Here is a 72,089-nt window from a genome sequence, read left to right as displayed (position 1 = left end):
ACTTGGCCACCTTTAGTCCAATAACAAAAATTAAAGTGTTAGTCAACTAGACACGTGGCAAGGTCACATCAAGGGGAATAAATCAGAAAGGTGGTCAGTTATGGTGAACAGATGTGGGTGATGATTATGAGGAGGGTGGAATTTTAACTAGTAGTGGGACCAACGATCCAAAAGGGGAAATAAGTACTCAGCTAGCGAGCACATCAATCAACGAAATCAATCATAAATAGAAATATTCCCTGACATTCATGCAAAGTATTGTTCATTTTGAGAGTTTGAGAGCTGATATAACCTCAAGGAGCCATCAAAAGGAAAAGTGAATCTCGACCTACCTATAGAGAAACTACAAGAAACAATGAGCACCTACATGAAATACAGGAAAACTACAGGGAACAAGGAGGATTATCAAAAATGTTGTAAGTGGGTGCCTAGGGCCAGCAATTCAAGAATTATCATCACCAAAGCATTGCAGAGAAAGGTAGGTGCCATATCCTCTATGCTTTCATTTGTAAAGAAGGAAAGGAAAGACATTATCATTTCTTTTAAGTATTTACAGTGTGTGTTGGCCCTCAATTTTGGTCATCTTTGCTTATCCTAAATCCATTTATTTACAACCATATTCCATCCTATTTCACCTATATATGCCTCATTTTAGTCCTATTTTTCATATTCAAGTAACTAAATTAAGTTTTTCAATTTTTGGAATTTAAAAAAAATATGGGTTTTAAAAGTAAATTTGGACTGCATTAAAAGTTCTCGTAATAGCTTCATTAAAGTCATATGTGCAGGACACCTAGGCGAGATCTGAGCGCATATTTGGAAAGCTTGGGAACCACGAATGAAGAAACACCTATTGGTTCATTTAAACTGAGCAAAAACAAGCCCGGTCAACGTTGGTCAAACTTGACCTGTCATTTAGGAATTCCTAGTAAAAATGAGCAAATTTATTATTTTGTGGGATTTTTCCTGATTTTGTAAACTAGAATTGATGAGTTCGACCTGTATGGATGGATTAGGATTGATAAGGCTATTAGAGTCATTATAGTAAAAAAAAATTATGATTTTCTTATTTAAACAAAGTTTATGGACCATTCAGAGTGTGTAATTTTGTATTAAGATTATTGGAGACTTTTGAGATAATTTGAAGAATCATTTCTATTGTTCTATTTTTTGTTCATAATGTGGTTGTTTTATTAAGTTAAAGGAGCTGAATATTTCTTCAGGTGTACAAGGCAAGGTTGGAGGGCCCCCATACCAAGCTAAGTACACTTTGGTTAAATTTTGTATAAATTGGCATAGTTTTGATTCAGTCTTTCTTGTTTCAGTTTTATGATTCAGTTACTTAGATGTGTTATGATTTCTGTATGATTTTTGGATGATTTTGGTTTAAAATCTAATTTGTGTACAAAACGAAAACCAAGGATTTAAGTTAAATTCTCTTTCTATCAAATTATGAATCACAACTAAAAATCATCATTTTGCATTTCTTGAATTGTTTCTTGAATTCTAGTTTATGATTTGATGCAATGGTAATGTTGTTGGAGTAGAATTGTGAGGAAGGACAACTAGGACCTCCTAAGTTAGGAGCCTCTTCTCTTGCTTTCTACACATCACAAATTGTTTCTCTTTTGTTTCTCTTATTGAGGACAGTACTGTGGGGAAGGACAACCAGGACCTCCTAAGTTAGGAGCCTCTTCCTTTGCTTACTGCATCTTGAATCAGAGACTTTTTAGTTTCTTTAAACTTATAACTTATTTGTAATATGAATTTCCCTTAACCTTTGAGCCTTGCCTTCCGAAATTTACTTTACCTAAAATCCATATACTTTGGACGTGCTTACAAGTCTACAAACCCGGATTGACAAGTAAAACACATGCGTTAGTTTACTTAGTAAATTGACCTGACAGTATGCATAGAGATAAATAGAATTATCTGGAAGATTGTGTAGAGTAAACTCTGACTCACCTAGAGAAGCTCTTAAGCTATAGCCACCCAAACCTCATACACACAAATTGACAGAGAGAAGAGGTGACAGGGGGTTTCAACAAAACGGAGCCCACCAGAACAACCAGAATACACCAACATCCTCCTGTGGTAGAAATCTTTACAAGGCATCAATGGTTGGGATTCTTCGAGCTACTTAGGGGATATGATGATGATATAGCTAGGGAATTTGCAATGTCACTCATACCTCTAGCTAGAGCCAGTGCCACTGCTGTAGTGAGGGGGTTTCAATAAAAATTACCCCTAAGAGCATTAGCAAGATCACTACACTTCCTCTAGGGTTGCAATGGAGAAAAGAGGACAAAACTAGCAGCACTCTTGCCAAGAAGAGCTTTTTCTTGGAAGGAGAAGAACCAATTGAAGACAAAAATGGGATTAGAAGGGAAAGCATTCCATATCCTTGGAATGAAGTAAGTTATCACATCATCAAGTATATTTCTTGTGAGGGTAGACTCAGTATAGTCTACGAGTACCAATTTAGACTCCTCCATGAGCTGAGATTTGGAGAAGAGTTACCTCCTCATAGAAGACTTAGTGTGCCTTACTTTTTGTTACAATCAATGATAGACATGAGCATCAAAGTACAAGAAGGAAAGCATCAATAGTTGGCACATCATGGATTGATCAAACTCATACTAGAAGATGCCCTAAACAACTTGAGAATCCCTATTATGTGGTCAACATTTGTAGACATGAATGAAGAAGATGAAATTCAAGCCATTGAGTATGACACAGACCCTACTTCTAGTGATAAAGAAGAGGTAGAAGAGCCTGAAGACGAGGAACTATGCCTTTCCAAAACTATAGGCAGTTCAATGACCCCTGTGACCAAAGCACCCTGGAGGACAGAGCTAAGATATATGAATTCTACCTACATAACTTGGCCCTAACAGATTTGAATGTGTGGGACCCTAATCCAAAGCTAGGGGACTTACAACTGATGGCCTTGGCATCATGGATGAATCATGAGAAGGTCAGGGCTACACAAGTAAAAAGGATATTGGCAAGAGAAGAAATGTAACCTCTTTTCATCAGAACAGAATAGGCCAACTCCATGGTTGTCATTAGCAGTCACAACCTCATTACCAATGATCCCCAACTTGCACCAAGATACCTAGCTACACAAGAGCAAGCAGTCACTCATTTTGAGGACAGAGATTGATAGGGGATGAAAGCTAGCAAGCCTGCTAAAGGAGATGGAACACCTTGCCCTGCAGCCTAAAGATTGGGGAGAAAAGAAGAAGAAGAAACAAATCAGTGGGAGGAGATAGAGAAGCATGCAGGATTTTATCCACAAGTGGAGGAGACTACAGTAGAAGCATGGGATGTCAGGGAGGCCACCAAAGCAATGAAAGACATGGACATAGATTGAGTTGCTCAGAGGGTGAGCAACACTTTTATTAGGGGGGTGATGATGAGGCTCATCAATGTGTAAATTATATAGACCTTAATACAACCCTCCAGCTTACTAAAATCAACTTTTCTCATAATTCTTTACATGTTTTGTTATATTTTGCTTAATGAGAAGGGTAAAGATGAGATGTCATGTCTTGTGATCTAATGTGCATTGATTGCAAGTTTTGGAGAAAAATTTGGCTAATTAAAGTGCAGGAACTCGAAGGAGACAGGCAAGAGGGATTTTAGGAGATGGGATCTCCCTCCTTAACTTCTCACTCACTCAAAGATTCCTCCATCAAATATCATCAGCTCAAAGTTGCAAGCAGTCAAGCCATTAAGATCATTGGCAACCAAGCCAGTGATAGTTGAAGGCCAGTTGATCTCGAGATTGGGATCCAAGCTTCCCTAAATTTAAGGAAGTTGTTGGTAACTTCAGTCGTATAAATAAGAAGGCCTAGAGCCTCATTAGGATTCGACTTTTGTTTATTGTAGCCAAGAGGCATTTTCGAGTTGAGACATTGTGATTGATCACTCTTGTGTCTTTTTTTATATTTTAATGAAAATGAGAAGAATTCCCTTGATCCAACGCTGAGTTGACTCAGAGCGATGAAGATCTTGGGTTAGGGCCCAACCCTAGCAGCAAAGGTTCCTCTTTTTGTATATGTATTCTTAGATTACATTCATAATTAGTTGTTGAACTGATTTTGGTGCTGTCAATTTGCAAGTATTTGTATGATTAATTAGTTTGCTTCCATTTGTGGATAGTTAGAACAGTGGTATCATATTAACTGAAGATATTTTAGAAAATATGGTGATAGTGGTTTTCACCTCATCTCTCTCATTTGGGATCATGACCTGAGGGACACTTTCACACAGCCCAAAAATAGATTTCTTACTTTGTTGCATAATCTAGGGTTTCTTGATGAGTAGATCATTGTCTCTAATTTTCTTAGGATGAGTTACAATTTTCATTTTTGATCTCTTAATTTTTGCATTGGTTTCAAAGCACTTCCATTCATAGACGTAGCCATTAGATGGAAATAACTCTGTTTTCTTCCATTTAATAAATTTTTCCCGTGTATAGATGAATTTGTGCATAGATGAAGACAAGAATGTGTGTTGTTGCAGGAGCTTCTACATTGTAGGGAGACCTCATATCATTTGCCTCATCCAAGCCTTATCCACCCATGTTGCCAAAATCCACTAAAATCTCAATCTGAATTCTTGTTTTATAAGAAAAAATTGCCATTTCCATTGAGAAAATCCAACCATCTTGAAGCAATTGATTGAGCTCTGGATAGTGTTCACCCCCTTCATGCCTTATTCTCCCATTTTATACCTTTCCCACGCTTCATTCCACCTTCTAAACCACTTCCTAATATTTTGGCCTATTTCCTGTAGTAAAACAAGGGATCCTGTAGGAGAACTAGGACATCTTGTAGTTTTCCTGTAGGAAATCCTGTAGCAGCCTGTTTTGAGCCCGAATTTAGAAAAATCATCACTGAAGTTGGGATTAGGCCTCTACTTGACCTCCATACCCTTAAGACCATTCTAACCCTCTTCCTCCATACCTGTCTCCCCTGCCAAAGAACAAGTGAAGATTAGCATTTTCATTCATAAAATGAAAAGATAAAGAAAACGAGTTCTTTTTATTTCTTAATTAGCACATGCATGCAACAGTTATAGTACTCCCTAGATCAGATTCCATGCTCAGTTAGATTAAATCATCACACGTCATAAATAGGGTTAAGTTAGGTTTCTTTTGCAAGCAAAATGTGTCAATAAGTAGATAGAGGATCTCATGTCACTTTACAAGCATCTTCCAATTCAGTCTTTCATTCCTTAAAATAGGCAGCATTCCTTTTCTTTCATTTAGGATAATTTTCCCTTGTCCAGTTGGTAGTCAGACTTCTTCTATTCAATAGAAGAATGGTTTGAGAAACCCTAGTGGTCTATCGCCCCAGTTGAACAGTGACAAGAGTATACCATTACATCTATTTGTGTATACACTGTCACCTCCAAGTTTGTATGAACCTCAGGTTAATGAAGTAAAGTTGGTAGCCCCAGGAATTACAACATTCTTGCTGCAATATTGGTGCCCATCAGCTTATAAATTAAACCACTTTATATTCTTTGGCCAATCTAAAACCCTTACCCCCTTCTCCCTTCCATTATGCCCAAATCATCCATTAAAACCTCAAAATATAGATAACTTTAATCATGAATATGGATACAAGTTAAGCCATTCTTGGAAGCATCCCATTAAAATGCTTAAGCTTTAACCACAAACCCTCCCCCATCCCCTCCTAAGAAATTATTTCATGTCATTTTAAAAAATACCAAAGAAATTGAACTCCTCTGTTATGTACCTTGTGCCTGCAAGGATTGCCATTGTTATGGGAAATTTATGTTATTGTAACTTTATTCTTACATTTAACCTCCCCTTACATTTTTTAGAAGATATATAAAAACTCAAATTTTGATTGTATTTCATTGTCCATATATTTGGTTTGATTATTTCCTTCCACATTCCCCCCACTCCTCTCAATGTTCCTTTGCACCTCTCGGTGTAATGGCTAGTACTATATATTAATAAAATTACATCATAAGTTATATTCTTAGTTATAAATACATAATAAAAAAGTGCCCAAAATTATATGTGTTTTTGCTTTCATGCACCTACAAAAAAGGAAAATTATAATCCATATTCATTAGAAGAACATTTTGAGGCTCTAAATTTAACTCTGGTCATGGAAGAGGAAAAGAATTAGTACAAGAGGAAGTGAATTGAGTGCCTTGCTAATCTGAATCTTGAAATATTATATTTGGTTTCTAAGGGCATTGATTTCATCCTCCATACCTTATATTTGTTACCTCTAGCTAATTAGAATATACAAAGTTGAAGTCCATTGTGATGCCATTTGAGATTGTTGAAGCAGGAGGTAAGTCATATTATTTGGCAAGTCTAAAATTTCTTTTGAGTGCCTCCATTGATTTCCTTTTTTCTTGTAGTGGGGTTGATCTTACATGACAACTAATATTGCAACGTCTTTGTCTTTCCACTAATAGGGGTGAAAACACTACAACTACAATGAAGAGGAAAAAAGGGGTCGACAAATTAATGACAACTAGTAGGGATAGTGCCTCAAATCCAACCCAAGAATTGATGAATAATAGCTAGATGATAATAAGACCAAGGTAGGGGTCAGAATATAGGAGGACATCTACACACACATGAGTGAACAAAACTCATTCTCCCCTTTATCTAATAAACTTGTGAACTAAGTCATATTTGCATAAGGAGAAACTAATATCATTGGTGTGGCCAATTTGGTGCACAATTTAAAGAACTCCATAGTTGGGAGGGGATTATGTAGACTATATCAGACCTAACGTGAGGAGTTGGGGAGGAATTCGAGGAGATAGTTCCGAGCCTAGATCAAATTATTACCACTTATGCCAACTATCCACAAGAACTTAAGCACCGCCAAGTGCCATGATGGGACCAACATTATGTGTAGATTGTTTAAGGAATTGGGGAATGGTATCACCTTTCACTTATTTTGAGAGTGTATTTCTCATTTTCAATTGCTTTGTTTGTTAATTCATCTACCCTTTTGTTGTTTTTCCTCTGAACTTGGACAACATGGAATTCCTTAATAAAAACAAATGCTAAATGTATATTCTTGAAGATGGTATTAAGTCTAAATTCAAAGGGGGGAGCTTTGCAATGGAAATGTCTTATTACTATGTCCAGTACTCCCATAATAATGATTTTCCTAATGTTTAAGGCATAAGCCTCTACTTATTCTCCAAGGCACAACAACACCCCATGCCCCACCCAACATACCACCCCTAGGTTGCACTTGGAGGATCCATCAAAACATAAAATATGCCTTTGTTGGGATCTTTTCGAATTAACAAACTCTTTGGGAGGTATCCTAAAATGCCATATTTTGAAAGAAGAGGAAGGATAGGGACTGATAATTGTCAATTGAACTTGAATAACCAAATTTATTCTTGACTATCAAGAATTTGGGGGTGAAAGACCTTCATATTATTATTATTGAGATATTTAGCTAATAAAGAGTGATTATGTCTACTATATTTCTGAGTTAGGATTTGATCTCTTGGAAGATAGCTCTATTCCAAGTTAACCAAATTTTCTAGCTTATATATTTGGGAATGGCTTACCAGAGTCTTTTGAAGAAAGATTTTCTTGAAAAGGTTCTTACATAAGAAATGGGCTAGGCCTCAAAGAATTCTAGGATATTTCTTGGCCAATGGAGTCTTGAGATAAATAATTTTAAGGCATCTACCAAAACTTTCTTTATGAGGCTACAAGATAAAAATAAGTGGGATATGGATTCATTATTTTCAAGGAAGAGAACACATATTAAAGGACCTTGGATTCCTCTTTTTGGGAAGTTTTTGGTATTAAGGAGTCCTTGTGGGAAATGGTCTATCAAAAGATATTGATTTTAGGAATCCCGTCAATATTCCAAATTTGTTTCCTTTACTGACTTGGAATCCTAATTCTCCCCATCCTCTTGAGTATTCATCATCTTTGTGACTTGGAGCACACACAACTAATTTAAAAGTCATAAGGGCAGGTTTGGGGAGGGGCATCCCAATATTCCAAATAGTCCAATTTCTAGTAGAAGCCCAAGTTGACATCTTGAATAGATATTCGCCCCCATTATTTATCATTAGTCTCTTAGGGGTAGAAGGGTCAGCTTGTGCTTCAAGGGATGGTGACCAATAACACTATCTTCCCAAATGTTAATTCATTGTCCATTACTGAGAATCCATGAAATCTTAGAACTGATTAGAGGCTAAGTTGTAGTTAAGAGTTTCCATATTTGAGATCCCCCTTCAAGTGAGGGGATACATTCCAAACAATTCCTTCTTTCTCCTGCAAATAATTCTTTGTGTATGGCCTACTTCCACCAATCATATTGCTCAGTGATTAGATGCTAGAGAATTTTGGCACCCAAGGTAATGCACATCATGGATGGGTCTCTAATTCCCAAGCCTCCTTGACTTCTTGGGGTGTGCACCACTCCCAAATTAACCAAGTGAAATATTTGTGTGTTGGATTTTCCTCCTTGCATTCTTGACAATGAGTGTCTAGAGGGATAAAAAAATGAAAAATGGGAAGAGCTACAAGAATTAATTTCAATAAAACTAACCGTCTTGGTGGATTTAAGCATTATGCCCCCCATGAAGTGATTTCGTTTTTGAGTTTTGAGAGGAGGGGTGCAGGAAAAGCTTAAGACATATCAGAATGCTTGAATAGGAAAGCAGAGGACTTTGAAAAGAGCAATTAAGAGTGGCTACTAACGTTCCAAGTATAAAGGCGACACTTCTCCATGTTAACTTGTCTACATGAGGCATTTAGAAAACTTTGGAGGACTATTTTGAACCTTCAAGTTGTGATAATCATACCTCCACCCAACATCAAAGTGTAATCAACAAATTGTGCCTAGCTTATGTTATTTACTTCATGGAAAAATATAATCCCCAATAGTTGCCCAATTAGCCTTTCATGTTCCAACTTATGACTCAATTATTCTACTGTTATAATGTACACTAGGATGGATAGAGGGCATCCTAGGTGAAGGTTGCTTAAAGCTTTAAATATACTTGCAAATATACCATTTATTGGGGGGACATCCATGGACTCCCAATACATGCAAAATTCAAATTGATTATTCCTTCCATTAAACCCAATTTTCTGAGGACATCCAAAAGGAATTTCTGACTTACTCGATCAAAGGCATTGGCTATGTCCAATTTAATTATCATGTCGTTTTCTCCCCTGTTTACGCTAGAATGGATAACTTCTTGACCAAAAATTATGTTGTCCATGTTGTATCTTTTCCATATAAAGCCTCCTTGATTTTTAGAAATAATATTGGAGATAAGTGGTTTTAGATGGTTGGAAATTCCTTTTGAGATTATTTTACAAGAAACATTGCATAATGAAATACAACATAATCTAGAAAATGAACATGGATTTATGTCTTTTGGAACTAAATCCATATAAGTTGAGTTAATGCCTCCTCCCATTTAAGTTATTTGGTGGACAAAGTTTATCATTTGGAGTAGGTTGGATTTGATGATGTTCCAACATTTTCTATAAAATTGAGTTGAGAACCCATCTAATCCCAAGGCCTTGTCTAGTTCAAAAGATGAAATTGTATCCCAATTTTTTTCCTATGTTACTAGAAATGTTAACTTTATATTGTTCTCTAGGGAGACTGTTTGCCGAATAAATTCTAGCATGATTTCAATGTCTTCAAAATGAGAATGGTTTGTCTTTGAGTACAGTAGGCCAAAGTGTTTGGGGGTTGTCTCTTTGAATTAGGTGAAAGAGTTTATGAGTTCCCCATTGACATTGATTAATCAGACATTGTCATGCTATATATGAATTTTGGCTTACCTATGAAAATTCTTGGTGTTTCATTCTCTATCTTTTAGCCATAGACTTATTGATTTGAGCTTCCGATGTTCTTCTTTTATCTAAGAGTATTTTATAGTTTGATGAACTCTAATTTTTTCCCAATCTAACAATTCTCGATTTATTGTTTCGTTGTCTAATTATTTTTTAATTTCTTCAAGATGGGATTTTAGGGAAAGTTTGTTTTTGTCCCATGCTCCAAATGAAAATTTTCCCATTCCTTGAGTGTTATTTTGGTAAATTTGAATTTCTAATCCAAAATGAAAATTGGAGATCCTTCTATTTGGTGCCTCCATGTATCTCTAATAGTCTTGAAGAAACTCTCATCTTAATTCCATTATGGTGTGGATATAAAGGGAAGGGGCCTATAATCCTCTTAAAGGTGAAGAAGAAGAGCAACTGGCTTATGATCATAACCTCTCCAAGACAAAATGTGTGAAGATAAAGTGAACCTTTGTTCTAAAAAAAAACCATGCACCAAAAAGTGGTATAAGAACCTGCTATATATCCTAGCCTCTATGATTGTCCAAGAAAAATTTCTTTTGACACTTTTAACATATATAAGATATATAGGTAGACAAAATATTCCATTTTTTATATGAAGGCGCCTTTGACTATGGATCCCCCTTTTTTCTCCTAGGAATGGAGGGTGGTGTTGAAATCACTTGTAAAAACATTGCTTTGATCGAAATTTGACTTCTTTAGAAAACATAGAGAGTTCCAATATTACAATTTTTCTTGATAAGCTACGAGCATGTAAATGTTAACTATGTTAGAAATTTCACCTAAAGGAATGCAAAGTAGCTTGATGTCTAGCCAATGCATTGAAATTTTGTCCTAAATTAGCTTAAAGGACATTCAAGCCCAACGAGTATATATGCCCCAAGGATCCTCTAGGACTAACTGCTTTGCATTAGCCTCCTTTCCACAATGAGTTACTTCTTTGGAGAATTTCACATTCCCCTAGTTTAGTCTCTTGGAGAGAGATGATTTGGGATTTTTCTTACTTTGTTAGGACTGTTGCTAGCTTAGTTTCACTTCTTAAGCCCCTACAATTCCAAGAGACCACTATAATTACTTATTATTTTAGGGTTTACCCCCCGAGGAGGAATAGAGCCACTTTGGTTCCCACTGGACCTCGTTCCTCTATTCCACATTCTTTCAATAGCGCATTGGGTTCCAAATTATTTGTCTCTATCTACCTATTCCTCTCTTTTTACATGATTGTGCTTGCACCAAATTTTTTTCCCTACTTTGCTAGTTGCAATACCTTTCTCCAATTCACCATTAGACCTTTCCTTTTTAGAGATCGATCTAAAGAAGGGATTTCTTGAGGGATTTTGAACATTAATAAGGGAGAGATATACTTCTTCTTCTACTTTCAAATCCTCCTTGTTCTGATTTTGGGTTGAAACATATTCTAGTGGCGACACTTTCATTAATTTTCCTCTTGTTTGCCTTTGTTCTTTTGAGGTATAGTATTTTGGATGAGAAAGTTTCATTGGGTGGTTTGATCACTCTATAAAGTAACTAAACCACAATCATTAATTATCAACCAGGGTAAGTATTTTTATTTCAAAGGTGTCTGCACTATCTATGTCGATACATGTAACAACCAGGTAAAACAGAAAAGATGTTGTTGAACACGCTTGCAGAAATTAAAGCACTCTTGCAAGAATGGAAATACAAACTTGCAGGAATTAAAAGGCACACTGCAGAAATAAACAAACTCGGAAGGGAAACAATCCATACTTCATAAAAACTTCAGAATAAAGATAGGTGTGCCATACACTTGTTGTGGCCACAACCACCACCCTATTAAAACCTCCTCTGGTGGAAAATTTGAATGGGTCCCCTAGAAGTTTGATCTTTCATTTCTTCGAATGATAACTCTCCAAATGATCTATTTTTATCCCAGGGATTTTAACTTTTTGCCGAGTCAAATCTTTAACTCTTAATGGTTAAGACCCCCTTAAATAAATCTCTGCGGCATGGTTCATTTATAACCCAGTCTAGCCCTTCATTCATGTCTTTCATCGAGACTTTTTCAATCCTCATAAACCTTCATGGTGCTCTATGCCTACACATATAACCAACCCCCACTCTTTACTATGGTCATATGTGGACTCAACCCACAAAACCTTCTATCGCGCCTTTATTTCTATTATAACACTTTTGTAATAGAAACACTTTTCAAGCATATTTAACTCACCTTTTTCGCACTTTTTCGGTCTTTATACATTTCTCGATGCCTGCCTTTATCGCTACCACAATCTCTCAATTTTCGTGGTTACACTGCGCCTTCCTCTTTTGCATCAGATAAATGAGGAACTCCCGGACTCCAAATGCAATTAACCACATCCATATCCTTTCGGCTCCATCGTTACATCGCTTATCACAATCGCTTGTCTGCTCCTCCATCGCAAATCGCAATCGGCGGAACCCAAGGCCTATACATAAGGCGTTCCGCGACATGGCATACCCACCGATATTATTAAGCGCAGCACATATGATTTTGGGTCTGCTCCCCAATCACAAATCGCAATCAGCGATGCAATATGGCGGACCCGCTGAGATTATTAAGCGCAGCACATATGTTTTCAGGTCCGGCCAATTGCAAATCGCAATCAGCGGGACCAGGCGTGATGTTGCATGTGATTGTCCACTGTGATGTGCGATTGCGACTTGATCGCATCGCAACTTTGCTTGAACCAGGGGTGGATTATTTCACTCTTGTTCCTTTTGATTTTATAAAAGTTTTATTAAGGGCAAGATTTGTGTTTTTAAGCATTTCTATCATATTTTCATAAGCATAGTTGATGTTGATTATTTTTGTAGGCGAGGACCAAAATAAGGCAAGCGAGGTCGAAGAGCGGAAGCGTAAGCATCAAGAATGGCTCCGGGTAAAAGATGCATAAGCGGATCCGAAGAATATATATATGCAAGTGTACTCTATTTAAGATCTGGCCTTAGGCATTCACGGTCGGGTTTCCATGCGTTACCTGTGTATTTCGAAAATGATGTTGTCTCGGGTTTCATCATGAGGATATGACATGCAGTCATTCCCCTTTCCATCGGCATCCATTCAATCCCACCAGGAAATAGAATGCTCCAGCAAGTGTGACCTCGATGTGTCAGCAGTTTCACCGACCTTTCTACGTCTATATATTTTGATTTGTATATTGAAAAGGGAAGGAAGGTGAAAAGTCGGGGGGAAGACGGAGGGTCAGTGTTTTTCTGCATAAATGTTACCTCCAGAGATGGGAGGAGGACTTTTTTTTGGGCGAAAGAGGGGTCAATTTTATTATGCTAATAAAGAAGACTGTTTCGGTCAAGAAGAAGACTTTTTTTAAGATTCATTTTCCTTTTTTTCTTTCATGTTTGGAATCAGGGTGTTGTGACTGGCATGAGGATATATATGTTTTGTTTTTGTGCATAGTGATAACGGACAGCTTATGACTATTCTTGGTTATTTGAATATAATTCGTTGTCATGGTTAACTCATGAGCAGTCTCCGATTCGAAGCTATATTAAACATCAATTGCAAGTTTTATTTGTAGAAACATGGATGTGTATTCTTGTATGAATAATTAGATTGCAATAAGATTAAATATAACCTTGTTCATCAGTGAACTCAGTAAGTGATTCATTTGGACTTGGAATCTATATATGATGTTTAATATCGTTTGATTATGCTCCTGCAGGATAGGTTAGAATAGTTAAGATTAACACAAGTAGGTAGAATTAGTATAGGTAGAGCTTAGTGCATATAGGTTAGCTATTTATTTTGTTGATTTAATTGAATTCTTCCTCCAAGAAGCAATCTTTCAACACCTATAACAGTTTACGGGATCCTTTAAAACTTGTTGGAACTAGCCACTTCAAACGAAAGCAGATCTAATTGGGTCTACGATCAGGTTGGTTCCCTTTGTTGGCACAATGAACATTCGGCGTGACAACAAATTGGCGCTAGAAGAAGGGCCTGAACCGCCGTCCACAGCTTTTCATGATCTCATCTATAAATGTCACGCATGGATTCGAAAAGATTAATGTATGGATCGTAAAGGTCGAAAAGGTCATTTCGCCCACTTGGAAGAGCCTCATTTTGAAGAAGCAGAGATCCCTCTAAGTCCCGTGTTTGGGCCACCCAAAGAAGAGAGACTGTGGGATTATCTTGTCACTCAGGAACCACTAGTGAGAGTACTTACTCGGGCTTACGCTCGTTCCCTCTCTTAGCTCCCCATCTTTCACTCTTTACCTCTGACAACTAAAAGAAAGCCAAGGGTCTTTCCCATAAGCGAAGAGACATATGTAGCCCCTTCTCTTGAAGATATTGTGCTAGAGTCTTTGCAAAGTATCGACACTCCTTGGGAGGAAATTCCTGAGGATCCCCCCGCTAAAGGTAATCCCTGGCCTGAATTGGAAAATCCTAACAAAGAAAGCCTCAAAGAAACCTTCAACCAGAACCTCCCTATCCATAATATGGATAGCGTTCCCCTTCCAAGTGGGAATCTACCTCCACCGCCCCCTCCACGTGGGAATCAACCCCCACCTCCTCCGGGAGCACTCCCTCCCTGGCTTGCATAGGATTTCGTAGTGGTACCTGGGCAGCAGCATGCCTTACCCAAGAACGCAGAAAGAGTATTGCCTAAATTCGACCCTAAGCGGGGAGACACTACTGATAACCATATTCACTCTTTATTCCTAGCCATGCGCATGTTGGGGGTAGTCGATGAAGATGTAGTATGTTGCTTATTCCCTTTTACTCTGATTGGTGCAGCCTCCACATGGTACTTTAGCTTGAGAATAGGATCGATCACCTCATGGGGTGCCTTTCAGTAGGCCTTCTTAGACAAGTTTAGCGATGATAAGACGCCTGCGGCCTTAGTTTTAGAACTATCTCATTTAAAAATGGAAGCCAAAGAAAAGTTCAAGGATTTTAACATCTGGTTCAACACTTTATTCAACAGAATCCCTGCTAACGCTAAACCTACTTATGAGGTTCTCATGGAATTCTACATCACTACTCTCCCTGTCCCTACTGCAATGTGGATCAAGAGGAGTAACGCACAAACCTTACAAGGTGCTATCGATGAAGAAGTGAAAATTGAGAATGAAATGATCAGTCTCACAACATGTCATCATACAACCGAAGAAAAGAAAGTCTTTTGGTCATCCAAGAAGAATAATGGGAGTGATAATAAAGTGGCTGAGATCAAAGAAAAGGATACCACAAATGTGAAAGGTTTGCATCGGATCATTAAGAAATTTATGAACACAGTCATCGATATGAAAAGGAATTCTGGGGAGAGTAAAAATGGGAATGGAGGAGATTATAACAACAGAAAATCCTTCAAACCTTTCTATCGTAAGAAGATAGAAGGTGGTCATGGCCAACTTGCGCTGCCTGCTCCACCCAATGAAGGGATTTTCAAAATTGAAGAGCTGACTCTTATCAGATCGCTCCTTACCAAAGAAGAACCTATAGTGGAGCTGGAGCCGGAACAAGAAAATGAGGAAGAATACCAAGTAGAAGAGCCCTCGGACGAGGAATCTCAAATCAATGTACTATGGAATTTCTATACAAATGAGAACGATGACGACGAAGGAGATAGTATGGCAGAAATCCACACTAATGAAATCCATACACAAAGTAAAGGGCCACTTGCGGGTGTGATGAAGCCTGTAGACCAGACAAAGAAAGATGTTCACCCTTTGAAGGCATCCGCTCCTAAAGTTCCTGTTGAGAAGGGTAGACCTAGTGGTGATTCCAAGAGTACTCCAGTTGTGAATTATCCACAGAAAGATAATACATCTCCAAATGCAATGAAGGCGACTCAAAATGGTAAAATCCCACCTAAGAATGGAAAAACATGTATGTTTTCTCTACCCTACCCTGTTTATAACATTGATTACAACATTGTGGATGATCTTAAGAAATCTCGAGCTAATATCACATACTTCAATTTGTTAAGGCTAACGCAGCAAAGAGATTTGCTTTTGAAAGCTATGGATGAACGGAATTGCAAATCTCCCACCAATCCAAGTAGCCAAATCAAGAATTCGGCAGCCAGACCTGTTAGTACCCCCAGTACAGCCCAAACTCCATCGGCCTTGGAAGCCACTCTATCAAAAATGAATTGAACCCCCAAGATGTCAGTGCAGCCATGATAGGAAGGAAATCAAAATCCATGACTCCACCCTTCCTTATCACATTTGAAGTCTTCAACCTGAACATATACAATTGCTTGGTAGATTTTGGTGCCTCGTCCACTGTCATGTCTTACGTTGTTGCTAAAAGACTTCATGCAATACCCGAGAAAATTGGAACTCGAATTATGCAACTGGACAGAACGAATGTAAAAGTAATTGGAGAATTGAAAGATGTGTTGATTCGGATGGCTGCTAAACCACAGTACACACAAGTCATTGACATAGTGGTAGTCAACATACCCGAGGCATATGGAATGCTGCTTAGTAGGGATTGGTCAGCAAAACTGAATGGATATTTCTCAACTGATTGGTCCCATCTCATGTTGCCTCAGAAGGGAAAAGGTGATATGCTGAGAGTTGATCGAGAAAGATACATGAAGTATGTAGTGACAGAACTAAACAACCCCAATGAACCTGTAATGTTTACCAACTCTATCCTTGGGAATTATAGTTTCAATGTTTGTGCCACGGAAACCTGTTTTGGAGAATTCCGTGCAGAGACAATTGAAGAAACTGCAATAAACATACAGTTGGAAGCTCTCCCCCATAATCCAACTAATGAGCCACCCTGTAATATAGTAGATGATAGAACTAATTTCGTAGGAAGCAGGTCATTTGATGTAACATTAGATTCTATATTTTGGACACTCTACTTTGATGGCTCTAACTGCCTTGAAGGTGCAAGTGTTGGGAGAATTCTCATTGACCCGCAAGGGAACCAACATCTGATGGCCAGCCAGTTGGAGTTCGCGTGCACCAACAACACGACAAAATATGAAGGCTTGCTGCAGGGCCTGAAAAAAGCCATTGATATGAAGGTAAAAAATCTTAAAGTTTTTTGTGACTCAGATAATTGTGGACCGGGTAAGGAAAAGGATACATTGAAATTTGCCACACTTGGTAAGATACCAACATGAGGTATGGAGCTTAATTGACAATTTTGATTCTTTCAATATCACATACATACCTCGAGGGCAAAACCAAGATGTCGATCTGATGGCTGGTATGGCTGCGAAACTTTTGCCTGATCTTAGATTAAACAAGAATAAATATTATGTTGAATTGATTTTTAGACCATCCATGCCTGATAACATCTCGAATTGGCAGGTGTTCAAAGGTGATGAGCAAATCCTTGAGTTCCTGCATTGCGAAAAAACATTCAAAAATGCAGTCATTGATGAAAAAGAGCATGACAAACTTATGAATGGGAGTGAAGATGAGGAAAATGATCAGCCCAATATAATCCCCAAGTCAATTGTCAAGATGGAGCACTTTTATGACCTGCATGATAAATTTAAGAAGCCGACTAACTGCAAAATGCATAGCTCATCCATGAAGTATGAGTCGGTCAACCTTGGAACCGAAGAAGACCCAAAAAATGTTAATTTGGGCTTGGGATGCTCTCCACAAGAAAAGGTTGCATTTGTTAAGCTGTTTAAAGAGTACAAGGACATCTTTGCATGGACATATGGCGACTTAAAAACCTTCAATACCGGCATTATGCAGCATGTAATTCCTTTGGAAAAGGATGTCAAGCCCTACCAACAAAAGCTTCGCAAGATGCATCCAAGCCTAGAACCGTTGGTGAAGAAAGAATTAAACAAAATGTTGGACGCCAAAATCATTTTTCCTGTCAGGCACACCCGTTGGGTAGCCAATATCGTGCCAGTAAGAAATAAAAATGGAGACATCAGGTTATGTATCGATTTCAGAAACCTGAACAAAGAATCGCAGAAAGATAACTATCCTGTCCCTTCTATGGAACACATTCTTCAATGTGTTTCTGGGTCTGAAATGTTGTCCCTATTGGATGGGTTTTCAAGATATAATCAAGTGTTGGTGGCAAATGGAGATCAACTTAACACAAACTTCAACACTAAATGGGGAACTTACGCATATCGCAAAATGTCGTTTGGACTTATTAATGCGGGCGCCACATTTCAGAGAGCTATGGACATGGTTTGCCAAGGATTGATTAACAAATTAGTAGTGGTTTACATGGATGACATTACTGTGTATACATATCAAAAAAGGGATCATATTTATCACCTGAAACAAATTTTCGAAAGATGTTGAAGGTACAGAATATCGTTGAATCCCAAGAAGATCATTTTCGCAGTTACAGAAGGGAAACTACTGGGTCATATCCTCTCTAATGAAGGGGTTATTATTGATCCTGAAAGAATAGAGACCATCATGAGAATACAACCCCCTGCAAGTAAAAGGACAATGCAATCTTTTTTTAGGAAAATTAATTTCGTTAGGAAATTTGTTTCAGGTTTCGCAGAAATAGTGTGTCTCATTCATCTAATGATGAAGAAAGATGTTGTGTATAGGTGGAGCAATGAATCTAAGAGAACACTTCAGCGAATTAAGGAGGCCATCGCAAAAGCTCATGCGTTGGTTAGCCCCAATTTTGACAAGGAATTCCTCCTGTACACTTTTGCTTCAGATGTTTCATATGACGCAATCCTCACCCAAAAAAATGACAACAGCGATGAAGTCCCTATTTCTTATATGAGCTCTAATCTTCAGGGAGCAGAACTAAACTACCCAGACGTGGAGAAACAAGGTTTTGCAGTTTTTAAAGTTGTGAAACATTTCCTCCCTTATTTATTAAAGGCGAGGACTAAAGTAATCATCCCCCACCCTGTTGTAAGATCCCTCTTTGTGCAGAGGGAGATGGGGGAATGGAGAGGGAATTGGATAACCGCTCTTCAAGAATACGACCTCGAGATTAAGCCAGAAAAGATAGTTTGAGGGCAGGGATTGTGTAAGCTCACGGCAAAAGCCTTGGTGGATAAAGAAGGGGCGTCGGAAGAACTAGAAGCGCAGAGCACACAGGACGCGCAAGTAGAATTCAGGGAGGAGCCCAGATGGACTAACGAAATGTTGATGTGTGAGCGCGAAACGTTGGAAGTCCCTTTGGTCCCTAAGTCATGGTATTACGACATACGCTTTTATCTAACATGGGGATCATGTCCTGAGCACATGGATGCATCACGAAGGATAGCGCTCAGATTAAAATATAATCAGTATCATTTGGCCAATGACATATTATACAGAAAAAATTATGATGGAGTTTATGCATCAAACTATTACCCCCAGGGAAATGGAGTTGCAGAGTCCTCAAATAAAAACCTCATCCGCATAATCCGTAAATCTATCGCTGACAACCAGAGTGATCTGTAAATGAGATCTTAGACTAATATTAAGGTATTATAGACTCATGTACTGGATTTGCCTATATTACTTAGTGCAACGGATCGAAAAGATTGTGAATAATAAAGACAATGAAGCAGTTATAAAAACATAACAGATACGCACATAACACAACAAATAATCAAGGATTTCACCCAAAACTCTTGGGATACGTCTCCTAGTCTAGCTTTTAGTGGTGACCTCTCTATTATGTCTTCAAGAGCAGAGTTTTTTTTACAAGTGTGAGCTCAAATTGAGTCTCAATACAACATGAAAAAATAAAAGGGGTTTTGCTTGAATCCCTCAAGTCTTACTGAGTACACAGACTCTCCCTCTCGCTCTCTATCTCTGTCTTCTCTCTGTCTCGGTACTGCCTGCCTCTGTCTCTGTCATTCTGTGGCTTTTAAACCAATTGGCGATGTTTGTTCGTTTCCTCTTCTGGGCTCTCTGGCTCTCGGCCTCTGTTCACTCAAATCCCCTTTGAGTGTTAAGCAATCATTACTAAACGTCTTCAGGGATGGTGGCCACCTGTTCTGGAACGGAAGGGACCATCGGAGCCTTTGAAATCCCCAAAATAGTCGTTCTCTATTTACATAGAGAATACACAGAAAACCTGTAAAAATTCGCCCAAATGCCTTTTATCGAATCTGAAATATTATCAATTCCGCCCTATAATCCTTTCAGATCCGTCTTCGGGCACTATCGCAAGTGATCATTGATCCAACAGTTATTATTGATTTTGAGTGGCTTACGCGCAACAAGTTTACCTGCCCAAAAAGGCAGTTTTCTCTCTTCGACGCCGAGCCATGTGGCGGCCGGTGTATGGGCTCGGGTGGAGCCCGTCCAATACCCCTTACTACCTAAGGCCAACCCGAAATCCCACTCATTACGGAACTCAAAATATCTATCACTGCATGTATAAACCCTTTCAGGTCCGTTTTATCGCTCCATTCGCATTTCTTTTATTTTTCGTTTATTTAACAAAACTGCGATTTTACATAGAAAAACTCTTTTTTACAGAACTCAAAATATATCAATTATCATCTATAACCCTGTCGAGTCCGGCTTATCACAAGTCACATATGTATCGGCCCCGTTCCATTGTATCACTCCGATGCGATATTGCAATGCGATATATCACAATCGCATATCGCATAGTCCCCGGGCCTTTGGTAAGCGCTCCTTTGTACTTTCCTGATGCGATATTGCGAGTTAACCTGGGCCGTCAATCTGAGCACTTGATCAACTGTCTTCGTTGACTCACGCTAATCACTATCGCAACTATCATATGGTAGCCTCCGATGGACTCTGCCTGCCACCGCCAATTGCGATATGTCGATCAGATCTGGATCGTTGATTGGCCAGATCCGACGGTTCCTGTGCATCATTCTTTTGACCTCCGATAGGCTCTGTTTTCTCTTTTTCTTTATGTTTTTCTCTCCTAATAGTGTTTTCCGCCATTTTTAAGGGTTCATCCTTTGCGATAGTTTTTTATTTTTGAAGAATTTGAGGGTTTTTTTGGATCCATTTTGGATCACAGTGGAACTGGCACAACGCCCTAACAAACACCCTTTGGGCTGATAGGGTTACCCCAAAAATAGCATTAGGAAACTCCCCATACTCCCTCGTCTATGGACAGGAAGCCATCTTGCCTCCCAATGTTACCCTTCCCTCGCCACAGCGCTCCCAAGCCTCAAGAGAGACCCCTTAAGCCTTACTTCAAAAAAGGATCAACCAACTAGTGAGGTTGGAGGAATTGAGAGATAATGCCAAAAACAACTTTAGGAATCACCAAATGATCGTGAAGAGATGGTTTGATCACCATCTAGCAGGAGATAAAGATTACCAAGTTAGAGAGCTTGTCCTAAAATGGGACAAGTTGAGTGAGCCAAAAGGTAAGCACACGAAATTCCAACACTTATGGCTGGGCTCATTCCAAGTTGAGGAAAAAATTGGTCAGGGAACCTACAGATTGAAAACTTTACAGGGAGAAACCGAAAAATTACATGTTAATGGCCAACATCTTAAGAGGTACTTCCAGTAGTCAGCACATGGTGGTTACCTCCTAAGTAGGTTAGGATTCATTTTATTTTTTGTCGTTAGATTAGTTATATTTTCATCCTGTCTGTTCTTGTTTTACACAAAGTTTATCTTCCTATTGTTTTGAGTTTCAGTCCTTTTCAGTCAATTGATTTTGGTCTTTCATGTCTCATTTTCACCTTTTATAACCCTCTTCTGATTGCCCTCATTCACTACCTTTAGCTTTTTGCTTCCCTCATTAACCTACTGATGAGTCTACAGATCCTAAATTCATTATTACCTTGCAAATCAAGCAAGCCTTCGATGAGCCTACAAGAACTTGCAAAATCAGTGGTGAAATTCGAGTCAAAGCCACTCAGTGGCACATGTTGGGAACTAGGAAGGCTCTGTTGATAACCTAGGTACCCGAAGCATGTAGGGAAATCTTTATAAAATGAAAAATGTGTAACTACGGATTGGATTGGATTGGCATGGCGAAACGCTGCATTTTCAAAATCCCACCTAGACCTAGCCTATACTTGCCTGTGAGGTTTGTAGTTATTCTCCATTGGTTCCATCCATCACACTAAAATTTCCAATATCTGTCATCTACAAGCCAACCTCCTTTCATGGGCTAAGCTCACTATCATTTATCCTGTGGCAAATCCAATTGTGCTCTAGTCCTTGTTCCTAAAACTGGAAGGACTTATTTAAAATAAAATGAAATGTCAAGTCCTTGTGCCAATATGGAAGGACAGGTTGTTTGGGAAGATGGTTGGAGTAGGGACTATTGTTGGGCTCAGAGTATTCGTTGACACAGCAGGTCCAACCTTGCTTAAGCGGTTTAAAAATATGGCATGATCCATGACTGCACCCCATTCGATCATACGAAAGTATAGCACTAAAATTTCTTACATAAAGTGCAGATAAGCATATCTACATATATTCATCAAGCTTGATGCATGATAAAGAGCTGAGGTACACACCTAAACAGGTATTTACAAACAATTGATGGCCCCTAAAGGAGTTTGAAATTAGAAAATAGGTAAAGGAGGGTCAATAAATCCCATAATATGACCATTGGAGAATGCCTGTCAAAACCCTATCAATAAGTAGAAGCTATTTGTCTTTATCCCGCCCAAGGCAATTAATGCTGAAGTGGAACCCATGCCTATCCATCTATACAGTTTACATTTCAAGTTTATCTTAACACCCTGATGTTCTACGGATCAAAGTTTATTTGGTAATAGAGATAACTGGTTTGCCCAGCGGTTCGCCATTTGTTGTGGCCACAACCATCACCCTATTAAAACCTGGTTTGGTGGCAAATTTGAATGGGTCCCCTAGAAGTTTAATCTTTCATTTCTCTGCATGATAACTCTCTGAATGATCTGTTTTTATCCCAGGGATTTTAACTTTCCGCCGAGTCCAATCTTCAACTCTTAATGGTTAAGAACCCCCCTGAATAAATCTCTGCGACATGATTCATTTATAACCCAATCTAGCCCTTCACTCATGTCTTTCATCGGGACTTTTTCAATTCTCATAAACCTTCATGGCGCTCTATGCCTACACATATAACCAACCCCCACTCTTTACTGTGGTCGTATGTGGACTCAACCCACAAAAGCTTCTATCGCGCCTTTATTTCTATTATAACACTTTTGTAATAGAAACACTTTGCAAGCATATTTAACTCACCTTTTCTGCGCTTTTTCGGTCTTTATACATTTCTCAATGCCTACCTTTATCGTTATCGCAATCTCTCAATTTCAGTGGTAACACTGTGCCTTCCTCTTTTGCATCTGATAAACGAGGAACTCCTAGACTCCAAATGCAATTAACCATGTCCATATCCTTTCGAGTCTACCGTTACATCGCTTATCGCAATCCCTTGTCCACTCCTCCATTGCAAATCACAATCGACGGAACCCAAGGCCCATACATAAGGCGTTCCGCAATATGGTGGACCCACCGGGATTATTAAGCGCAACACATATGATTTCGGGTTCACTCCCTAATCGCAAATCACAATCGGAAAAACCCAACGTCTATACATAAAGCGCGATGCGATATGGTGGACCTGTCGGGATTATTAAGTGCAGCACATATGTTTTCAAGTCCGGCCAATCGCAAATCGCAATCGGCGGGACCAGGGGTGATGTTGCATGTGACTGTCCGCTGCGATGTGCGATTGCGACTTGATTGCATCGCAACCCTGGTTGAACCAGGGGTCGATTCTTTCACACTTGTTCCTTTTGATTTGATAAAAGTTTTATTGAGGGCAAGATTTGTGTTTTTAAGCATTTCTATCATATTTTCATAAGCACAGCTGATGTTGATTATTTCTGTAGGCGAGGATCAAGAGAAGGCAAGCGAGGTCGAAGAGCGGAAGCGTAAGCATCAAGAATGGCTCCGGGTAAAAGATGCATAAGTGGATCCGAAGAATATATATATGCAAGTGTACTCTATTTAAGATTTGGCCTTAGGCATTCATGGTTGGGTTTCCATGCGTTACCTGTGTATTCTGAAAATGATGTTGTCCCAGGTTTCATCATGAGGAGATGACATGCAGTCATTCCCCTTTCCATTAGCGTCCATTCAATCCCCCCAGGAAATAGAACACTCCAGCAAGTGTGACCTTGACGTGTCAGCGGTTTCACCGACCGTTCTACGTCTGTATATTTTGATTTGTATATTGAAAAGGGAAGGAAGGTGGAAAGTCAGGGGGAAGACGGAGGGTCAGTCTTTTTCTGCATAAATGTTACCTCCAGAGATGGGAGGAGGACTTTTTTTTTGGGCGGAAGAGGGATCAATTTTATTATGCTAATAAAGAAGACTGTTTCGGTCAAGAAGAAGACTTTTTTTATATTCATTTTCCTTTTTTTATTTCATGTTTGGAATCAGGGTGTTGTGACTGGCATGAGGATATATATGTTTTGTTTTTGTGCACAGTGATAACAGACAGCTTATGACTAGTCTTGGTTATTTGAATATAATTCGTTATCATGGTTAACTCATGAGTGGTCTTCGATTCGAAGCTATATTAAACATCAGTTGCAAGTTTTATTTGTAGAAATAGGAATTTGTATTCTTGTATGAATAATTAGATTGCAATTAAGCTTAAATGCAGCCTTGTTCATCGGTGAACTTAGTAAGTGATTCATTTGGACTTGGAATCTATATGTGATGTTTAATCTCTTTTGATTGTGCTCCTGCAGGATAGGTTAGAATAGTTAATATTAACACAAGTAGGTAGAATTAGTATAGGTAGAGCTTAGTGCATATAGGTTAGTTGTTTCTTTTGTTGATTCAATTGAAGTCTTCCTCCAAGAAGCAATCTTTCAACACCTATAACAGTTTACAGGATCCTTTAAAACCCGTTGGAACTAGCCACTCCAAACAAAAGTGGATCTAAATGGGGTTTGCGATGAGGTTGGTTCCCTTTGTTGGCACAACGAACATTCGGCGTGACAACAACACTATCAGCTAAAGATATAGCAACAGTTGAATAACATGGAATTGATTAACATGTATAACAACACTACATAAATCTGAGAGTAGAAGTGTATTTATCCCACAATGAAATGTGTACAACAATAATAAGAAATCCACACTAACACGTGATAAAACAAATATCCTATTAACATTGTGATCCTTGCTAAAGAGGAGGGCCCTTCCTCCCTAGCAGGGTGCAGGAGTAAAACGTAAACTAGTTAAGGATTCAACACAGAAATTACAGTAACATCATGAGATATATGCTCGTATTAAAAATAGTTGAAAAGTACAAGATCAAAATGTCGGTATTATCTCTTTGTTCCATTATCCTTCACATGAGACTAAGCTCTTTTATAAAGTCTTTACAAAGCCCCAAAATTAGGAAAACGAATCAGTCATGAGAATCTGTGATTCTCATGCTGATTAAGCTAACATAAATAATAAAAAGATATAAATTGTTACAAACTACCTTTTAATAAATATTTGTTGTGGCTACACCACTCTTGTTTAGACACAATTGTAACGCTCGTATCTTCTTAACTGTCCGCATGGAATTACTTTATGCGTCCCTTGATAGCTTATCTTTGAAAATGGAGGCTACAGTCTTGACTAATTATGATCCAAGTGGACCATGGTGGCCACCCACCTATTCTACTTGGACCCCCATCATTGTTTCTTTATGTTTTACAGTTTCCTTTATTGTAGCATAGTTCACTATTTTTGGCAGTTTTCGGGTCCTGAACTTTCGAAGTCCTCAGATAGATATTTCTAACGAGATATCGTGTGCATCAAATGGAGATTGTATGCTAAAGTTACAACCCCGGGAAGTTGATGTACCAATTTACCCCAACGGGGCCCATAGTTTGGTGCTTCATCTCCTAGGGATAGGTTTTTGGATGTTTGGGGTTTTCCATTATTTCTCAATAATAAATAGGCCTTCAAGCCTCATTGTAACATAGTTCAGAGGCATGTAGCTACCACATATCTTCTCAGAGATAAGCTACTATCACCCAAGCTAGTTTATTTCCATTAAGTTTGTAAGCATATTTCAGTTCTTTAATATTAATGAAATGAAGGTTTATTTATCTTACATCTCTATGTTTATGATTATCTCTGTAATATGTTGTGTTCCTACTTAAATTCGAATTAGTGGTCTCAAAGCGGTTTGCTCTTTCTCGATCCTTCTTTGCACGTCCCCAGTGAGGTCAGGTTATAAAGAGTTAAGGCTTGATATGGTTCAACCCTTGCAAGATCAACCTTGCAAACCCAGACATCCGCCCATGGGGGAAGAAAAGAATGATGAGGGAGTAGGAGATCCTATCAAAATATTGCTCGAGGAGGCCCCCAAGAAACAAAGGAATGCGATGATGGATAACTTTGCCGAAGTCCTTCAATGGTTTCCCACCAGCAGTGCATCCACATCTAGCAGCCACTCCTTTTAAGGTACAAGTAAACTTTGACATCCCCATATTTGAGGGCCAAATAGATCAAGAAGTCGTAGATCAATGGTTAAATATGCTAGAAGGATATTTTTCTATTCATGATTTTTCCAGCTGGGAAAAGATTACTTTTTCTCTTCTCAAAGCCACCCTCCACGTCAAGGACTAGTGGGAAACCTACTGTGAGTAGAAGGATGAAAGTACATCGTCATTATTTTCAGACACACCCACTTGGAATTCATTATGGGATGCCATCAAGGAGAAGTACTACCCTATCGGGAGCTATGAGGATAAATATATAAAGTGGACCACACTGCAGTAGGGAAGGGACCAAGACATGTCGAAGTTTACTAATGTTTTTCATACCCTTTGCACGAAGTTGGGTATCAAGGATTCTAATAAACATTTGGTACTCAAGCACCACTGTTTCCTACACAAGTACATCTAGGATGAGATGGAGTTCCTGGACATCTCCTCGCTCGGCATGACGTACTGATATGCTGTCAAGATTGAGCAGAAGCTTAAACAGAAAACATGAGACTTTGGATTTGCGAATCCAAAGCAAGGGAAAGGTGCCCCCAAAACACAAAACAAAGGAAAAAGGCAAGGTGGGGTGGCCAAGGACAATCCGCGAAAGCTGCAAGCAAAAAAAACATTGTGAAGTCGAAGAAGGACATGGGAAAGTGGTGTGAGTTCCATAAGATATCCACTCTCAACACAAGTGAGAGTCGGGCCAAGTAAGCACTGGTGGCTGAGCTGAAGGCTTCTGAATCAGATGCATGTTCCAACTCTGAGTCAGAACCCGACAAGGTGAATTACCAAGGGAAGCAGAATATCGATGCAGAGCCCAATGCCACCATTTCCACCACGAAGATCCAGAAGGAGGAGCCTGAAGATCCAGATGAGGAGGCGCACCTCTTCCATTTCCATATGTGGGTAAAGGGTTCCCCGCTATAGTTCATTGTCGACAGTGGGAGCCAAAAGAACCTCATTTCAGCCGAGGTCATGAAGCGGCTGGGCTTACCGAACATAGCACACCCACAACTGTACACCATCGGGTGGCTTCACCAAGGACAAGATCTTTGCATCAGCTAGTAGTGCCACCTTCCATTTAGGATCAAGCCCTTCACGGATGAGGTATTATGTGACGTTTCTCCTCTTGATGTTTTTGATGTATTATTAGGCCAACCATACTTGTGGAAGAGACATGTTGTGTATGATTCAAGGCCTCACACTATTATTGTTAACTTGGGAAATAAGTTGTATAGGATACCGGAGGTAGCACCGCCTACTGTCATCTCTTTGGTTACTACAAAACAATGCAGTAACATCATTTCACAAACAAAGAAATTTGTTTTCCTAATGATATGCCCTCAAGGAAAGAAGAAGATGGTGGCAACAACCTCCAGACAAGGCCCCTCCGCACGACAATAACAGATGGACAAGGTCGTGCAGGCATACGAGAACATCTTCACCTCCCTTGCAGGGGTGCCTTTGCACTGTCAAGTCAATCACTCCATCGATCTAACCCCAGGTGTGTTGTTGCCCAATGGACCAATCTATTAGCGCTCTATTCTGGAGAATGAAGAAATCAAGAGGCAGATTTAGGAGTTGTTGTAGGAAGGTCACATCCATCTGATTTCATCGCCCTGTGGGAGCCCGATCGTGTTTGTACAGAAGAAGGATGGGACCTGGAGGCTTTGTATTGACTATCAGGTGCTAAACAAGATCACTATCTGGAATAGGTACCTGATCCCACGGATTGATGACCTTCTAGACCCACTCAAGCGGGGGAATATTTCAGCAAGATAGACCCTAAGTACTGATATCACCAGGTACTGATCAAACCCTCTGATGTGTGGAAGACTACCTTAAAAACCAAGGAGGGCCTTTTCGAATGGCTGGTTATGCCTTTTGGGTTAACGAATGCTCCTGAAACCTTCATGACGCCAATGGATGACATCTTGCAGCCATTCACCAAATCATTTGTAGTGGTATACTTGGATGACATCCTGATATTGAGCCAAAGTTAGGAAAGGCCCCTTCACCGCATCCAACAGGTTCTCCAAACACTGCGGCAACCCAAGTTGTGTGCCAGTTTGGAGACATGCACTTTTGGGATGACCCAAGTTCAGTATCTGGGATACATTATTGATGAATGGGGGGTGCATGTGGATCCAACCAAGATCCAAATCATTCTGGATTGGCTAGCCCCAAACACTTTGACAGAGCTCCACAGCATTCTGGGTCTTGCCAATTTCTACCATACGTTCGTGTTTGAGTTCTCTCATATCACTTGGCCCTTGAGTCAAGTCACCAAGGGAGGGGTGAAAGCAAAATTATTTTGTTGTGAATCTCAACAAAAGGCATTCACAGAGTTGAAACATTGCCTATGCTTTGCACCTGTGCTCAAATTACCATACTTGCAACAACCATTTGAGATTGAGACAAATGCCTCTGACTATGCTATTGGGGCAGTACTTACTCAAAAGGGGCATCCAGTGGCATATCACAGTGAGACACTTTTAGACACAGTCCAAAAGTATCCCACTTATGACAAGAGATGTTTTCCATTGTTCAGGCTTCCCGACAATGGAAGTATTACATTTTGGGGAAGGAAACAGTCATCCACATAGACCACTGACCCCTGCAGTTCATACAGATGCAAGGGAAGTTGCAGAATGATCACCATCACAAGTGGTCCACATACATGCAACATTTCCATTTGAATATCAAGTACAAGAAGGACAACACCAATAATGTTGCAGACTACCTCGGTCAACTACCGATCATAGATTTAACCACCGTGCTCAACTCTTATGGGCACGAGACTTCTGATTGGCCACTTCTCTACAAAAGCGACCCAAAATTCAGCCACATAACAGATGCTCTTGGAGGGTTAGAAAGTTCCATATTTTCAGCTCTATGATGCACTATTATGCCACCTGGGACACCTTTGTGTCCCTTCAAGCGAGCGTGCCAAGATCATTTAGGAAGTGCACTACAGTTGGGTCGTTGGGTATTTCAGGGCTAGAAAATAGTGGCAGTACTGCAGAAGTATTTCTATTGGTCGAATCTTCAATAGGATGTCGGGAAGTACATTAGATCCTGCACTGCCTGCGCCATTGCCAAACCGACCATCAAGAAGCAAGGCCTCTATACTCTATTTCCTACCCCTAGTCAACCTTGGGAATCCATCTCCATGGATTATATGTTAGACCTTCCTTCTACTAAGCATGACAAAGACTGTGTTTTTTTTGTCATCGAAAGATTCTCCAATATAGCCATTATAGCAGCCTACAAGAAGAATATCACAGCAGGTGCCACTGACAAACTCTTTTTTGAACGACTGTGGGTATAATTTGGGATCCCACAGTCTATCATCTCAAATCGCGAGAGCAAGTTCCTCAGTACATTTTGGTCCAGTCTTTAGTCGATGTTGGACACCAATTTCACTAAGTCCACAGCTTTCCATCCCCAAACTGATTTCCAGACAGAGGTCGTCAATAGGATGATCGTACACATTCTATGCATGTAAAACTCAAAGCATCCACTTACATGGGATGAGAGCCTCCCCTATGTCAACACATCTATAACCGGGCTCTCCACAGCTCAACTGGCTACAACCCTTTTTAGGTGGGCTTGGGATTCTAGTCACTATGTCCCATTGATGTGGCCATACCATGTCCAGTCTGAAGCCGACAAGGAAAACAACTTCATTGAGTACATTCGTCACATCCACAAATAGTTCTATGACATATTAGACAGAGCCAATGCTAAGTACAAGCAACAACATGATCAACATCGAGTGCCACATAAGTTCCAGGTGGGCGACAAAGTTTTTTACATTTGCAGAAGGAGCGCCTCGCTGGGACCCACCACAAGCTTCACCCGCTCTGATATGGGCCATACACCATCACCAAGGTAGTAGGGGACAATGTCTTCGAGCTTAGTATTCCACCATTCCTTGGTCTGCACCCAATGTTTAATGTGGACCGCCATCGGCCCTACTTTCCACCATTGTTGGACACATTCGACATTGCAGAACAACTCACACAAACAGAGTTAAACCTAGACTGCATGGAACAAGCCACAACTAATAGGATCATGGACACACAGGTCAGGAACACCCAACAGCAAAGGACCCAACTATATCGAGTTGTCAAAGCAAGCCAACTCCTTCACCAAGGCAAGTGGCTCGCCAGGGACCAAGTTCAGTGGAAGTTTCCTCATCTCATGGAGGAACTCAACGCAATGGGGACTGTTGCTTCCTAAGGAGGGAGGAATGATCCAGGTAGATCATGGTGTCCACCCGCCTATTCAACTTGGACCCCACCATTGTTTCTTTCAGTTTTTCAGTTTCCTTAATTGTAGCACAATTTACTATTTTTGGCAGCTTTTCAGGTCCTGAACTTCCGTAGCCATTTTGAGGCCCTAAACGACGTTTTTTTGGAAAATCACCTGCTAAGTTTAATAAAATTTCTAATTTTTACATGCTATCAACAATTGTAGTCTTCGAATAGATATTTCTAATGAGAAATCGTGTGCATCAAATGAAGATCATATGCTGAAGTTATGACTTCGGGAAGTTGATATACCAATTTACCTCAACGGGGCCCATAGTTTGGTGTTTCATCTCCTAGGGTTAGGTTTTTGGATGTTTTGGGTTTCCCATTGTTTCTCAATAATAAATAGGCATTCAAGCCTCCTTGTACCATAGTTCATAGGCATGTAGCTACCACATCTCTTCTCAGATATAACTTACCATAGCCTGAGCTAGTTTATTTCCATTATGTTTATAAGCATATTTCAATTCTTTGATATTAATGAAATGAAGATTTATTTATGCTACATCTTTGTGTTTATGGTTATATCTATAATTTTTTTTGTTCCTATTTAAATTTGGATCAATGCTATCAGAGCGGTCTGCTCTTTCTTTATCCTTCTTTGCATGTCCCCAACGAGGTCCCAGTATAAGGAGTTAAGGCTCCATCTGGTTCAACCCTTGCAAGATCAGCCTCGCAAACCCCAACGACCGCCTATGGGGGAAGAAAAGAAAGACGAGGGAGTAGGAGATTCTATCAAAATATTGCTTGAGGAGGCCCTTGAGAAACAAAACAACGCAATGATGGATAACTTTTCCTAAATCCTTCAATGATTGCCCACCGGCAGCGCATCCACATCTAACAACCACTCTGGAGGTGCCACTCCTTTTAAGGTACAAGTAAACTTTGACATCCCAATATTTGAGGGCCAAATAGATGCATATAATGTATATAAATGGTTAAATCTGCTAGAAGGATATTTTTATGTTCATGATTTTTCCAGCTGGGAAAAGATTACGTTTACTCTTCTCAAAGCCACCCCCCACGTCAAGGACTGGTGGGAAACCTATTGTGAGCAGAAGGATGAAAGAACCCCCTCACTTTTTTCATCCACACCCACTTGTAATTCATTCTGGTACGCCATCAAGGAGCAGTACTACCCTATCAGGAGTTATGATGATAAATACATAAAGTGGACCACGCTATGATAGGGAAGGGACCAAGACGTGTCGGAGTTTACCAATGGTTTTCATACCCTTCACATGAAGTTGGGTATCAACGATTCTGAGAAATATTTGATACTCAAGTACCGTGGCTACCTACAAAAGTACATCCAGGATGAGATGGAGTTCCTAGACATCTCCTCACTCGGCACAGTGTGCCAATACGCTGTGAAGATCGATTAGAAGCTTAAACAGAAAAAACGAGACTTTGGATCTACGAATCCAAAGCTAGGGAAAGGTGCCCCCAAAATGCACAACAAAGGACAAAGGAAAGGCGGGGTGGCCAAGGAAAACCCGCCAAAGCCACAAGCAAAGAACAACACCACGAAGCTGAAGAAGGACATGGGAAAGTGGTGTGAGTTACATAAGAGCTCCACTCACAACACAAGTGAGTGTCGGGCCAAGCAGTCACTGGTGGCCGAGAAGAAGGCTTATGAATCATATGCATGTTTAGACTCTGAATCAAAACTCGACAAGGGGAATGAAAAAGGGAAGCAAATTATCGATGCAGAGCCCAATGCCATAGTTTCCACCATGAAGATCCAGAAGGAGGAGCCTGAATATCCAGAGGAGGAGGAGTGCCTCTTCCACTCCCAGATGTGGGTAAAGGGTTCTCCACTATAGTTCATTGTCGACAGCGGGATCCAAAAGACTTCATTTCAATAGAGTTTGTGAAGCAGCTCAGCTTACCAACCACAACATACCCACAACTGTACACTATTGGGTGGCTTCACCAAGGATGGGATCTTCGTGTCAGCCAGCAATGTCGCCTTCCATACAGCATCAAGCCCTTCACAGATGAGGTATTATGTGACGTTGCTCCTCTTCATGTTTGTAATGTATTATTAGGCCAACCATACTTGTGGAAGCGACATTTTTTGTATGAGTCAAGGCCTCGTGATGTTATTGTTACCTTGGGAAATAAGTTGTATAAGATATCGGAGGTAGCACCGCCTACCGCCATCTCTTTGGTTACTACAAAACAATGCAGTGAGCTCATTTCCAAAAGCGGAAAATTTGTTTTCCTGATGATATGCCCTCAATGAAAGAAGAAAACAATGGCCATGACCTCTAAACATGGCCCCTCCGCGTGACAACAACAGATGGACAAGGTCGTGGAGGAGTGCGAGGACATTTTCACCTCCCCCGCAAGGGTGCCTTTGCACTGTCAGGTCAAGCACTCCATCAATATCACCCCAGGTGCATCATTTCTTAATGGAAAAATATATCAATGCTCTATTCTGGAGAACGACGAAATCAAGAGGTCGATTCAGGAGCTACTGCAAAAGAGTCACATCCGGCCGAGTTCATCGCCCTATGGGAGCCTGATCGTGTTGGTACAGAAGAAGGATGGGACCTAGAGACTCTATATTGACTATCAGGCGTTGAACAAGATCACTGTCCAGAATAGGTACTGGATCCCACGGAATTGATGACCTTCTGGACCAACTCAAGGGAGCCAAATATTTCAGCAAGATCAACTTGAATTTTGGATATCACAAGGTACCAAACGAATCCTCCGATGTGTGGAAGACTACCTTCAAAGCCAAGGAAGACCTTTTCTAATGGATGGTTATGCTTTTCGAGTTGACGAATGCTCCTACAACCTTCATGAGGCTGATGGATGACATCTTGCGGCCATTCACCAACTAATTTGTAGTGGTATACTTGGATAACATCCTAATCTTCAGCGAGAGTTGGGAAAAGCACCTCCACCACATCCAACAGGTTCTCCAAACATTGCGGCAACACAAGTTGTGTGCCAATTTGGAGAAATGCACTTTTGGCATGACCCAGGTTCAGTGTCTGGGATACATTATTGATGAACGGGGGGTGCATGTGGATCCAGCCAAGATCCAAGTCATTTGGGATTAGCAAGCCCCAACCACTCTGACGGAGCTCCATAACTTTTTGGGTCTTGCCAATTTCTACCATAGGTTCATGTTGGAGTTCTCTCATATCACTTGACCCTTGAGTCAAGTCACCAAGGGAGGAGCAAAAGAAAAATTATTTTGGTTTGAATCTCAAAAGAAGGTGTTCGCAGAGTTGAAAGATCGCCTCTACTCTACACCAGTGCTCACATTACCATACTTGCAACAACCATTTGAGATTGAGATAGATGCCTCTGACTATGCTATTGGGAAAGTCCTTACTCAACAGGGGCATCTAGTGGCATATCAAAGTGAGACACTTTCAGACATAGTCCAGAAGTATCCCACTTATGACAAAGAGATGTATTCCATTATGCAGGTTTACTGACAATGGAAGCATTACATTTTGGGGAAGGAAACGGTCATGCACATAGACCACAGACCCCTGCAGTTCATATAGATGCAAGGGAAGTTGCAGATTGATAGCCATCAAAAGTGGTCCACATACCTGCAACAGTTCCATTTAAATATCAAGTACAAGAAGTGCAGCACCAATAATGTTGCAGACTTCCTTAGCTGACCACCGATCATGGCGTTAACCACCATGCTCAACTCTTGTGGGCACGAGACTTCTGATTGGCTGCTTCTCTACAAAATTGACCCATAATTTGGCAACAAATACCAGACGCTCTTGGAGGGTCAAAAAGTCCCAGATTTTAAACTCTAGGATATGTTCTTATGCCACCTGGGAGTCCTTTGTGTCCCTTCAAGCGAGCGTGCCAAGATGATTTGGGAAGCGCACTACAGTCGGCTCGCTGGGGGGTCGATAAAACAATGGTAGTACCGCAGAAGTATTTCTATTTGTTGAATCTTCGATAGGATGTTGAGAAGTACATCAGATTCTTCATTGCCTGCATCATTTCCAAACTAATCATCAAGAAGCAAGGCCTCTATACTATGTTGCCTACCCCTAGTTGACCTTGGGAATACATCTCCATGGATTACACGTTGAGCCTTCCTTCTACTAAGCATCGCAACGACTGTGTTTTTGTGGTCGTCAACAGATTCTCGAAGATGGTCATTATGGCAGCCTGCAAGAAGAATATCACAGCACAAGCCATTATTAAACTCTTCTTTGAACGAGTGTGGGTACACTTTGGGATCCCACAATCTATCATCTCAGATCAAGATAGTAGGTTCCTCATTACATTGTGGTCTAGTCTTTGGTCGATGGTGGACACCAAGCTCACCAAGTCCACAACTTTCCATCCCCAAATTGATGGCCAAACAGAGGTCGTCAACAGGATCATCGTATACATTTTTTGCATGTACAACTCAAAGAATCCACACACATCGGATGAGAGCCTCCCCTATGTCTAATACATCTACAACTGGGTTCTCCACAGCTCGACTGGCCACATCCCTTTTCAAGTGGGCTCGGGATTCCAACCACTATGTCCCATTGATGTGGCCATACCATTTGCAGTGACTCAAGTAGATTCGGCTCATGTCCAGTCCAAAGCTGACAAGGCAAATAACTTCATTGAGCACATTTAGTACATCCACCAACATGTCCATGACATATTAGATAGAGCCAATGCTAAGTACAAGCAGTGACATGATCAGTATCAGGTGCCATACAAGTTCTAGCTGGGCGACACAGTTTTTCTACATTTGCAAAAGGAGCACCTCACTGGGCCCCATCGCAAGTTTCCTTGGTCTACACCCAGTATTCCACCATTCCTTGGTCTACACCCAGTATTCCACCATTCCTTGGTCTACACCTAGTGTTCAATGTGGACCACCTTCGACCCTACTTTCCACCATTGTTGGACACATCCAACATTACGGAACAACTCACACAAACAGAGTTAAACCCAGACTACATGGAACAAGCCAAAAAATTGATCAGATCATGGACACACAGATCAAGAACACTCGAGAGTAAAGGATCTAACTATATCGATTTGTCAAAGCAAGCCAACTCCTTCACCAGGGCAAGTGGCTTGCTAGGGAGCAACTTCAATAGAAGTTTCCACATCTCATGGAGGAACTCAATGCAATGGGGACCATTGCTTCCTAAGGGGGGGATGATCCAGGTGGATCATGCTGGCAACCCACCTATTCCACTTGGACCCCCACCACTGTTTCTTTCAGGTTTTCAGTTTCCTCAATTGTAGCACAATTTACTATTTTTTGGCAGTTTTTTGGGTCCTAAACTTATGGATCCATTTTGAGGCCCTAAATTATGTTTTTTTGGAAAATCACATGCGAACAAATATGAAATTTCTACTTGATATGAAATTTTAGTAGTTGCAATCCTCGGATATATCTTTCTAGTGAGGCATCGTGTGCATCAAACGAAGTTCATATGCCAAAGTTACGACCCCAGGAAGTTGATGTACCAATTTACCCAAACGGGGCCCATATTTTGGTGTTTCATCTCTTAGGATTAGGTTTTTGGATGTTTGGGGTTTTCCATTATTTCTCAAAAATAAATTGGCCTTCAAGCCTCATTATAACATAGTTCAAAGGCATGTAGCCACCACATCTCTTCTCAAAGGTAAGCTACCATTTCCCGAGCTATTTTATTCCCATTCTGTTTGTAAGCATATTTCAGTTATTTGATATTAATGAAATGAATTTGTATTTCTGCTGCATCTCTATATTTATGGTTATATGTGTAATTTGTTGCGTCGCTATTTAAATTTCGATCAGTGGTATCAAAGCGGTCTGCTCTTTCTCGATCCTTCTTTGCATGTCCCCAACGAGGTCGGGGTATAAGGAGTTAGTGCTCGATCTGGTTAAACCCTTGCAAGATCAACCTCGCAAACCCTGAGAGTCACTTATGGGGGAAGAAAAGAAAGATGAGGGAGTAGGAGATCTTATCAAAATATTGCTCGAGGAGGCCCACGAGAAACAAAGGAATGCGATGATGGATAACTTTGCGCAAATCCTTCAACAGTTGCCCACCGGCAGTGCATCCACATCTAGCTACCACTCTGGAGGCGCCACTCCTTTTAAGGTACAAGTAAACTTTGACATCCCCATATTTGAAAGCCAAATAGATGCAGATGTCATTAAATAAATGGTTAAATATGCTAGAAGGATAGTTTTATGTTCATGATTTTTCCAGCCGGAAAAATATTACTTTTACTCTTCTCAAAGTCGCCCTCCACATCAAGGACTGGTGGGAAACCTACTATGCGCAGAAGGATGAAAGTACACCCACTATTTTCAGTCGCACCCACTTGGAATTCATTCTGGGATGTCATCAAGGAGTAGTACTACCCTATCAGAAGCTATGAGGATAAATACATAAAGTGGACCACGCTGTAGCGGGGAAGGGACCAAGACATGCCGGAGTTTACCAATGTTTTTCGTACCCTTCGCACGAAGTTAGGTATCAAGGATTCTGAGAAACATTTGGTACTCAAGTACCGTAGCTTCCTACACAGGTACATCCAGGATGAGATGGAGTTCCTAGACGTTTCCTCGCTTGGCACGACGTACCAATACACTGTCAAGATCTAGCAGAAGCTTAAACAGAAAAAGCGAGACTTTCGATCTATGAATCCGAAGCAAGGGAAAGGTACCCCAAAACGCAAAACAAAGGACAAATCCAAGGTGGGGAGGCCCAAGAAAACCACTAAAGCCTCAAGAAAAGAACAACACCACGAAGCTGAAGAAGGACACGGGAAAGTGGTGTGAGTTCTATAAGAGCTTCACTCACAACACAATTGAGTTTCAGGCCAAGCAGTCGCTGGTGGCCGAGCTGAAGGCTTCTGAATCAGATGCATGTTCTGACTCTGAGTCAAAACTCAATAAGGGGAACGAAAAAGGGAAGAAGATTATCGATACAGAGCCCAATGCCAATGTTTCCACCATGAAGATCCAAAAGGAGGAGCTTGAAGATCCAGAGGAAGAGGAGCGCCTCTTCCATTCCCAAATGTGGGTAAAGGGTTCCCCGCTAAAGTTCATTATCCACAGCGGGAGCCAAAATAACCTAATTTCAACAAATTTCGTGAAGTGGATGGTCTCAACGACCACATCAAACCCATAACTATACACCATTGGGTGGCTTTACCAAGGACATGATCATCGCATCAGCGAGCAATGTTTCCTTCCCTACAACATCAAGCCCTTCACGGATGAGGTATTATGTGATGTTCCTCTTCTTGATGTTTTTGATGTATTATGAGGCCAACCATACTTGTGAAAGTGACATGTTGTGTATGAGTCAAGGCCTCGAGCTATTATTGTTACCTCGGGAAATAAGTTGTATAGGATACCGGAGGTAGCACCACCTACCGTCATCTCTTTGGTTACTACAAAACAATTCAGTAAGCTCATTTCAAAAACTGGGAAATTTGTTTTCCTGATGATATGCCCTCAAGGAAAGAAGAATATGGTGGCCATGACCTCCAGGCAGGTCCCCTATGCATGACAACAACAGATGGACAAGGTCATGGAGGACTACGAGGACATCTTCACCTCCCCCAAAGCGGTGCCTTTGCATAGTAAAGTTAAGCACTCCATCGATTTGACACCAGGTGCATCGTTGCCCAATGGACCAATATATCGGTGCTTTGTTTTGGAGAAGGATGAAATCAAGAGGTAGATTCAAGAGATGCTACAGAAATTTCACATCCGGTCAAGTTCATCGCCCTGTGGGAGCCCAATCGTGTTGGTGTAGAAGAAGGATGGGACTCGAAGACTCTGTATTGACTATCAGGCGCTGAACAAGATCACACTCTGGAATAGGTATCAGATCGCATAGATTGATGACCTTCTGAACCAACTCAAGGGGTCTAAATATTTTAGCAAGATCGACTTGAAGTTCGTATATCACCAGTTAGCAATCAAACCCTTCGATGTGTGGAAGATTGCCTTCAAAGCCAAGGAGGGCCTTTTCGGATGGCTGGTTTTGCCTTTCGGGTTGACGAATGCTCCTAAAACCTTCATAAGGTTGATGGATGACATCTTGCAGCCACTCACAAACTCATTTTCAGTGGTATACTTGGATGACATCATGATCTTCAGCCAGATTTGAGAAGAGCACCTCCACCACATCCGACAGGTTCTTCAAACACTGCGACAACACAAATTGTGTGCCAATTTGGAGAAATGCACTTTTGGCATGACCCAAGTCCAGTATATGGGATACATTATTGATGAATGGTGGGTGCATCTAGATCCAACCAGGATACATTTCATTCGGGATTGGCCAACGCCAACCACTCTAACAGAGCTTTGCATTTTTCTAGGTCTTGTCGATTTCTACTGCAGGTTCGTGTTGGGGTTCTCACATATCACTTGGCCCTTGAGTCAAGTCACTAAAGGAGGAGTGAAACAAAAATTATTTTGGTCTGAATCTCAACAAAAGGCGTTTTCAGAGTTGAAACATCATCTCTGATCTGTACTAGTAGTCACATTACCAGACTTGCAACAACCATTTGAGATCAAAACAGATGCCTATGACTATGTTATTGGGGCAATCCTTACTCAACAGGGGAATCTAGTGGCATATCACAGTGAGACACGATCCGAAAGTATCCCACTTATGACAAAGAGATGTATTCCATTGTGCAGGCATGTCGACAATGGAAGCATTACATTTGGGGGAAGGAAACAGTCATCCACACAGACCACCGACCCCTGCAGTTCATCTAGACACAAGGGAAGTTGGAAAATGATCGCCATCAGAAGTTGTCGACATACCTGCAACAGTTCCATTTGAATATCAAGTACAAGAAGGCCAACACCAATAATGTTGCAGACTGCCTCAATCGACCACTAATCACGGCATTAACCACCTTTGTCAACTCTTGTGGGCACGAGACATATGATTGGCCACTTCTCTACAAAAGCGACCCAGAATTCGGCCGCACATACCACACGCTCTTGGAGGGTTAGAAAGTTCCAAATTTTCACCTCCAAGATGCAATGTTATGCCACCTGGGACACCCTTGTGTCCCTTTAAGAGAGTGTGCCAATATGATTTGGGAATCGCACTACAATCGGGTCGCTTGGCATTTTAGGGTCGTGAAAACAATGGTAGTATTGCATAAGTATTTAAATTGGACGAATCTCCGACAGGATGTCGGGAAGTACATCAAATCCTGCACTATCTGTGCCATTGTGAAACCGACTATCAAGAAGCAAGGCCTCAATACTCTGCTTCCTACCCCTAGTTGACCTTGGGAATCCATCTCTATGGATTACATGTCGAGCCTTCCTTCTACTAAGCATGGCAATGACTATGTTTTTGTGGTTATCGACAGATTCTTGAAGATTACCATTATGGCAGCGCACAAAAAGAATATCACAACAAAAGCCACTACTAAACTCTTCTTTCAATGAGTGTGGGTACAATTTGGGATCCCGCGATCTATCATCTCATATCAGGACTGCAGGACCTTAGTACATTTTGGTCTTGTCTCTGGTCGATGCTACACAACAAGCTCACTAAGTCCACAACTTTCCATCCCCAAACTGACGTCCAGACAAAGGTCATCAACAGGATGATTGTACACATTATGCGCATGTACAACTCAAAACATCCATGCACATGGGATTAGAGCCTCCCCTATGTCTAGCATAGCTATAACCAGGCTCTCCACATCTTGATTGGCCACAGTCTTTTTCAAGTGGGCTTGGGATTCAAAATCGACTCAGGCAGATTTGGCTCAAAACGACACTTCAATGATCACATTCAGCACATCCACCAATAGTTCCATAACATATTGGACAGAGCCAATGTTAAGTACAAGCAATGGCATGATTAGCATCGGGTGCCAACAAGTTTCAAGTGGGCGACAAAGTTTGGGTACATTTGCAGAAGGAGTGCATCACTAGGCCCCACTGCAAGCTTCGCCCGCTCTGATATGGGTCATAAATCATCACCAAGGCAATATGGGACAATGCCTTCGAGCTCATTTTTCCACCATTCCTTGGTCTTCACCTAGTGTTCAAAGTGGACTGCCTTCGGCCTTACTTTTTACCATTGTTGGACACATCTGACATTGCAGAACAACTCACACGATCAGAGTTAAACCCAAACTACATGGAACAAGCCGCAACTGATCGGATCATAGACACATAGATCAAGAACACTAGACAACAAATGATGCAACTATATCGAGTTGTCAAAGCAAGCCAACTCCTTCACCAGGGAAAGTGGCTCACTAGGGACCAAGTTCAGCAGAAGTTTCCTCATCTCATGGAGGAACTCAACGCAATGGGGACCATTGCTTCCTAAGGGGGGAGGAATGATCCAAGTGGATCATGGTGGCCACCTGCCTATTCCACTTGGGCCCCCACATTGTTTCTTTCAATTTTTTAGTTTCCTTAATTGTAGCACAGTTTACTATTTTTGGCAGTTTTTTCGGGTGCTAAACTTTCAGAGTTGTTTTGAGGACCTAAATGATGTTTTTTGGAAAATCAACTGCATGCTTTCATGATTTTTAAACTTGATATTTTAGGTCAACAGTTGTATTCCTAGGATAGATATTTCTGATGAGGTATCGTGTGCGTCAAACGGAGATTGTCTGCCAAAGTTACAACCTCGGGAAGCTGATGTACCAATTTACCCCAATAAGGCCCATAGTTTGGTGTTTCATCTCCTAGGGTTAGGTTTTTTTATTTTTGGGGTTTTCCATTGTTTCTTAATAATATATAGGCCTTTAAGACTCATTGTAACATAGTTCATAGGTATGTAGCCGCCACATCTCTTCTCATAGATGAGCTACCATTGCTTGAGCTAGTTTATTTCCACTTTGTTTGTAAGCATATTTTAGTTCTTTGATATTAATGAAATGAAGTTTTATTTCTGTTGCATCTCTGTGTTTATGGTTATATTTATAATTTGTTACGTTCCTGTTAAAATTCAGATCAATGGTATCAAAGAAGTCTTCTCTTTCTTGATCCTTCTTTGCATGTCCCCAACGAGGTCGGGGTATAAGGAGTTAGGGCTCTATCTGGTTGAACCCTTGCAAAATCAACCTCGCAAACCCCGACGGTCGCCCAAGTGGGAAGAAAAGAAAGGTTAGGGATTAGGAGATTCTATCAAAATATTGCTAAAGGAGGCCCTCGAGAAACAAAGGAACGCGATGATGGATAACTTTGCCTAGATCCTTCAACAGTTGCCCACCTATGGCACATCCACATCTAGCTGCCACTATGGAGGCGCCACTCCTTTTAAGGTACAAGTAAACTTTGACATCCCCATATTTGAGGGCCAAATAGATGCAGACATCATAGATAAATGGTTAAATCTGCTAGAAGGATATTTTTTTGTTCATGATTTTTCCAGTTGGGAAAATATTACTTTTGCTCTTCTTAAAGCCGACCCCCACGTCAAGCACTGGTGGGAAACCTACTGTGAGGAGAAGGATGAAAGTACGCCGTCACTTTTTTCAGCCACACCCACTTGGAATTCATTCCGAGATGCCATCAAGGAGTAGTACTACCCTCTTGGGAGATATGAGGATAAATACATAAAGTGGACCACGCTAAGTTAGGGAAGGGACCAAGACGTGCCAGATTTTACCAATGTTTTTCATACCCTTCTCATGAAGTTAGGTATCAAGGATTCTGAGAAACATTTGGTACTCAAGTATTGCGACTGCCTACATAGGTACATCCAAGATGAGATGGAGTTCCTTGACATATCCTCGTTCAACACGGCATACCGATACATTGTCAAGATCGAGCAGAAGCTTAAACAGAAAAATTGAGATTCTAGATCTACAAATCCGAAGCAAGGGAAAGGTCCCCAAACCGCGGGATAAAGGAGAAAGGCAAGGCAAGGTGCCCTAGGACAACGCACCAAATCTGCAAGTAAATAATTACATCGTGAAGCCCGAAGAAGGAGACGAGAAAGTGGTGTGAGTTCCATAAGAGCTCCAGTAACAACACGAGTGTCTGGCTAAGCAGTCACTGGTGGCCAAGCTGAAGGCTTTTGAATCATATGAATGTTCTGACTCTAAGTTAGAACCCAACAAGGAGAATGAAAAAGGAAGTAGATTATTGATGTGGATCCCAACGCCACCATTGCCACCACAAAGATCTAGAAGGAGGAGCTCGAAGATCCAGAGGAGGAGAAGCGCCTCTTCCACTCCAAGATATGGGTAAAGGGTTTCCCACTACAGTTCATTATCAACAGCGGAAGCCAAAAGAGCCTCATTTCAGCAGAGGTCATGAAGCAGATGGGCTTATCGACCACAACACACCCACAACCGTACACCATTGGTTGGCTTAACCAAGAATGGGATCTTCGCATCAGCTAGCAGTCTCGCCTTCCATACAATATTAAGACCTTCACGGATGAGGTATTATGTGACGCTTCTCCCCTTGATGTTTGTGATGCATTATTAGGCCAACCCTACTTGTGGAAGCAACATGATGTGTATGAGTCAAGGCCTCTCGCTGTTATTGTTACCTTGGGAAATAAGTTGTACATGATACCGGAGGTAGCACTGCCTACCGCCATCTCTTTGGTTATTGCAAAATAATGCAGTAACCTCATTTCCAAATCTGGGGAATTTGTTTCCCTAATGATACGCCCTCAGGGAAAGAAGAAGACAGTGTCCACGACCGCGAGACAGGGCCCCTTCGCACGACAACAATATATGGAAAAGGTCATGGAGGAGTACGAGAACATCTTCACCTCCCCTGTAGGGGTGCCACTGCACTGTCAGGTCAAGCACTCCATCGATCTAACCCCAGGTGTGTCGTTTCCCAATGGGCCAATTTATTAGAGCACTGTTCTGGAGAATGACGAAATCAAGAGGCAGATTCAGGAGCTGTTGTAGAAAGGTCACATCCGGTCAAGTTCATCACCCCATGGGAGCCCGATCATGTTGGTAGAAAAGAAGGATTTGACTTGGAGACTCTGTATTGACTATCGGGCGTTGAACAAGATCACTGTCGGGAATAGGTATCTGATCCCACGGATTGATGATCTTATGGACCAACTCAAGGGGCCCAAATATTTCAGCAAGATCAAATTGAAGTCTAGATGTCACCAGGTACCAATCGAACCCTTTGATGTGTGGAAGACTGCCTTCAAATCTAAGGAGGACTTTTTCAAATGGCTGGTTATGCCTTTCAAGTTGACGAATGCTCCTGCAACCTTCATGAGGCTGATGGATGACATCTTGCGACCATTCACCAACTCATTTGTAGTGGTATACTTGGATTACATCCTGATCTTTAGCCAGAGTTTGGAAGAGCACCTCCACCACATCCGACAGGTTTTCTAAACATTGTGGCAACACAAGATGTGTGCCAATTTGGAGAAATGCACTTCTGGCATGACCCAGGTTCAGTATCTAGGATACATTATTGATGAACGAGGGGTGCATGTGGATCCAGCCAAGATCCAAGTCATTCGGGATTGGCCAGCCCCAAGCACTCTGACAGAGCTCTGCAGCTTTCTAGGTCTTGCCAATTTCTACCGCAAGTTCATGTTGGGGTTCTCTCATATCACTTGGCCCTTGAGTCAAGTCACCAAGGGAGGAACAAAAGAAAAATTATTTTGGTTTGAATCTCAACAGAAGGTGTTCGAAGAGTAGAAACATCGCCTCTGCTCTACACTAGTGCTCACATTACCAGACTTGCAACAACCATTTGAGATTGAGATAGATGCCTATAACTATGTTATTGGGGTAGTCCTTACTCAATAAGGCATCCAGTGGCATATCACAGCGAGACAATTTCAGACACAGTCCGGAAGATCAGGTAGGATGGAGATGGTGACTTGCAACCTAAAATATTTAGGGTTAACTCATACATTTTACCTTTCTCTTTAGTTCGCCTCTTGACCTCTTGCTGCAGTTTTTGTCTTTGTTTTTCCTTTTCCATCTCATCTTTCCTCGTTTACCGCTTTATCAACTTTTCTGTCAGCAATTCTTTGGCCCACTGATCCTGAAGGGTATGAATAACCTTTTGATGTTCTTCCAAATAAATCACTATATTTTTCACGGAAAGTTCCATTTGCTTCCAATTTTGCAATTCTGATACCAACAAAAGTCTTTCTGAATACCACCCTGCTTCAGGGTCTGTGCATTTTCTTGTGCAATAACAGTAGAGGGTGTAACAACATCTCGTGTTTTGAGTTGCTCTGTGTCAACTGTTGCTTCTTGTGTATCAACAACATCGTTGATAGGCTCTCGTGGAGCAACTCTCAATTTTTCTTCCTTGAAAACCTTTGTCTCAACTGTTGGTTGTTGTGTATCAATAGCATCGTTGACAGGTTCTTGTGTATCGGTTTCTAGGTTAAAATCCATGGGGTGCTCCATTTCAACTGTTGGTTCTTGTGTGTTAGCAACATTGTCAATGGGTTCTTATGTATCAACCTCCCATGGTTCTGTTTGGGTTCCTTCTGAGATGGTGGTTGCAACACAAATCTTGTACCCTGTTGTTGCTAAACCCTCAACACATTCTATACATAAAGGCCCCTTGTGTGGGTTCTGATCCTAACTTATCAACAACCTTAGCCAATGTATTGAGACCCAAAACCTTTGTTTTCATTTTTCTACCTCCTAATTGCCGCTTTAATTCCTTATTTTCTGCTTCTAGCTTCTTAATTTTAAGCAGCAAGGTTCAGGTTTCATTCTTACCTAATGAAGAACCATCTTCTTGCTTGGTTTATTTCCTCTTCTTCTGCTTCTTTATCTCTTCTTACTTCTCCTTTTATTATTTTTGGTTACCTGGTTTCTTCTTAGATGGTGGCGAGGGTTCTTGTTTCTTCTTGGACGGTGGTGAGGGTTCTTGTTTCTTCTTGGACGAAGGCGAGGGTTCTGGTTGAGCAACAACCTTAACCTTTTTCTTTTGTATTCTGCCACCCACTGATTTCTCAAGTGACCTCTTCTTAACTCTAATTCTCGAAGATTATCCCTTCTCTTTAGTTGCATCATCTTTCCCCGAAGCATCCGGAGGAGTTTCAGCTTGTCTCTGTCATGGGGCTTATGTGCCTTCACTGATAAAGTTTTCCCAATTTCTTCCTTGCTCCTCCATAGCTTCCATTATGATTATTTTTATGAGGCGAGGATTGGTAATGCAACTCTCTAGATGCAAGGTTACCTTTACCAAGGCAACCATTTGTTTCAAATTTTCCAACGGAAAATAGGGAAGACTAACTAATTTCCCATGCGGAAGATGGCTCAATAACGGAAAATGATAGTCGAAAACTATCGTCGAGAGCCCCTCACATGTAATGTATTTGATCATGAAATTCACAACATCGTTCCATGGCTAAGGAAGGGAAAGGCAGTCAATTCCTCTTCCCTTCTTCACCAATTGTTCTTCTCCCTGCAAGAATTCATCTTTAAGGGTTAGGTCATTATTTTTTCGGTTGAACCACCCCTTCCCTTCGGGTCGAAGTGTTGTTACTCTGGAAATCTGATCTGATTTAGAATATTAGTTTGCGGTGCTAAGATATTCCTCAGATTATAAACAAAATGCTTTTATTGTGCTTAAGGATTCATCAATTTTTGCAAATAAAATGAAGAGTTTTTATGTTAATTTTATGAGTAATTTAAAATAAATCGGAAACTGAAATACATTATAAACATGTATAGAACATCATCAAAAACACATTACAACAAGCATATGATAAAGGATTTCACCCCTCCTGGGCTACGTCTCCTTGGTCCAGCTTCCAATGGCTTGGGCCTCTCTATTATGCTTGTTTGGTCCCAACTTACCAAGGCAAGTTAAGCTCTCAATTCTTTTATCAACCCAGGAAAGTACACTTAGAGGTGCTTACCTAAAATATATAGATCTAGAAGGCTCTAAAATTCTAATGGCTACCTAATGGACTAAATTATCGGTGCTTTCTACAAAAGATCCTTTATTATCCTTTTAAATCATTTAAACATCAATCTAAGAGAAACAAACCCTATGGAATTCTAGTTGCAGACTAACAAAAGTAGAGTGTTGATGATTGACTGTAATCCTACATTCCCTTACAAGAATATTACTTCAAAGAATTTGTACAATCTCAGCAGTCCAAAATAATTTCAATTTAAATCACACAGTGAATAAGATAAGAAGTGTTATAAACCAATATCAGGTAGACCTCTTACAAGAATCATTTACCAAACTGAAAATTGAATTTTAAAACTCCATTCTTAAATCACTTTGTTGACACCTAATCCGAAACGGATGGGTGAACTGGACAGTCATCTAGAAGATGAACTGATCCGTTTTCATTTTTGTATATATAAGCATGAGTTACCTAATGAATAATATCAATCGGTTTTGTCTCTCGTTCAATGTGGAGTTACCCTGGCCTGACATGGTATCAGAGCACAGGTCCCAAAATAGGTTGTAACTCCTGCCCTGAGCACTGTGCTGCTCTGTCCTGCGCCCCTCTGTCCTGTCTGTCCTGCGCTGCTCTGCCTCTGGCCTGGCGCAGAAAGAATCAATGTCTGGCCATGCCTGAACGTTTCATTCTCTGCGCATGCAAGACTGTGTGAAATTCCATTTTTCCATACGCCCGTTACTATTGACCTGGTCCTGCTGTTGTTTTGTCTTCTAAGGGCGAAGAAAGCGTTATGTATCCCTTTTGAAACCATGAATCTTATTACCGTAACAGTCATGAACTCAAGCCGGTTTACTCTGCGGAGGAATTTCGTTTCTGTCGTCGGCGCTTACAGTCATTAGAATTCCAGAATTCCTACATTCTCTTCATCTACAGTCCTCTCTTTTCGCTTTGATTATACAATAGCTTTGTTGCCTACTAATATTTTATTCACATAGTCCGATGCATGTTGCTCAATGTTTCTAATCCAGTTCCTAATGTTGTTGAAAGACGATTCGTCAGTCACATCATAAACCAGAAGAATGCCCATTGCACCACGATAGTATGCTGTTGTAATAGTGCAGAAACGCTCTTGACCAGCAGTGTCCCAAATTTGCAATTTGATACGCTTCCCATCAAGCTCAATAGTCCTAATCTTAAAGTCGATCCCTATGGTAGTTATGAAACTGGTGGTGAAAGAGTCATCTGAAAAAACGGAGGAGGAGACAACTTTTACCCACACCGCTGTCACCGATCAACAGCAGTTTTATGAGATAGTCATAATCCGCTCGACCTCTCGCCGGTCCCGAAGCCATTCCTGAGACCCTGAGCTACGCTCCTTGGGGACGCTTTGCCTGGCATCAAGCTTTCGGACTCCGTATTCGGTCATGGCAGCCATATCTGCGGTCTCTAAAATACCCACCACCGTTTTCTCAAATTTCAATTGAGTGTTGCTGCAAGACCTGTGGAAGACCGAGATTGAGAGGGGCTGCAATGGAGAAGGATTTGCATTGCAGAAGAGGACTGTATAAGAGCTGTGGCGCTCGCTTACCAAACGGGTGCTCAAGACAGTAACGGTTGGGGTGAGACCTGAACAAGCGATATTGAAATTTATATTTTACATCATTTTAAGGCTGCCATCTCATTCAAACATGCCATCAAATATCCATTGAAGTTCCTGTATAGATTGATTAACGCATTGGCTCTTTCCTACATCATTTGAAGGCCGCCATCTCATTTGGTGCGCATCCAGGGAAATTGTGTTGTGTTATATGTTATGCGTTGAATGTTTTTTTTTAACGCATATGTAACATCAAAGACTATGTGTGATATATTATGCGTTGAATGTTTTTCTGAACGGTATGTAACATCAAAGACTATGTATGATGGTTCGATCATGTTAGTTATTGTCAATGCTGGTATGCATTGGTTTCTGCGCTGGCCTGCTACATTATTTTTTTTGCAGAGCGAACAGATGTGGATCATATTTCATAGTGACATAGGTACAAGAGAGATGATTTTAATGGCAGTATAATGTGTGCCGTTGATATGTATTTATGATAGCAGTTTTTGTATTGTAAGCAGTTTTCAAAGGGGTTATATAAGCAGTTTCAAAAGCATTCAAGGTCATATCAGTCAGAACAATTGCACAATTTGTTTTTTATGCTGTATTGAAGCACAAAGTAATATAATATTTCAATGAAATTCTGATGCCTTCTGCCACATATTAGAGGGATTTAAAGGCTATAAAGTGAGGATTTTTTAACAGAAGTAATTTTTATCAGCGAAATTATTTTTCTATCAGCAGAAATAATTTTTGTTACAGTATGCATTCAAGAGAAAGAGGAAGATACTTCAGAGGCGGGGGGGGCAGACACCCTCAAGAAGAAAAGGCAGACTTACATTGCATTCGCTGCAAACGAAATGGATCTCATGATGCTTCTACATGCAAGCTACCATGGGAAAAGATTGAGCAGAGAAGAAATCAGCAGAAAGGTAAAACTGATGACAAAGACAAAGGTAAAGCACCTGAATCCGCTCACTATATTGAGGCACAATGTAACATTGGAGTAAATGAAGATTTGTTTAATGCTTCACTTACTTCTTCGAAAAATGACTGGTTGCTTGATTCAGGAGCAACCTGTCATATGACTCATAGGAAAGATTTTTTTGAAGATTTCACTGATAATGTTGATGGAGCAGTATACTTTGCAGATCAGTCAAAAATCAAGCCATCAGGGCTTGGCACAGTCAAGCTTAAACTGCCTGGTCTTCCAGACTTTCTTCTAGATCATGTTCTATATCTCCCACAGCTCAAGAGAAACTTGTTGTCCCTGGTCCACATCCGCCAGCAAGGTCACTCCATTCATATGTTTGATGGAAAGCTTGAGGTAAGAAAGGCATCTGACCATTCACTTGTCATGAGGGGTATAGAAGAAGAAAGACTTCTTAAACTGCAAGGAACCTCTGCTCATGCACAGCATTTTTCATATATTTCTCATCATGATGAAGGTACACTTCCATCAAGTTTATTATGGCATGCTAGATTTGGACATTTAAACTATGATAGTCTCCGCTTGTTGAAGAAAAATGGTGTTGCTGGTTTGCCTACAATTCCTAGAAAACATAAACAATGTGATGCTTGCATTCTAGGAAAGCATAGCAAACAGTCTTTTCATGATTCACATTCAAGAGCACATAGGAAGCTTGAACTTATTCATTCAGATTTATGTGGTCCAATGCCTGTTCCTTCTGCAAATGGAAATAAGTATATCATGACATTTATTGATGATTACACCAGAATGTGTTGGGTTTACTTATTGAAGAACAAATCTGATGCTTTTCAAACATTCAATAATTTTCATAAGTGGATTGAAAATGATGCACAATCTCATATTGGATCTATTCGCACTGATAATGGAAAAGAATATACATCAAATGAATTTGAACACTATCTTCACCAACATGGGATTAAACATCAAACAACTGTGCCTTATAATCCTCAACAGAATGGTGTAGCTGAAAGAATGAACAGAACAATTTTGAATATGGTACGATCCATGCTTTTCTTCAAAAATGTAAAGACAATGTTTTGGGCTGATGCTGTTCTATGTGCTGCATATATAAAGAATAAATGTCCATCTAGTGCTATAAGAAACAAGACTCCTTATGAATTGTGGTATGGACATGTTCCTTCGGTAAAACATCTCAGGATATTTGATTCCACCTGTTATGCTTTAATACCAAAGGTACATAGAAACAAACTTGGTGCTAGAAGTCGTAAGTGTATCTTCCTGGGGTATTCAAACACATCTAAAGCATACCGCCTTTATGATGAAGTAAATAAAAAGTTTGTTTTATCTAGAGATGTCATTTTTCTTGAATCATCCAAATCTGACAGTGTTGTTGAGCGGCAACTTGATCGCTTGGATAGATTCACAAAACCGAAATCATTCCAAGAGTTTGATAATCAGATTCCACATCTTGAAGGGGGGATTCCTATACTAGATCAACATGTGGAATCTTCTTCTGAAGAACAATCTCCCCTGCATGACACTCCAACAACGGATGATGCTTTAAGTGATGTAATTGATAGAATTGGGAGACTTAATCTTGATTCAGTCCCAACTCAATCAACAGAACAGCCTGGACCATCTCAGAAAGGTCCCCCAAAGTGGCTGACAAAGACACTTGAAAGTGTTCATCCTGATGAAATTGGAAAAACAGGAACCAGAAATACAAACCGACAAGATGGAGGTGATGTAGATAACTCTAATTCACCTGTTGATATGGATATTACTTATGATTGTGAATTGAACTTGTCTACAGATTTTGAGCCAACTTCCTTCAAAGAAGCTGCTTCTCATGATGAATGGAAAGAAGAGATGCAGAAGGAGTATGATGCCCTCATAAAGAATGGCACTTGGAAGCTGGTTGATCCTCCATTTGGAACCAAACCAATTGGCTGCAAGTGGGTCTACAAGAACAAGTACAAAGTTGATGGCTCACTTGACAAGCACAAAGCTAGGCTTGTGGCAAAAGGTTTTGCACAGAAGGAAGGGGTCGATTATGAGGAAACTTTTGCTCCCACAACAAAATGGGCCACCATCCGGACACTCTTTGCACTAGCTGCTCAGAACGGTTGGAAAGTCCATCAAATGGATGTAAAAACTGCATTCTTGAATGGAGATCTAAAAGAGAATGTTTTTATGTCCCAGCCTAAAGGATTTGCTGTGAAAGGACATGAACACAAAGTATGCAAACTTGTGAAGTCCTTGTATGGCCTCAAACAAGCACCACGAGCCTGGTATGAAAAACTAACTGAGCATCTTCTGAAACTCAACTTCAAACATTTTGATCTTGATGATGCAACTTTATTTGTCAAGAAAGTTGGCAAAACAGTTGTATATCTTGTGGTATATGTAGATGATCTTTTAATGACAGGGAACAATGAAAGCTATATTGCATCCATAAAGAAAGAATTAGGAAAATTTTTTGAAATGACTGATTTGGGCTATGTTCATTACTATCTTGGCATTGAAGTAACCCAACATCCAAAGTCCATATTTCTTTCTCAAAAGAAATACATTGGAGATTTGTTAAACGGATTTGGCATGACAGAGTGCAATCCCCTTTCTACTCCAATGGAACAAAACTTGAAGCTCACATCTATTGAAGGAAAGGAATTTGAGGATGCAACAAAGTATAGACAGCTTGTAGGAAGTCTCATCTACCTCACTACTACCAGACCAGACATTTCATTTGCTGTTGGAATCCTCTCCAGGTTTATGCAAAAGCCTTGTGAGGGACATTGGTCTGCTGCAAAAAGAGTTCTAAGGTACTTGAAGGGAACTCAAGACCTTGGAATCAAGTATACACAGGTGGACGACTTCAACTTGATTGGATACTCTGATTCAGACTTCGATGGAGACAAAGAAACTGGGGTATCTACTTCAGGATATGCTATGAGTCTTGGATCAGGAGCTGTCTCCAGGAGATCACGCAAACAATCAGTACCAGCAGATTCCACAACAGAAGCAGAATACGTGGTAGCAGCTGAAGCAACGAAAGAAATTGTGTGGCTCAGGAAAATTCTTGAAGATTTGCAAGTAAAACAAATACAATCTACTCCACTCATGATTGATAACACATCTGCAATAAATTTGGCCAAGAATCCAAAGTTCCATGATCGTACTAAGCACATCAATACTAAATATCATCTGATCCGACATCATGTTGAGGCCAAAACAATCCATCTCCGTCATTGTTCCACAAACGAGCAAATTGCAGACATCTTCACCAAAGCGCTTGGAAGAGAAAAGCTTGAAAGATTCAGGACGATGCTTGGACTCACCAACATCCCTTCAGATTAAGGGGGGGAATGTTGACACCTAATCCGAAACGGATGGGTGAACTGGACAGTCATCTAGAAGATGAACTGATCCGTTTTCATTTTTGTATATATAAGCATGAGTTACCTAATGAATAATATCAATCAGTTTTGTCTCTCGTTCAATGTGGAGTTACCTTGGCCTGACACACTTCAGAAATAAAACTAGAACTATTCTTCAAAAGTAAAGCTAGCAAACAAATCTGGAAGTTGAATGTCAGCAGCATTCAAATATCAATTCCAAGATCAAGATTAGTTGAATCCTCTTACAAGGCTCTCTCTTCGCAGCAAATTCAGATTCTCTTTAACTGATAATTCTACTAACATAACTTTAACTCTAGACATGAAATGATTAACTGCTAAATTCGAATTTGCAGCTAGTAGGAAAAACAGAGTAAAGATAAAGTGTACCAGCAAAGTGATGAGGGCCCTTTAGCACTCCACAAGCACACTAAGAGATGATTCAGAAGAGTGTAACTACTAAGTCTTGAGACATAAAATTGCTGAAGAAGTTTGTATTAAGTCTAAAATCAAAAATACACAAGTTGTCTTCTCATATGTTCATAAAAACCATTCTAAAACATAGTTTTCCCATATGGGTTATTTATCGTAAATCCTGTAACAAAAACAGCTATTTTTTCTCCATCTAATACTAACAATATTCTATTAATTACATCCCAAGGAGGTCGAATTTAGGTCTGTTCCTCAATTTATACAAAAATTCTAAAACTGGAAAATATCTAGTGCACAAAAATCAGGGAAAAGTGATGAAGTGGCTGGGTTTGACCAGCTTTGACTGGACACTTGTTTTCTCCAAAACTGAAAATGAATAGTTGTTTCACCATCCTTGTACATTGCACTTTATGCCCATAGTCTTCAAATTTTCCCACCTATGCTGCAACATGTAAATCAATAAAGCAATCACAGGTTGTTACAACTTCCTGTGATTTTTCTGAAAAATGTCATTTAAATATAAAAATTTCAAATATTAATCCCAAGCTTAAAATAACGAAAATGACAACATATGACTTAGTTTCTAAGGATTATTGTTGAATAATAAAGGTTAAATGGCCAAGAATGATGGTTAAAAGATGAATTTGAAGTAGAATGGTCAGTCAAATTTAGATACCAACATCCTCCCGAACCTAAGAATTTGCATGTCCTCATGCAACCAAGTCCTAACCTGTCAAGTGTTGTCTTCTGCTACTGCCTCTGCCTCTGCTGCTTCAAGTAGAGCATTTATCTTCATTTGTGCTTCATGTTCTATTTTCAGGATTTGATACTTTGTCTTAATTTCTTTCTTCTATTTGTAAAGTTTGTAGGCCTTTCTACAAATTTGTACTTTATAGGTTGAGAGTTTCTTAACTTTCTTCTTCAGTTTTTCATTCTCTGCTTGAAGTTTTTTGCTTTGTATTTTAAGTGCCTCATTTTCTGCTTTTATTACTCTTTCTAACACTTCTGATTCCTTGAGCTCTTGTTGTAACCTCTCAACCTTTTTCTCCAATCTTCTTTTCTTTTTACCTGAAACCTGTTGTTTTTGTTGCTCTGTTTCTTTGTCTTTATCTTCCAATCCCTGTACATAGTCATATTGTGCTTGTTGTAGGACATCATCCTCTTCCAAAACTTTCCTTTGCTGGCCAAACTTTCTTTTCCTGGATTTTCTTGTGTAAGCAGTAAAAATTTTGTCTTGGTTGGCTTTTTCAGCATCTTCTCTCACCATCCTTCTTGTCCTGACACTGCTGGTGGATGGAATGGAATTGCTTTGTCTAAATTCTGAAAATTTTTCCTCTATGGCATCTACATCAATCACTGGTTCTACATGTTGCTGCTCCTGTAAATTCTGTTGTCCTTCTTGTGACTCTCTTTGTTCCTCATCAGTGAAAAACTCATTAGTGATCAAGAATTTTTCCCATGTTATACCTATCTTTTGTAATTCAGCTTCAATCAAAATTTTTATCAAGCCAAAATGATGTAAACTTGTATCCTTATTCTTCCTTTGCTTCTGCATAGTCTTAGACATTTTTGTCAGGCTTTGTAAAAGAAAATAGGGCAGACTTATAGTACAATCTCCTCTCAGATGCATCAACAACTTAATATGATAGAGGAATACAACACAAAATCTACCTTCACAAGTTATAAATTTTTGAATTATATAAACCATCTCATCCCATGGATGGATTAACCAGCTTCTAGGGATCCCTGATTTCCAATCAACTGCTGATAATCTTGACCTGGATATAAAAGGTGCCCATGTTTTCTCCTTAAATTGTTTGGTTTTAAAATATTTTTCTCCTTCTGGGCTTATACCAATTGCTTGAGCAATGGTGTCCTCTGAGACCCTAAATGACAGGTTGCCTACAACTGCCTTCTCCCCATTGAATGAAGAAGCAAATTCTTTTGTTGTTTGCTTGTTATGCCCACTGTGTTTTTCTAAAAATGACAGCCAACATTTTGCCCTAAGTATTTCTACACAGTCTTTATGATATCTGGAAGGGTCAAACTGTAATGGTTCTGCCCGATTTTCCATAAGAGGAAAGGAAAACTATGTCCTGTTATCCTATGTTTGAAAAGAATTTACAGTTTGTAAAGAATTCTACCATACTGTAAAAAAAAATGATTGCAGTCCTTCTTGCTGTAAAACAAATTTTTTACCAAATTTCATGGTAAATCAACTACCTGGACCTGATTTGTATGCGTAACTCCTGGAGGACGCTGCCAATAAAGTCGAAATCTCCCTTAGTTTAATTCTGGTAAATGTCGTGCCTTCTTACGCATAAGTTGACAGTGTTATTGTCAACATACGCATAAAATGGTATTTGCTTTATAAAACCAGCGTTTAATCCTTCAGGATAGGCATTTTCTATAGGAAATGCATTTTTCTTCCTTCGTTCACAGCCTGTTTATGTCTTAAATCCCAAATTTTTCCACGCAGCCTATCTCAAGGGTTTTTAATGATGTCTTTGGAATCCTGGCAATGGTGAAAAGACTTGCACGCAGGTGTTTATGATGTTTTCAAAGTCCTGGCAACATAAATTACTATGATGGGTATGGAGTCCTGAGCTTCTGAAAGGTCCATCCCTAGGTCTGCTGAGCTTCTAATGTTTTGTTTGTAGACTCCACTTGGTCGTTGGCCTGTGGATGATAGGGAGTGCTTCTTCTATGCTTGATTTGGTACTTCTCTGTTATTTCTTGAACCAGTCTTGATGTGAATTGAGTCCCTTGGTCTGTGACTATCTCTCTAGGCACTCCATATCTAACAAAAATTTCTTCGAATAGGAAATTAACCACTGTTTGTTCAGTTGCCCTCACCAATGCCTTTGCTTCAGCCCATTTAGTGACATAGTCGGTACACACAAGAATGTACTTCTTACTTTTGGATGTTGGATTGATGGAACCGATAAAATCAAGAGCCCATTTTTCAAATGGCTCTAGATGTACTTACGGCTGGAGTGGCATTTCGTCAGAGGTAGTTGGTCGTCCCATGTGCTGGCAGTTATCACAACTTCTTACATACTTCTTTGTGTCTTTAAAAATTGATGGCCAATAATAGCCAAGGCTAAGAATTTTGTGCGTTGTCCTCTTTGCTGCAAAATGGCCACCACAAGGTTGATCATGGCAAGAGGTTAGTACATCAATTATTTCATCCTCTCTAATGCATCTCCTAATAATCATGTCATAACCAGTGTAAAATAAATCGCCATTAATCCATGAGTATCTTGCGCTTTGTTTGATCAGCCTTTTCTTTTCCTTTGAGCTGAATGATGGTGGTACTTTTCCTGTGGACAAGTAGTTAGCTAAATCAGCATACCATGGTGTTGAAACTGAAATTGCAAACAAATGTTCATTAGGAAATGAATCGTCAACTTGGACAACTTCACCTGGATTTTGAAGTCTAGAAAAGTAGTCTGCTACCTGGTTTTCTTTTTCGGGTCTATCCAGTATGGTGATATTGAATTCTTGCAATAAGAGTAACCACCTAGTGATCCTGCCATTAGTAATAGGTTTGTTCATTAAATATCGAATGGCAGAGTGATCAGTGTGAACTAGGACTTCATATCCGGTTATGTAGTGGCGAAATTTGTTCACCGCATGTATTATTGCGAGCATTTCCTTTTCTGTAACTGTGTAATTAAATTTTGCAGGGGTCAAATTCTTGCTAATAAAATAGATGGCATATGTTGAACCATCTTCTTTTTGGCCTAATGAAGCCCCCACTGCAGTGTCAGATGCATCAGTTGAGATATGAAAAGGTAGTGTCCAATTAGGTCCTCTCAAAACTAGAGCAGTGGATAATTTTTCTTTGAGCTTATCAAAAGCAATTTGATAATTACCACTCCAATCAATAGTTACATCCTTGGCAAGAAGTTTAAACAAAGGCAAAGCTATTTCACTAAAATTTGCAATAAATCGCCTATAATAGCTTACATAACCAAGAAAACTTCTTACATCTTTTTGATTTGTTGGAATTGGCAATTCAACAATGATTTGTATTTTGGTTTGATCTACTTCAATTCCTTTGGATGAGATATGATGCCCTAAGACTATTCCTTCATTCATCATCAGATAACATTTTTCGTTGCTTAAGGACAAGTTTGTTTCTATACATCGTTATAAAACTTTTTCAAGATTTTGCAAAAAGTGGTCAAAGGAGTCACCATATGCTAAAAAATCGTCCATATATACCTCAACACATTCATTGACTAGATCTGCAAAAATAGCTAATACTGCTCTCTGAAATGTTGCTGGAGAATTACACAGGCCAAATGGTAACACGTTGTAAGCATATGTTCCCCAAGGACAGGTAAATGTTGTTTTATCTTGGTCTCCTGAGGCTATGTTGATCTGGTTGTATCCGCTAAAGCCATCTAAGAAGGAAAATGACTTTTTCCCAGCTAAAGTATCCAATACTTGGTCAATAAATGGCAATGGGAAATAGTCTTTAAGGGTGGATTTGTTTAGCTCTCTATAGTCAACACAAACTCGCCACTTACCGTTTTTCTTGGGTACTATTACTAGTGGTGATACCCATTGGCTGTCAGAAATGGGATATATGAATTTTACTTTTAACAACTTTTGCAATTCATCTCTGACAATTTCTTTAAGCATAGGGTTCATTCTCCTTTGTGGTTGCCTTAGTGGCTGAATGCTAGTGTCCGTATAAATGTGGTGAGTGCAGGTTTCTGGGTGAATTCCTTGCATATCTGTGTAGTCCCAAGCGAATGCTTTTTGGTATTTGTTCAACAAATGAATCAGTTTTTGTTCTTGAGATGTCTCTAGAAATGCCCCAATGTTCAATGTTTTTCCGGGACTGATTTCTATAGCCTTGCTTTGCGTATTTGTAATGGAATTGATTGGAAAAATTTCATCAAATATTGCTTTCAATGAGTACATCGTACAGGTTTCTTGAAAAATTTGTGCCAACATATAATCTGCAGTAATGTATTGTTCATTTCTCAACTCTTCTGAAACCTCAGGTTGGGAAATAAACATTTCCACTAAATCTGCATTGTTATTTTCCTCAATATCATACATTTGGTTTATGCTTAGCATAGAGTATATTTCTTCCCGATCATTATACTTGTCATCAAGCCATAAGTTATGTGTTACAGCTGGGGCTTGTGCTGATGGGTACAAGGTAAGTTGTTTTCGTTCTGTCCCTCTAGAAATGATCATATTACCGGATCTACATCCAATAAATGCATCAGCAGTTGCCAACCAGGGTCTGCCAAGTATAATCGGATGTCCTCCTAAGTTTGATTTGGTTTGGAATACCAAGAAACCGACTGGATACTCCCAAGAATCTAGTGCAACAATTATATCCTCTAGCACCCCCTCAGGAATGACTTTAGAACGATCAGCTAATTCCAAAATAATTGGGGTCGTCTGCAATTTTGTTAGCTGCAAAGTTTTCATTGTGTCTAATGTCATAACATTTATTGCAACTCCCAAATCTATCAAAGTGTTTGGAATTGAAATTTTGTTGATAATGGTCGTGACTCTTGGTATGCCTGGGTCAACATATTTCTCCATTGAAATAATATTTGACATCAAGCCTGCTAAGTTACCTATGACATGTATTGTTTTTGGGTCAAATCTTTTCTTTGCAGGTTTCTTGAGACATAGTTCTTTGATTGCTTTGGTATAAATTGTTGAAAAGTTTGCAACAATAAATGCTTGTTGAGAATGCAACAAGATGATGGAGCTTAGTGGAAAGGAGTCGCCTTCACTAAGTGGGCCCGCAGGCAAATTATGGCGCAAAGTCTATTTTTGGATCACAGCAGGAGTGATCACAGCAGGAGTGATCACAGCAGGAGTGATCACAGCAGGAGTGATCAGAGTCTATTTTTAGACTGCTAGTCAAAAATAGAAAAGTCAAATATTATTGTCTCATAATAATATTTAGACTATAAACTTTATCTTATCCTCTTGGAGCACTTCAGTTCGAGCTACAGATGTGGCACATGTAGCTGTCAGAAGGAAATACGCTTTCTTTATGAGTCAGTTGAGCTATTGCATGCAGGAATCAGTTAGAACTCATGTGGTTGAGTTTTGTGGAGTTGGATGAGCAGTTAATGGAGTTGTGTTCAGTTTGACTTAGTTGAACTAGTTGTATTTAGTCTAACTGATCAATAGACTAAGTGATGAGTTGTGTGAATTAGTTATTAATTAATTCATTAATTATTAACTCATAATGCAACTGAAGAATACATCAGTTAACTCAGTGCATGTACAGTTCAACAGGGACAGGTGTTAGAGGTTGAGATTGCTATCAGTTGTGCATGAGATTGTGCACATACATGGGATTGAGTTATGCCAATGATCTTTGTCTAGTGTGGGCCAATACCAAGTTAAATATAGCTTTTTCTCACGTGATTTACAGTGTGGGTGACTTTCACAAGGTAAAACCGAGTTTGGATTAGCCATTCTCATTCATTCTCTTGCAGGATTGTGCAGTGGAGGCAAGCAAGCAGCGGAGGAGATTTGGAGATCAGATCTGAGCTGTATTGTGTGTAATAGGTGGAGATAGTACTGAGTACTTGTGAGGAGTATTGTACTATGTTTGTTACATGTTCTCAATCAATATAATATACAGATAGTTGGGGTTTTTAGCGAGATGCTTTCCCCGGGAAAATACTGTGTTGATATGTGTGATTGATGCTTCTATGTGCGCATGTTAATGTTTCTGCTTCTGTAAATTGATGATCAACATAGAGGAGGTTATGTATTATGCATGTTCCGCTTATAAGTGTATAATCAGGATAATCTCTGTGAATATGTGTCATATTATTCAAAATTTCTACATGGTATCGGAGCTGCTTGATTTGTAGAAGAGATTTTTACAGGATATCAAGCGAGGATTGATCATCGGATCTATTATTCAAAAAGTGTTTACATTTTTTTCTTCAGGCAGAGTCTGTAATCGGGCCAGGTAGCCTCTGGATTCATCCTTCTTTTAGAAGGTGAGATATTCGGTGAATGCCCATACAGTCGATCTCTGTACGAGAAATACTTTGTTCTCACGAATTTTAGATCAAAAGCGGTTGAGTTTTTTTGAGTTGTGGAATGGCGCTCAAGGATAAAACTCGGAAACATTAAGTGTGAGAATGGAGACAGTATGCCCCAGTATCTCACGAAGTTCACCCAATACCGGGATGAGCTGGGAAGTGTGGGGGTAACTGTTGAGGATGAGGATATGGTGAGTCTAGCACTCCTTGGCCTTCCTAAGAGTTGGAATAGCTACCAGGACTCAGTGAATGGAAGGGAGAATTTGCCAGGATGGGAGAGACTTTGGTCGGATCTTGTGCAAGAGGAGATTAGACGGTGCACCAAAGATAGTTCTTCATCTATGCATGATGAGGAGAACTGTGCCTTAGTGAGTAAGGCGAAGAAGGGGAAAGGGAAGGTTTCTCTTTCCGAATCTAGTTCTTCCAATGATCAGAAGAAGGTTGACAAGTCGAAGGTGAGATGCTTTCGTTGTCATGAGTTGGGTCATTATGCTACTAATTTCCCAAAGAAGAAGTCCAAGAAGGGATCCGGGGAAGGATTTGAAGGTGAGGCACTTGCTTCACAATTTGAGTTGGATTTCACACTCTTCGCATGCATGGTTTCGTCCATGGTGGGAAGTGGTTGGTTTCTTGACAGTGGAGCTTCTTTCCACATGACTGGTGACAAAAGCTTGTTCAGTACTTTGGAGGAGAAAGATCTCCAGATACTCATAGGGATGGGTAATGATGAGAAGTATAGTGTCTCAGGCATACACACGGTTATTTTTCAAAGGGAGCATGGAGCTCGCATTACCTTGACTGATGTCAAGTATGTACTAGGACTGAAGAGAAACTTGCTGTCGATCGCAATGCTGGAAGACAGAGGTTATGACGTAGTCTTCAATAAGGGAAAGTTTTTCCTTAGACACATCATCACTAGACAAGTGAAGCAGATTGGTTCACGGGTCAAGAACCTGTATGCTCTTGAGGTTCAAGATGCATGCAAAGCCTTAAGCAGCGAGGCAACTGATGGAGACTTGGTGGTTGAGAGGGAGCGTATATTACGTCTCAACATGCAGAGCAAGAAGAAGTCTCAGACGATTATGGAGGAGCCACGATTGGTGCAACAGCTTCAAGAGGTTGTGGAGGAGCCACAACAGGGGAAGCTGAGAGGAGATTGAGTAGAGACATCTACTCATCCAGAGACCTCCAGTAGGGGGGAACTTCGAGCCAGGTGGGCTGAGGGATCGCATGCAGCCATACCTCCAGGTAGGAGGTGGGGTGATGTGGATTGATCGTCCCAAGGAGGAGGGGCAGGATCCTTGAGGTACCCAACCTCTTGGATGAGACCTTGCTACGGGAGCCCCAATGTGTAGTAGTAGGAACTAACTGATTTGGTAGAGACAGATGCGGATGGAGCGGCAGAGAGAACGACAGTGCAGGGAATCCCAGGATAGCGCATAGCTAGCAGGCTGCAGCAATGCGAGAGGCACAAGTGTTTTGCACAGTGCTAGGTGGCACAGAGAGGTGTGCAATGGTGCGAGATGCATGGAGATGTTGCAGTAGCGCAGATGTCAGAGAGGGAGCACTTGTCAGCAACAGGTAGAGCTTCAGCATCAGAGAATGTTTCTAGCCCAATAGGGAGGTCAATTGGGAGGTGCAGTGCGGATGCAATGCTGGGAGATAGAACTAGCAGCAGCACAGATGCAGTCAGAGATCAAAGTGACAGAGGCTAGAGCAGTCAGAGATTGAATAGCACAGAGATGTAGAGTTTTCAGTCGACAGAGGCAATAGCAGTCAGAGACTTTGATGACAAAGCAAGTGGACCGGCCAGATGTGTTGCATGCAGAACATTCCAGAGTTTCAGGATTAGGTTTGAGAGGAAGCCTTTCTTGTTGAGAGGGAGTGTTGAAAAGTGTGCAACAAGAAATGCTTGTTGAGAATGCAATAAGATGATGGAGCTTAGTGGAAAGGAGTCGCCTTCACTAAGTGGGCCTGCAAGCAAATTATGGCGCAAAGTCTATTTTTGGATCACAGCAGGAGTGATCACAGCAGGAGTGATCACAGAAGGAGTGATCACAGTAGGAGTGATCACAACAGGAGTGATCAGAGTCTATTTTTAGACTGCTAGTCAAAAATAGAAAAGTCAAATATTATTGTCTCATAATAATATTTAGACTATAAACTTTATCTTATCCTCTTGGAGCACTTCAGTTCGAGCTACAAATGTGGCACATGCAGCTGTCAGAAGGAAATATGCTTTCTTTATGAGTCAGTTGAGCTATTGCATGCAGGACATCAGTTAGAACTCATGTGGTTGAGTTTTGTGGAGTTGGATGAGCAGTTAATGGAGTTGTGTTCAGTTTGACTTAGTTGAACTAGTTGTATTTAGTCTAACTAATCAATAGACTAAGTGATGAGTTGTGTGAATTAGTTATTAATTAATTCAATAATTATTAACTCATAATGCAACTGAAAAATACATCAGTTAACTCAGTGCATGTACAGTTCAACAGGGACAGGTGTTAGAGGTTGAGATTGCTATCAGTGGTGCATGAGATTGTGCACATGCATGGGATTGAGTTATGCCAATGATCTCTGTGTAGTGTGGGCCAATACCAAGTGAAATATAGCTTGTGCTCACGTGATTTACAGTGTGGGTGACTTTCACAAGGTAAAAATGAGTTTGGATCAGCCATTCTCATTCATTCTCTTGCAGGATTGTGCAGTGGAGGCAGGCAAGCAGCGGAGGAGATTTGGAGATCAGATCTGAGCTGTATTGTGTGTAACAGGTGGAGATAGTACTGAGTACTTGTGAGGAGTATTGTACTATGTTTGTTACATGTTCTCAATCAATATAATATACAGATAGTTGGGGTTTTTAGCGAGATGCTTTCCCCGGGAAAATACTGTGTTGATATGTGTGATTGATGCTTCTATGTGCGCATGTTAATGTTTCTGCTTCTGTAAATTGATGATCAACGTAGAGGAGGTTACATATTATGCATGTTCCACTTATAAGTGTATAATCAGGATAATCTCTATGAATATGTGTCATATTATTCAAAATTTCTACATAAATCGGGATATCCTTGATTGCCTGGAGTAATGGCATTTTGATATATACATTCCTCAATTCATCAAGAACATCAAATTATGGCAATGGTGTGGGTGATCTTGGTTGAAGTAATCTTTCTGGAAATGGAGGTGGTTGGAGTGTTTTGATTTGTTGATTTTGTTCCAAATCGTTATGTATTGGTTCAGTTTGTTTGCTACGTTGTTGATTTTCTTCTTCCTCTTTTTGTTTTTCTTGTTGTAACTGTGTTTGACCAGGGGAAGGTTCTTTTTGCAATGTCCGACCTAACCTTAGTTCGATGTTTTGCAATGGTAGAGTTGGGTATGAAGGTCCCTCATCTACGCTATAAGTTGGTCTGTCTATTCAATTGTTTGGGTTAGCTATGGGCTGAGCTGGTAACTGTGTGGGTCGAGGTGGTTGGTTGGATGGTAGTTGGAGCTGAGGTTGATTTATTTGTGGAGGAGCAGGTAATGCCTGTTGAGGATTTTTATGTTGATAAGGTACTGGTTGCGGAGGGTATTGTTGTGGGTATGACTGAGAATATTGTGACTAATAATGTTGGGAATATGGTTGATATGGTTGGGATTGTTGTTGAGCAAATTGTTGATATGGCTGGGATTGTTGTTGAGGAAAAGAATATCCTCTCCATGCTTGTTGTGGGAATGTTTGTTGTTGTTGGTTAGGCCAGTTTTGCCATGGCATAGGAACATTCCAAGAGTTTTGAACAGGCATGTTATAATTTGCTGCATTTGGATTTTGATACATACGTGGGGGTCTTAGTCGCCATGGTCTTCTAGCTCCCATAAAATACATGTTTTCCATTTCTGCACTAGCTTCCAAATTGTAATTCTGCAAAATTTTCATCTTTGTACAGTCTTCAGTGTCATGGTTGTCTGTACAAAACCCACAAATTTTTACATTGTCTAAGGGACATTCTTTCAAAGCATGTTTCTTCCTGCATTTGGGATAGTATATAGATAATTCTAGTTCTTGTTCATCTTGTCTTTTCTTTGTTTTCAAGGTATCTATTTGGTTTCCCAAAGTACTCATAAGGTCTGTTTTGAAATCCTCAAATAAGTTGCCTAGTTCAGCTCTAGTTATGTTTCCTGTAGCTGATTTTGTGATTTTTGATGTCATGGCTCTTTTACTTCTTGTCCTACTCCTAGAGTACTTTTGGCATAATTCGGCAATCTCCTCAAAAGGTAAGTTGGAAACGTCCCCTTTACCCATGAGATTAAGATCATCTAAATACTCATCCCGGATGCCTTTAAGAAAGATTGTTCGAATAAGCTCAATTGACATAGTCCTATGTTTTGATTTTTGTAGATTGTATGAGAATCTTTCTAAGTATTCCTCTAAGGTCTCGTCTTCTTGTTGAGTCATTGCAAAGATGTCATCTTTGGAATCTTTTGATCGACAATAAGGTTGATACTTTTTCAGAAAGAATTTTCTCATATCATCCCAACTAGTGACTAAATGTTCACCTAATCCCATAAACCACCTAAGTGCTGCTACTTTTAAGGTAGCAGGAAAAAGGTGAAGTCTATGAGCATCATCGGTATATCCATAGGTTCGGCATACTATGTCAAATTCGAATAAAAATGAGTCTGGGTATTCAGATGCCATCCCATAGAAATTTGGCATTACAGATGGTGGTATGTTTTTCATTTTAATTTCCTCATCCATTTGCTCTCCTCTATCTTGAATTAGAAATTTAAATGTGGGTTCCTCTGTTTCTGGCAGATTTTGATTTCCTCCAAATAGAGTATCATTGTTTTGTTTTGCTTCATTCTCCCTTCTTCTTCTCCTTTCTTCCATTTGTCTCTCATATTCTCTCATTTGTTCAGGTGTAGGTCCTCTAGATCCTCCTCCCTCTTTAGCCATCGAAATTTGTGATTTATCTAAGGTTTCTGCCTCTTCTTCTTGTTTTAGTTCTTGAAGAAAAATTTCTTCAGGACTAGGTTGTTGGATTTTTGTGCTACTCCCTTTAGATTTCACTACTGTGGAAGTTTCAAGTAGATTTCTTCTCTTTGATTCGTGGCTTATTAGAATTTGTCTTTCAATAAGGGTGAGTCTTTGGCCTGATTTCACTTTTTCCTCAAGTTGTGTTGTTGTAACCTTCCCTATTGGAGTTGTGTATTCAATCCTTTCTAATGACTCTGCTCCTAATGGTGGATTAGTTGTTGGGGGGTTTCTTTTAAATCTACATTTTTCGTCCTTAAACCTAGACATAAATAAGCATGACTGAATTTAAATTTAATTCTATGTTTTTTTTTTTTTTTTTTTAATTTAGTCTTTCCAGTTGCACCTCCCCGACAATGGCGCCAAAATGTTTGGTCCCAACTTACCAAGGCAAGTTAAGCTCTTAATTCTTTTATCAACCCAGGAAAGTACACTTAGAGGTGCTTACCTAAAATATATAGATCTAGAAGGCTCTAAAATTCTAATGGCTACCTAATGGACTAAATTAACAGTGCTTTCTACAAAAGATCCTTTATTATCCTTTTAAATCATTTAAACATCAATCTAAGAGAAACAAATCCTATGGAATTCTAGTTGCAGACTAACAAAAGCAGAGTGTTGATGATTGACTGTAATCCTACATTCCCTTACAAGAATATTACTTCAAAGAATTTGTACAATCTCAACAGTCCAAAATAATTTCAATTTAAATCACACAGTGAATAAGATAAGCATTGTTATAAACCAATATCAATTAGACCTCTTACAAGAATCATTTACCAAACTAAAAATTGAATTTTAAAACTCCATTCTTAAATCACTTCAGAAATAAAACTAGAACTATTCTTCAAAATTAAAGCTAGCAAACAAATCTGGAAGTTGAATGTCAGCAGCATTCAAATATCAATTCCAAGATCAAGATTAGTTGAATCCTCTTACAAGGCTCTCTCTTCACAACAAATTCAAGTTCTCTTTAACTGATAATTCTGCTAACATAACTTTAACTCTGAACATGAAATGATTAACTGCTAAATTCGAATTTGCAGCTAGTAGGAAAAACAGAGTAAAGATAAAGTGTACCAGCAAAGTGATGAGGGCCCTTCAGCACTCCACAAGCACACTAAGAGATGATTCAGAAGAGTGTAGCTACTAAGTCTTGAGACATAAAATTGCTGAAGAAGTTTGTATTAAGTCTGAAATCAAAAATACACAAGCTGTCTTCTCATCTGTTCATAAAAACCATTCTAAAACATAGTTTTCCTATATGGGTTATTTATTGTAAATCCTCTAACAAAAACAACTATTGTTTCTCCATCTAATACTAAAATTATTCTATTAATTACATCCCAAGGAGGTCAAATTTAGGTCTGTTCCTCCATTTATGCAAAAATTCTAAAACTGGAAAATATCTTGTGCACAAAAATCAGGAAAAAGTGATGAAGTGGCTAGGTTTGACCAACTTTGACTTGACACTTGTTTTCTCCAAAATTGAAAATGAATAGTTGTTTCACCATCCTTGTACATTGTACTTTATGCTCATAGTCTTCGAATTTTCCCACCTGTGCTACAACATGTCAATTAATAAAGCAATCACAGGTTGTTACAACTTGCTGTGATTTTTCTGAAAAAAAAAAAAAAAAAAAAAAAAAAAAAAAATGTCATTTAAATATAAAAATTTCAAATATTAATCCCAAGCTTAAAATAACGAAAATGACAACATATGACTTAGTTTCTAAGGATTATTGTTGAATAATAAAGGTTAAATGGCCAAGAATGATGGTTCAAAGATGAATTTGAAGTAGAATGGTCAGTCAAATTTAGATACCAACAATTCTCAAAAGTGTAAAAAAATTGTGTTTAAAATGCTCAAATGCTTCTGAAACCTACTTCAATGAGTCCAGAATGTTAAAAAATGGCTATCTAGCCTCTTTTTGCATCCAATTTGGTGAAAAACTGAAGAAGTTATGACTTCTCCTAGTTTTTCCACTATTTGCTCCACAAATTGCCCCATTTCTAGCATGATCCTACAAATTAGCCCCAAAATCCACTTATTGGGCGAAAATTTTACCGTGTGGCGGGGCATATTATGTCATCCAAATCACAATCGGGGGAACCATTGGCGTATAGGCATTCTGTGATAAGACGAACCCATAAGGATTATAAAACTCAACATATAACAATATCGCATCTAGTGCCCTATCACAAATTGAAATCCGCAGTTACAATCGGGGCCACTTTGTAAACACCAGCCCCTTTTGTGATTGTGATATATGATATATTGCATTGCAACTAAACTCTGTCGAGGTCCGATTCATAACCACTTGTCCACCTCCGATATGAGATATGCGATATTGCAATCGCAAATCAGCAATGTTGGGGGCTGATTCCATAAGCCGCTTCTTCCTTTTGCTCCAATATGCGATATGTGGGACCCAATGGAAACCTTCCATTTGGAGTTTCCCCATTCACTGAGACCTTTGCCACGTTATCTCCTCCTACCACTTGGCATTTCCCCATTCATTGAGACCTTGCCACATCATCTCCTCCTGCACTTGGACAAGTCAAACTTGAACTTTGACTTGCTCTAACTTATGCATATGAGCTCGGATTTTAGTGTCATTCACACCGTTGGATTTCGAATGACGAGCTCATCAATCTAAAGCTAATTTTATCAAGATTCTAACACTTTGATTTTTGAGCGTAAATTTGAGCACCTGATCACTTCTCCCCAATCGAAGTCTTTTAGACCCCAAAAGGATCACTTTCAATTGTTCAGCAAGTCAGGGTATAGTTCCCTCACCTTTCCAACCTCTATCCATTTGGATTTTGAAGGAATTTTACCTTTGAGCCCCACTCAAAGATAATCGATACTTCCCCATTTTGTTGTCCTTGTTCTTTTGTCAAGTATAGTGTCTTACTTAAGCACATCAAGGAATTCTAGAGAAAAGTCTTCAATAGATGGAATTTGAATATTCTCTCCTTGATCTTCAATACAAGGAGGCTCATACAACCTTAAATTCTCAACATTAGCAACATCATAAATTTGCATATATGAAGGAAAATCTAACCTGAAGGCATTGTTACCAATCTTTTCCAAAATTTTGAATGGACCATATCTAATTGGTTTGAGCTTTTTACCTTCTCCTTGGAGCCCCTCTTTATTAATGTAAAGCCAAACTTCATCACCAACTTTTAACTTGTGATCTTGACGATGCTTGTCGTGCCTTGCTTTGTACTTGCCTTGGCTTTTCTCAAGTTGTTCTTGAACCTTTTGGTGCACTAATTGGATATGTTCAATGAACTGTCTTGCTTTGTCTATGTCGCTATGACCTTCAATAACAACATCTTTTCCAAAAATAAAATCCAAAGGAGATTTAGGAAAGTATCCCATGCATGCCTTAAATGGCGAAGTTTGAGTGGAAGAGTGCTTGGCTCAGTTGTAAGCATGCTTAATATAGTGCAACTGTTCATCCCACAACTTAGGATGCTTGTTGCAATACCCACGTAGAAGATGTATCATTGTTCTGTTCACTACCTCTATTTGACCATCTATTTGTGGATGAAAAGTTGTACTATTTTTCAGTTTGGTGTCCATGAATCCCCGCAAGTTTGACCAAAAAATTTGTACAAAACGAGAATCTCGATCACTAACAATGGATGTAGGAAATCCAAAATGCACCCAAACATTCTGAAATAATAACTGAGCAATTTGTTCAGCTGTAACTTGATTTTTACATGGCATCAAAATACACATTTTGCTGAACCTATCCACAACTACATACAAATAATCATGACCTCTTTTCGACAATGGAAGACCTCCTACAAAATCCATAAAAACACTCTCCCATGGTCGTGAAGGCACTGGAAGTGGTGTGTACAATCCTAACTTCCTATTACTAGGCTTACGGATTGCACATAATGAACATCCTTTAATAAAATGAGACACACTTTCAAGCATACGAAGCCAATAACAATACCTCCGTAGATGTGCCACTGTCTTACTTACACCAAAATGACCAACAATAAGAGAAGTATGTGCCTCTCTTATGATGTTAACTCTTTATCCCTGTGGAATACAAAGCTTGCCAAGAAGGTACAGCAAGTTAACATGCAAATGGTAATCCAATTCCTCTACTTGGTTACCTTGACTTAAGCTTGCATAAACATCTTGAATTCATTACCTGATGCATATTGCTCAATATAGATTTCATGTAAAATATAATTATGCCTAGAAAGCATATCAACAACTTTGTTGTAGATAGCTTTCTTATACCTGATTACCAAGTGGAATTGTTGAAGGAAACCCATCCATCGGAAGTGCCTTTATTGTTGCAACTTTGATTGAGATTGCAAGTATTTCAATGGTTGATGATCAGTGTGAATGATTGTTTCCTTACCCATCAGGTAGTGTTTCCTTTTTTTCACACTTTGCACCAATGCATACAATTCCTTGTCATATGTAGAATAGTTAATCACTGCACCATTAAAACTTTTCAAATGAAAACAGATAGGCTTACCATGCTACATGAGGACTGCACCCATAGCGTAGTCACTAGCATCTGTCTAAATCTCAAATGACTGTCTCAAGTCTGGAAGTGCAAGTACTGGAGTTGTACTGATCTTTTCCTTCAACGCATCAAAGGCCTTTTGTTGTTTTCCTCCCCACTAAAAAACTTTTTTCATGCTAGTCAACGCATGCAAAGGAGCTGCTATAAGAGAAAAATTAGCAATGAATTTCCTCCAATATTGTGCTTCTCCCGAGAAAACTTCTTACCTTTGTAACTATCTTGGGCCTTGGCCAATTCATAATGACATCAACCTTGGAGGGATCTATTTTCAACTCACCTCCTCCAACAATATGACCCAAGTAAACTAAATAAGTCTTTCCAAACTCGCACTTTGACATCTTTAGATACAACTATTCTTTTTTTAAGACATCAAGTACTTTTCTTACATGCATGACATGTTCAGCATGAGATTTATTGAAAATTAAGATGTCATTGAAGTAGACTATGACAAATTCATCAACAAATGGCCTCAACGCATCATTCATCACATGCATGAATTTAGCAGGAGCATTACATAAACCAAACTGCATAACTAGCCATTCAAACAAACCTTGTTTTGTTTTGAACATTGTCTTCCAAGTGTCTCCTTCAGCTATTCTAATTTGATAGTAGCCACTTCTTAAGTCCTATTTAGTAAAATATTTTGCATCTTTCAATTGATACAGTGAATCATCTATTCTAATCAGTGGGTAACGGTTTTTTACTGTAATTTTGTTTAATGCATGGAAGTCCACACACATGCACCATGTTCCATCCTTCTTTGGCACCAAGACAATAGGTGAACCACAAGGTGAGGAAGATCGTCTAATGATCCCTTTATTCAACAACTCTTGGATTTGCATCTTAATCTCTACGCTTTCCATCACTAACATCTTGTACATGCCAATGTTAGGAAGAGGACAATCTTGTTGCAATTGTATCCCGTGTTGGATTCCTGTCTTAGGAGGTAATCCCTTTGGTTCCTAAAACAATTCATCATATTCGTTAACCACATCAACCAATTCAGATTTTAGATTTGAATCACAAACTTTAAAAGCTTCATTATCGACATCATTCTTGGGTTTGATCATCATAAGCATAAAATTCTTGTTCAAATTCACTAGTCTTTTCATCTGCCCTGCATTAATAAGTGAAAGATTTGTTTTCTTGCTGTGAGCTCTCACAATATATTCTACTCCATTTTTGAATAAATGATATTTATTTTCATGTCGATGGAAGATAGATTTTTTGTCATAAAGGTATGGGCTGCCCAAAACCATGCCACATATATCTAACAACACAACGTCAAGCTCCACTTCATCTATGAAAGTTGCAGTAATAGCAAATATCAGTTTACACTTTCTAGTAACCTGCAATTGTACATTGTCACACACCCATCCAAGTGGATACAGTTTATGATGTGGAACAGTTTCCATATTTAAAATTTTTGCAATATTTTTCAGAGATAATATTGGCTTGAGAGCCGCTATCGAACAGTGTATCAATCTTGTTATGTTTTGATATCATCCTTACGTGAAACAGTTCTATTCTCCTCTTTTAGTTTGGAGTTTCATTTTTGCGATTCTGAAGAACTAGTGCTGGCAATGGATTCTTTTCCTTTTAACCCAATGGTTGTGATTTTAGTTTCATCACCCAAATTTGATCCCAAACCCTGTTGAGTGATTGCAGTTGCCTTTTGTTTTCCCTTGTTGTTGTTTCTTTTTGGTTTCATATCGGGATGAAGCTTCCAACAGTGAGTTTCATCGTGACCCTCTCTGGAACGGTGTTTGCATGTAATTTTATCTCCTTCCTTTTTAATATATGCATTTTTCTTTGCCTTCCCTTTGAAATCTTTTTCTTTTCCTTTACTTTTAAATGGATTTTTACTACCTTCTTCTAGGGTTTTTTTCCCTCTTGCCTCAAGATGAGTGGCTTGCACACACACATCATCTAGATTATTGGGATTAAACATTAAGATAGTATGCCTAAGATAACTATGTAAACCCCCTATTCACTTCAGCAAATTTTCTTGTGACTGTAAATATACACCTAACATCAGAGACCTTTTTCTGAATTCTTGGGTGTAATCTTGCACATTTTGACGTTTAAGTTGTCTAAAGTTCAGGCAATTCATAATGGCTTTCTGCATATAAGCTAGAAGGTAGAATTGTCTTTTAATTGCAACAATGAAATCATTCCAAGAAATTGAGATCTTACTGTGTTTTTTAATCTCCTCTTGGGTCTTTGATTCCCACCATACAAGTGTTTCACCCTCCATTTTCAAGGAAGCTAACTGAATCTTTATATCATCTTATTGAAGGTTTTAAATCCTTCAATAGACCTCTAACTGACGAATCCAATTATCAAGCTTCTCTGCATTCACTTCACCATTATACATGGGCAACTCGAATTTAACATCAAGTTTTAAAAAAGGTGATTTACTAGTTCCTTTTGAAGAATGATGATGAGTATGAGTAAGGGTTGTATTAGTGGAAGAGTGTGAAGATGCTTGTGAAGAAGAAGATGAAGAAGATGGTGGAGAGGGTGGAGGTTTGTCTCCATTCCCATTACCTCCTCCTGAAGAGCCTTCTCCTTTGGGAGGTTTGGAACTTTCTCCTTGCAACCTGCTATTCCTCTCTTCATAGAGGACCTTCACCATCTCTGTCAT

The 72,089-nt window shown here is 39.7% G+C and overlaps 1 pseudogene; it reads right to left on the bottom strand.

Moving 5' to 3' along the window:
* Window positions 1–47,378: 47,378 nt before the first annotated feature.
* Window positions 47,379–47,795, bottom strand: LOC149138748 (ras-related protein RAB1BV-like; annotated as a pseudogene).
* Window positions 47,796–72,089: the final 24,294 nt, after the last annotated feature.

This window comes from Pinus tabuliformis, chromosome X (genome assembly GCF_031772625.1).
Source record: "Pinus tabuliformis cultivar Carrire ecotype Pingquan chromosome X, CPIR1, whole genome shotgun sequence".
In the NCBI taxonomy this organism is placed as follows: Eukaryota; Viridiplantae; Streptophyta; class Pinopsida; order Pinales; family Pinaceae; genus Pinus; species Pinus tabuliformis.
The sequence above is the reverse complement of the archived record's forward strand: the minus strand, read 5'-3'. Positions and strand labels throughout refer to the sequence as shown.